The sequence below is a fragment of the Tachysurus vachellii genome, chromosome 20, assembly GCF_030014155.1.
Source record: "Tachysurus vachellii isolate PV-2020 chromosome 20, HZAU_Pvac_v1, whole genome shotgun sequence".
NCBI lineage: Eukaryota > Metazoa > Chordata > Actinopteri > Siluriformes > Bagridae > Tachysurus > Tachysurus vachellii.
In genome coordinates this window covers 17,200,313-17,272,401 of record NC_083479.1, presented here as the reverse complement: position 1 = coordinate 17,272,401, position 72,089 = coordinate 17,200,313, and the positions used below count along the sequence as shown (strand labels likewise).

The 72,089-nt window shown below is 36.6% G+C and overlaps 4 protein-coding genes across 4 annotated transcripts in view; 1 reads left to right on the top strand and 3 right to left on the bottom strand.

The window, feature by feature from the left end:
* LOC132863715 (adhesion G-protein coupled receptor F1-like) overlaps positions 1-5,635 on the bottom strand; it is a 19,964-nt gene extending 14,329 nt beyond the window's left edge. The window contains exon 1 of the mRNA XM_060896671.1: positions 5,623-5,635. Coding sequence (XP_060752654.1) covers positions 5,623-5,635 — 13 coding nt within the window. The remainder of the gene's footprint in view (positions 1-5,622) is intronic.
* Positions 5,636-20,603: 14,968 nt separating this feature from the next.
* Positions 20,604-32,785, top strand: LOC132863713 (mucin-2-like). Its single transcript, XM_060896670.1, has 14 exons — positions 20,604-24,342; positions 25,305-25,414; positions 25,534-25,598; positions 25,889-26,025; positions 26,517-26,699; positions 27,074-27,271; positions 27,385-27,525; positions 29,478-29,668; positions 29,777-29,947; positions 30,093-31,448; positions 31,596-31,637; positions 31,733-31,792; positions 31,902-31,962; positions 32,125-32,785. The coding sequence occupies exons 1-14, from the start codon at positions 20,604-20,606 to the stop codon at positions 32,175-32,177; spliced, it is 6,507 nt and encodes a 2,168-aa protein (XP_060752653.1). The 3' UTR covers positions 32,178-32,785.
* Positions 32,786-37,737: 4,952 nt separating this feature from the next.
* Positions 37,738-45,763, bottom strand: LOC132863530 (adhesion G-protein coupled receptor F1-like). The gene is made up of 13 exons (XM_060896389.1): positions 45,748-45,763; positions 45,544-45,608; positions 45,234-45,370; positions 44,657-44,842; positions 43,050-43,256; positions 42,683-42,841; positions 41,935-42,110; positions 41,666-41,836; positions 39,238-40,584; positions 39,045-39,086; positions 38,884-38,943; positions 38,699-38,762; positions 37,738-37,819 (listed from the first exon to the last, which is right to left on the bottom strand). The coding sequence occupies exons 4-13, from the start codon at positions 44,703-44,705 to the stop codon at positions 37,752-37,754; spliced, it is 2,343 nt and encodes a 780-aa protein (XP_060752372.1). The 5' UTR covers positions 44,706-44,842; positions 45,234-45,370; positions 45,544-45,608; positions 45,748-45,763; the 3' UTR covers positions 37,738-37,751.
* An 11,871-nt stretch (positions 45,764-57,634) lies between these two features.
* On the bottom strand, positions 57,635-68,575 carry LOC132863712 (mucin-2-like). Its single transcript, XM_060896669.1, has 14 exons — positions 68,411-68,575; positions 64,946-68,142; positions 64,421-64,485; positions 62,837-62,973; positions 62,321-62,503; positions 61,504-61,863; positions 61,165-61,343; positions 60,899-61,069; positions 59,372-60,709; positions 59,227-59,268; positions 59,086-59,139; positions 58,913-58,976; positions 58,071-58,145; positions 57,635-57,924 (listed from the first exon to the last, which is right to left on the bottom strand). The coding sequence occupies exons 1-14, from the start codon at positions 68,559-68,561 to the stop codon at positions 57,908-57,910; spliced, it is 6,033 nt and encodes a 2,010-aa protein (XP_060752652.1). The 5' UTR covers positions 68,562-68,575; the 3' UTR covers positions 57,635-57,907.
* Between the last annotated feature and the right edge of the window lie 3,514 nt (positions 68,576-72,089).

The window sequence follows — 72,089 nt, the reverse complement described above, 5'->3', positions numbered from 1 at the left end:
GGCTGTAATTGGGGCAACTGTGTGAATGATGTTTTTGGTGTTGGCTACAGTGTTTGCTTGGGTTGTGGCTTGAAAAGCTGTGTTTGTATCAGCTGCAATTGCTGAGACTGTAGTATCAACTGTGATTGGAATTTTAGGTGGGGCAGCCGTGAGTATAGTGTCTGTGGATGTAGCAGTTATGTTTGTGATGTCTGTAGCTATGAGTGCAGTGTTTGTAGTAGTTGTGTTGTGATCTGCAGTGGTGTCTGTGGTTATATCATGTGCATTTTCTGTGTCTGTGGTTTCAATCAATGTGGTTTGAAGGCTTGTATTTGTATTGACTGTGGTTACCACTGTTGTGGTGTTTAGATTACCAGTGTTTGTAGCTGTGGTGTATGTGGGTTTAGAGGCAGTAGTTTGTGTGTTAGTTGGGCTTAATGTAATGGATGTAATTGTGATTGGTTCAGTTTGAATGGCTGTATTTGTTTCATATGTAACTGTATCAGTCATGGGTTTGTTGGTTATGGTTGAGGTGGCAGGTATTTTTATTATTGTGGTGTTAATGGGCATAGTTGTTTTAGCTCGGCTTGTGATTACTGTGGTTGTAGTAACTGCTGTTTGGCTGAGAATGCTTGTTGTGTCTAAGACTTTTGTGGGTGAGATTGTTGCTATTGTAGTGTCTGCATCTGTGCTCGGTGTCATTGTGGATATTACTGTGGTGTCTGTGGTTGTAGAAGTTGTGATTGGATTCAGTGTTGAAGTGATGGCTATAGGTGACATATGTGTTCTAGCTGGTTTGAATGTGATGCTTGTGCCAGCTGTGGTTATGGCATCAGAAGATGTGGATAGTGCTGTAGTGACTTAACAAAACAAAAGAGTTTTAAGACACAAACAAATATATCAAATATCAGAAAGAGACTTTACACACTTACACACCTAGAGGTAAGATGCCCTGCTCATAAATTAAATGTAATTTAGTTTTTAAATGAACATGAAATTCTAAAAGTAACAAAACAGCAAGACTATTTTTGCTATACACTGATGACCTTTGGGTCTGAGATTGAAAGATGAAGATGAGACGGCAGATCAGAATTTCAGCTTATGAATAGTGCTTGTGCATATATAATTTTATGATATTTACATTTAGATGTGATTTAACCATTTAGAACATGGGACCTTCAGTGGCAGAAAACCCAATTTCTATGTAGGCAAAATAATTGGACAAAAAAACCATAAACACTTAAAAATCTTAACTGCATTATGCCAGAAAACCCACTGTTTTGACCAACTAAAACTTTTGTATTATACTTATCTGATGCTTTTAAAGCTTTGTACCTAAGCTTCTTTCTTGTTTGTTGTACAGGGTCTCAATTTCATGAGGTGAAATGTACACTATCACAGTGTATTTGCCATCAACTGCTATTGTTTCACTTGGCTAAACTGTTCAGTGTCTGGTTGTTAGTACACCAGAATTTCTTTACTTTTCTGGACATTCCAAATTGTTGCATTAGCTAAGGAGTGTTCAATACCGATGATCTTTCAAAATAGCTTACATTTCTATAGATTCTCTGGATTTCATTCATTTTAACAACAAATGCAGTCTTCACCAGAGAAACCCAGTCCTCAATCTATTCTGAGCTATTAATTGCTTAAACAATCTAACAGGCAACACTTGGCAACATGAAGCATGGGAAAAACTAGTGAGGTCAAACAAAAGGTGCAGTGTTCCACATTGTTGTTCTGATCTTCCATCTCATATTCATTTTATGTTAATCCTCTTATACATATATATTTCATCTTCGTGATTTACCTGTTGTGCTTGTTGAAGATGGACATGCCAAGCTATCTATGAAACAAGAATGAGGATATTATGTAAATTAAAGTACTAAAGTAGAAATTGTTGATACTATTACATGTTTTTCGGCTGATATCCAAGGGAATATGTTAGTGTCCTTTAGATGTGCACATTTATATATTTTATTTTTGTCATACATACATGTCGGCTCATTGATTTGTTGACAGAACTGTCCATCATTTGGAATAGCATTGATGCAACCACACAAGCCATTGGTGACATTATCACAAGACCCATATAGTGTGCACTTTTCACACGGCCAGATATACTGATCCTCACACCTGCACTGATATTCGGTATCATTCAAACTGCACACTGTGGAAAATCAAGAATGAATTCAGTGTGAGGAAAAAAAATGCTCTTTACATTTTTAATATTGAGATAATTATCAACAATCATCAAATATATCTTTCTAGCTCATAATACTCTCACAGAAGCTAGTAAAATTTGCCTTGAACATATTAAAATGTCCATTTTTCACAGACTAATTCTTACCTGTTGTAATGTCCACCTTTGTAACTTCATATAATAATTGAAAACTGAATCCTTCTAGAAGATTCTTCACTTCACTTATCACTGATGTGCTTGTGGCATTAATTTCAATTTCAACAATAAACTCGAACTGCAATTCTATGAAAATACAACAGTCAAGTAAATACAAGAAAAAAATAAATATTATACGTATATCCATATACTCCAAAACATTTCCCTCACCACCTTTTGGCATGCACATCTGTCCACCACTGGAAAATCCGCCAGTACAGTTGCATGTTCCTTCATTTATAGTATTACATTTATCATACACGCAGTTATCGAATGGCCAGAAATATTGATCCTCACATGCGCAGTAATAAATGGCTTCAACTGGCCTGCACACTGGGGACAATAATAATAATAGAACAAAATGTGAAACATAGAAATTAGAAACAGTTATATAATTTAAACATACTCATTGCATTATAAAAAAAATGCAATTGAAGTTTACTATATTGCCAATACTGTATGTGGCTGCATGAACAATCCAAATTATCACAATAATTCATGCAAATTTGGAATATAGCTTCCACACTGATTATTCACTGTATAATGACAACCCAGTTTTGGATGTTAGAGTGCAGGGTTAGTTATGATACAGCAGGCCTGGAGCAGACATAGGGTTAAAGGCCTTGATCAATGGCCCAACAGTGGCAGCTTGGCAGAAAACCCCAATTCTCCGATTACCATCTTACTGATAGCCAGATATTTTTGCAAAACCATTCAGTAGACCAGAATCCAGTTATCTTATTATCCTCATCATACAACAGCTACAAACAGAAGAGGTTGAAAGATAACAAGTGCTTTCTCTTTTTTAAATCTCATTACATGGCAGTGTTACTCTCTCAAAGTGCTGTTTAATTTTTTCTGCATACATGAGCTCACAGATGTTCAGTACTGTTTCTGTGATTGACAGAAGTGTGATCTTTCCAACCCAGCACACAGAAGCAATTTTGCTCCATTGGCTGTTGTACTGTAATGAGACATGAAACTTACAGTCTCCCAACGACAGGACAAACATTTCTGTTGCACCACATTTTGGGAGTGTTGAGATATTCATTAGTCATGCTAAGAAGAATCTATTGTCAGTGATCTTACCTGGGAACAGTGTGAAAATAGCAGGATCTGGTTTCCATGGTTCAGAAAGTGAGGTGGCGTTAGTGACTAATGACACTTGTGCTATATTTGGTCTTTCTATAGCCATTAACAACTGATGCAATTCCCATTGTTATTAAAAACATGACTAAAAAAAACTAAACACAAAATATGACCTTAATAATAGATAGAGTTTACCTGTTGTAATAAATAAACCTTCAATTTCGGTGGTGTTGTCTAGTTGTAATGGAAAGCTGATGGACTCCAGTGAAGATTTGATTTGGGCAATCAAAATCAATTCTGTTACATTCACCTCAACCAATATGATGTATTCTACTATATCTGTTTTGGCTGGAAATAAAAGGCAGCTATTTAACTATCTGGGTGACAAGTACAATGATAGAGTGTACTGTACAAAATAATTGTCAGTCTTCATGAAAATTACTATTATTATTTTACATCAAAGAGGATTCTTATTATTATTCTTAATATTATATATATATATATATATATATATATATATATATATATATATATATATATATATATATATATATATATATATATATATTACAATATAATAGCTTCATATTTATAATTATATTTACCATCTCGTTTTCCTCTTAAGTCACTGAGTTGTCGTCCATCTGTATAACTAAGCTGTGATTTAAAAAAGTTCATTCTTTATACTTTTGTACCCGTGAACAGACATTTACAGAAGATTTAGTTTCTCTTATCCCAAGACAAATTAAAGTATTTCAGATTTTATTCTTAGAATGTACGTTAATGTAAAGTCAAGCAGTTTACCTCTAAAACCATGTCTGAAATTTCAGGATGTCTCCTTGTGTTTACTACAAACATTAGCATAAGGACATTGACTGCAATCCCCAAGATGTATTCTGATGATTTCACTGTACAAGAAAGGTAAGAAATAAACATTGTCAATTAAGCATGATCATTGTTGAATAGGCATACCAAATGGTATTAATAAAGGGGAAAATGAGAAAAGGAAAGTCATCTGAATTTATATTGGCACACAGAGAAACAAGGTATGCAAATTAGTGTTAATTGGTACTCCAAGCTTACAGTAGACAGAAAGTCCACAGTCATTAATATGGGAAAGTATTGGATGTGGTGGGTTGCTGAGGTGAGGCTGTGACACATTTCCATAGTGTTTGTTCATTCATCTTCAATAAATGAATGAATGAAATGAATGCGGATGTGGTAGCCTAGTGTTTAAGGTGTTGGACTATCAATCAAAAGGTTCTGAGTTCAAATCCTATGTACACCAGGCTGCCACTGCTGGGCCCCTGTGCAAGGCCTTTAACCCTCAATTGCTCAGTTGTATAACAAAAATGAGATAAACTTGTAGGCCGCACTGGATAAGAGTGTCTGCCAAATGCTTTATTCTGGTCAAGACACAGTGGTTTTAACGACTTACTTATTTATATTTTGGGAAATGAAACCAAGTGATTTATTTGGAAATAATGTGTGTAGGTGTTAACAAAAGATATCTCTAAGAGGTGGTGCTAATGGTCAAGACTCTCTGCAGGGGTGGAACTGAACTGGGTGGGACTGGGATTAAAATCATTGGTGGGATTAGCACAAAGTTCAAATTACATCTGTAATTCACTTTGTGTAACAAGACCTGGTTAAAATGTCTTTTTGTCTAAAAGTTAGTCATCAGCTACTACCTAACTTATGTTAAATTTCTAGCAGTATATTTGTTTTAGGAAATAAGAATTAATATAATATACTGTTGAATTATGTTAACTGTTCCTCAAAACTTCTTTAGGAATAATTTTAAAGAAGAGGTTTACTCCTGACTGTTAAAAAAGGCTGCTAATGGAGCCCCCTTTAAACAATGATAAAACCATCGGACAGAAAACTTCAGCATTTCATTCATAACATGATTGAACAATCTGTTTTTGCCAAATGTAAATCTGTTACTATGGAAACAATAACATTGGAACATGTGCTTTAATATAAAGCTGTACAGTTGGAATGACAGTCAGAGATTCTGTAACAGAAAATTAATCTACCAGTTCTGACCAAACAGATTTAAGAATTCACTCGAAATATTTACTAATGCTTTAGTTTAAACAACAACAGCAAAACTATTTTTATAGGTTAAAAAATGTTTTAAAGAAAAGTCTTACCTGGAATGGCCATGATGTTCACGCAGATTTTAAGGCAACCTGCCAAAGTTGGGAACATTAAAATGTCAGGCTGTAAAAATGAGTTCCATTTTCCTCACAGCTTTTAGTGTACTTTAACTATTTAACACGTTAACAGTCAATAGTGACTGCCTTAACAACAGTGATATACAGCATGGCTGCTTAGCATCATGAAAGATTCAAATTTCACACACATTAAACCTTAGAATGTCTCCATAAATAGAAATCAAAATAATTAGTTTGAAATTTTGTATTGTTTAAATGTATTTAATTATATATACTATTCATATATTTAAATGTATTTTGTATACTGAATATTATCTTTTAATGTTAAATAACTGAAATTTATCTTTTTGAAAGAAGACCAAAAGTACATAGTCTCTCAATTGCCTGAAAATATTCACATCTCAGGAATTTAATTTATTGTGGTTGCTGTTATATGTATATGAGTTATGATATTGTTATAAGAAACTTTACTGTTATATGATTAACCACTCTATATATAGTTATTTGATAAAAGAGTCATATCTAATAAAACCACATTTAACCAGATTGTGACCTGATTTGACAATAAATCAGAAAATAAAAATGCCTTTTCTGCTGAATGTGAAAGGTTGTGTGTGTATGTGTGTATGTTTGCACAATGATACCCAGTATTTGGTATTTGTCTTAGGGATAATTACTTTTCACTCTGTGTTTAGTTTGTTTTTTTGATTTCTTTCATCTTGTATTTGTGCCATCTCCATCTCCGTCCTCCATCTGCTCTTATTTCACCTCCTCTCTCCTTTCGTTCTGTTTTTGCACTGTCACAAACAAGCCACACATTTACACTTTATTATCTATAATTATAGAAATTACTTTGGATGAATTATTTTTTTTTTTATTAAATCTTAATCTGTCTTAAGTTCACTTGTTCAAAAAATACAGGAATAAAATCCTTTTTTTTTTTTTTGGCAACCAACTTTTCTTTTTTCATTTGTTTGTTATCATATACGTTTTACGTTTTTTTGCTGTTGTGGAACCAAACAAAAACCAAGGAACCATTTATGGTCTTGGAAAAAACATATATGATAGTATAAAGAAGAGGATGCTTACGATTTCTTCACAGCATGTTGTTGATAACACAGAATGAAATACCCCCCAGATTTATGTCCACTGGAGCTAAATTATTTAAATCTGCTTCACCGATACATCCATAACACATATTCATCACTTACTGAAACCAATTTTGAAAAATATGTCATTAAATGATCATTGATTTTTTTTTACAAATACCTTCGGAAGACGAAGTAAAAAGACTGAGCACAAATAGTGTTAACGCCTAAAAAGCTTTTATCTCACTTTCATTGAACATGTCAGACAGGATGAGATGAATAATAATGGGGACAAAACCCCTCTATTAGAGGTCTGGAATTACATCTGCTATGTGTATATACAGGCAAAAGGAGGATTTTGGTTAAAGTAACGTTAACAACCAAGTCAAAATAAAAGATTTTTATTGATATTTATTGTAACTCTTTGGTAAGGTGTCAAATTCACACATCATGATTAATTCTAACAATGATTCTAATTCTTTATCTGTAATATTTTACTACAATGAACATTTGCTAAGACATTATAACATGTTTAGGCTACTATAGACATTTCTCATAAAATTCTGAACAAAGTGATAATTTATTTAATTCCTACAATTCAAGAGAAGCAAAATTATTTATTTGTTTGTTTGTTTGTTTGTTTGTTTGTTTGTTTATTTATTTATTTATTTATCAATCATTAGAATGCAGTCTTAAAATATTTTTTTTTTTTTTTTTTTGCATGTAATTAGAAAGTCTTACCTTAAAGTGTCTGCCGTTTGAATCACTAATCCTTTAACAGGTTTGTTGAAGACTGTTAGCTTTTGTGTTGTCCGGGCAGCTGATGCACATACAGTGGACGTTTAATAATCAGTGACTAATAATACACACTGTCACACACTTGCAGAACCTGTTTGTTTTTTCTTTCCCTCTGTTTCCTTGTTCTATTGTGTGAAAAATAGTGGAAAATAATTCTGACACACACCTACCCAAAATTCCAGTCTTTATACAAACATGAGACAATTAAAATCATAATCATAATTATGCCTAAAGCTGATAAAGACACACCTATATTTTGCGGAAACTATATATTTATATACCCCCCAAAAAATAAATCCATTAATTACAAAAGTTTTATGGTACAAAGAGATGAAACAGAATTATGAAGCATGTTTAAAGTTTATGCTGATTGTAGCTCAACCTGTTCTTTAGCTGTTGGATCTATTTCCTGAAATCCCTGCAGAGAAAGCACACATAATTCAAGTTATAAATGGGGACATACCCCCTTAGGGAGCATGTAGACAATGCAAATGATACTTGCTCAGATTACTGACCTTCACCATAGAGTTCCGGTCTAAGTTTACAGTGCTCTTCCAAACTACTGGAACATCAAGGCTTTTAAAAAACAAATTAAAAACATATATGAGATAAGATTTCTTAAATAAAAATTATGAGCTAAGAGATTTGAGCTAAGAGATTTGAGATGAGTTTATGAAAAACAGATATGACATAAGATTTTTTTAAAATAAAAACTAAAATAATAAACTCTTATCTTATATATCTGAATTTTGGATATAAGAGTTTATGAAAAACAGATATGAGAAGATTTCTTAAATAAAAGCTGAAACTCTTATCTCATATCTGTTTTTATGATATCAAACCTACAAACAATTGAATAAGCCTTGATGTTCCAGTAGTTTGGGAGAGAGGACTGTATCTATTAATATATAAATATTAAGAACGTTTACATCTTGTGTTCTAAACAACATAAACATACATCAGTCTGCAATTCAGACTCAATTTAGGCGTATAATTAATTATAAGAACAATAAGTTTTGACGTACAAAACATTTGCTTACTTTATAGAATTAATTGTATAATAATAACATATAATTTATTCTGTAATGTAAGGAAAGTAGGTAAGAAAAGCTTTAATTTAGCCAACATTTTAATCAACATTTTCATAAATTCGAATATTGGACAATAAGTGACTGACAAATCATTTATCTTTTATAATTCAGTGCCAGCAGGACTTCCTGAACAGCACATCAGTGGTCTGAATATTACTAAATGTCCTTTAGATGCATTGCTTTAAAATCTTTATTTGCCTTTTTAGAGCATCTAATGGATCCTCGTGGCTTTTTAATGTGTTTCTGGTGGTCCAGTGATGGAGTTATGGTTCTTGTTGTCTTGTCTGATGGTGATAATCTACCCACAAAAGAAAGTGCTGTCAGATTATAGCGCTATTTAATAGTAAATGTAAAAATCACTATTCATTTATCAAATACAGAGAGCAAAAGGTCAGTCGATCAGCCTGTGTGTGTTTGGAAAGAGATGATTATAGGTCGAGTGAGGCAGTGTGCTGGGGATGTAAATCCTGAGATCCTGAGCAGCAGTGTTTGTAGGCCAGGATGTACTGTAGTGTGGGTTTCTGATTCTGAGCATTAAAGTGACACAAACTTCCATTACGGTTCAATACATGATGATAAACTGTTCTGTTTTCTTAACAGTTTGTCATCTTGGTACAGGGAAATCAGGAGGTGGGGACATCATTAATGAATGAACTGTTTCTAATTAAAGATACTACTCAGATCATTAGGATCAGGTCAGTTAGAGATACCAAGGGTTCACTCAAAACAAGGTGTGTCAGCATTTAGTTATTATGCCACCTATATCTGGAATCAGCTTCCAGAAGAGATCAGATGTGCTTCAACAGTAGACACTTTTAAATCAAGATTAAAAACACATCTGTTTAACTCTGCATTTACTAAATGAGCACTGTGCTGCTTCACAATGACTGCGCTTTTTATCCAAATCACTTTTACTCCTGTTTTATTCTTTTTAACATATTTTAAACTGTTTTTATCAAAATCACATTTTTTTAATTGTTCTTTGTTTTTATTAGTATTTTATTGTGTGTCTCTTATTTTTACATATATATTTTTTTTGTCTCTTATGGTATAAACTGTTTTCTAATTTCTATGTAAAGCACTTTGAATGACCTCTGTGTATGAAATGTGCTATACAAATAAACTTGCCTTGCCTTGCCTAATTAGAAGTGAATTAAATTTAATTACCTCAGGACACATTTCTACATACCACAGCTGCAGGCTTTCAGTTGCCTCCCTGCAGGTAGGAGGTATGAGTAGCACGTTTCATAAAACCTGAGTCGTTTCTATTTGTTTATTTGTCAACAAATATAGTGAGGTGAGGTTTACATTTAAAAATAATGATATACTCACTGCGATGGCTCAAGAATGGTTCTCTCCGGAGTTACGGAGGTTACTTTTAGTTTCAACTTCTGGGTACGCTAGCATAAAGGGCTAGCACACATGCTACTTGGACGCAAAGTTTAGTCAACCTAACATGCTACTTGGACAAAGTTTCGTCATAGCAAGCAAGCCGTTTACATTACCAGTGATGCTTCTACCGTTCATGAAAACTGTTGTTTAGTTGTTTGACCACATTGTTAGCCTAGCCCTTGTCTGTGTGTTTGCTCCAATATCTGCTATTGTTTGATTACAAACGCTTTACTATTTTATTTTTATGAGTTTGCCTGCTGATTTGAATTGTTTATCTGGATTTTCTGATTAAAGCCGTGTCCCTGATTCTGCATATGGATTCTTCCGACTCCCTTAAAGAAGCCCTGGAGGAACGGAGACACTGCAGGGGATTTAGAGTGCATTTCAAGTTCTTACAGACCACAAGAATTTGGAATATATCAGGAGCACTAAACCCCCGTCAAAGCCAGATGGGCACTGTTCTTCACACGATTTCAGTTTATGTAAACCTACCGGCCGGGTTATAAGAACAGCAAAACGGATGCATTATCATGCCGACATGGCCCATTACACCAAGCCCCAGAACCAGAAACTCACCCCTCTGATCATCGCACCCATACAATAGGATCCCATGCATGAAATACGACAAATGCAACAAAATGAACCTGCCCCACCTGAATGCCCACCCAGATTAAAATATGTTCCCACAAGCCTTGGGCAATGCACCATAGTTTCATGCCTCTCTGAGTTCAAGACACCCAGGTATTCAATGTAATACACAGCTTATCTACAAGGCCTTCTGGTGACCTTCACAAAACACGGTCATCAAGAAATTCATTGAAGCATGCCTAAACTGCGCCCAGACACGCACGTCTCGCCAACTACCTGCAGGGCTCCTTGTCCATGTACCTTGTCCTGATTAAAGCTGTGTCCCTGATTCCGCAATTGGATTCTTCCAACTCCTCATTACAGCATCCATTTTTTGTTGTCTCACAGATTTTTGTAGAAATCGTTCTTTTATAGAAACCTAAATGTAAAATACATCATTTTTATTTGATTAATTATGAGAATGCATAGGTGGAGGTGATGTCACCCTCTGCTGGACAAGAGAGGCATGACAGTAATAGAGGGCATATGAGAGAGAGAGAGAGAGAGAGAGAGAGAGAGAGAGAGAGAGAGAGAGAGAGAGAGAGATGAGAGTGGAAGTCTGGCACAGGCCTAGTGCCATAGAGAGGACAGACTGTTTTCCCCTTGTGACCTCAGAACATTAGAGACAGAGCTGCATTTGTTTAACCAATGCACAAAATATAAAGAAACTCTGCAACATTACTTCACTTAATATGTGACATCATCACAGGGTTTCAGTGCTCTAGAGAAACTACCCATTCTGCTTAAGGAAAAAAAAAAGGAAAACTGAGAGAATAGAATGCAGCTAAATATGACACTGACTAGCACAACCTGAGGAACAACCAATAAACCTGTTCTACATGAAAATATTATTATTATCATTATAGTAACATAGCGATAATAGTATTTAACAATGTACAGTCTTTAATTATAGCTAATTGTTTGCATATTATTATTATATATTATTATTACTTCCTTTCTTGATTCTTGATTTGATGTTCACTTGATGTCAAGCTCATTGGATTGAGTTGAGAGAGAGAGTGAGAGAGAGTGAGAGAGAGAGAGAGAGAGGGCTTTAGAGTGGGCCACTGCGGTATGGAGGAAGGATGTGACCGCGTTTCCTTCCTTCAGCCACTTCCTCACCCAGATGCGCAGCGTGTTCGAGCACCCCACTGGAGCTCGTGGCTCAGGTACGCTGGGAGGAGAGACCACTCAAGCTCATTTACCGCAAGGGATTGAACCGTAAGCTACAGACCGAACTCGCCTGTCGTGACGAGAGGAGGGACCTGTCTGCATTCATAGAACTGTCCATCCAGATAGACAACTTGATGAGAGCCCGTGGAAACGCCCACGCGAAGAACACCGACAGAGAATACAGAGCCCATGCCACTCGGATCCGCTCACCTCACATCCGAGGAGAAAGCCGTGATGCCGTCACCAACTATGCCTGTACTGTGGTGAACCCAGACATCTGCTGGCTACCTGTCCCACCACACCACCCAACAAGTGAAACACTCTGGTGAGTTTGAACGTCTTCTCCTCTCGTTCTCAAAACTGCACTCAGTTTGATGTACGGCTAAAGGTGTAGGGAAGAGACATTAATCTCGTGGCTCTCGTTGACTCCGGCGCTGCGTTCAATTTAATTTCGGAGGAGTTCGGTAAACGGAACGCGATTCCACTGGCTGAATGTATTCCGCCCTTGGCAGTGGAAGCGATAGATGGCCGACCTCTCGGAAAAGGGCGCATAATATTCAGCACCGAGGACGTTGAATTACAAGTGGGCGCACGACACAGCGAACTTATCCGGTTCCACATTGTAACCCTCTCATCTTGGGACTGCCATGGCTGAAACTCCATAATCCGGTCATCTCATGGAGAGAGCCGCGAATCATTAACTGGGACGAAGCCTGCTCTCAACACTACCAGCCCTCTAAGACACGCCTCCAAATTAACTCCGCGGTTACCACTCCTGTTGTTCCTGGTCTCCCTGTTGAATATCACGACCTCGCAGAAGCCTTCAGCAAGGTCAAAGCCACCGAGCCTCCACCACATCGACCTGGGGACTGATGTATTGAGCTCCTGCCCAACACCACTCCACCCAAGGGGAGGATTTTCCCGCTGTCACAACCTGAATCCAAGGCTATGAATAAGTATATTGAGGAGGGGTTAAAGAAGGGGTTCATCCGACATTCTGTGTCTCCAGCATCGTCGGGGTTCTTCTTTGTGAAAAAAAAGGACGGAGGGCTTCAACCATGCATTGACTATCGCGCTTTGAATGAAATCACCGTGAAGTTTCGCTACCCTCTCCCCCTCGTGCCATAGGCCCTAGAACAACTTCGCAAAGCCAAATACTTCATGAGGCTGGATCTGCGCAGCACTTACAACCTCATCCACATAAGAGAGGGAGGTGAATGGAAAACCGCCTTTTCTACTCAGTCTGGACACGCCGTTCGGCCTTTCTAACAGTCCATCCGTGTTCCAATCCTTTATTAATGATGTTTTCCATGACATGCTGGACCGCTGGGTTATTGTCTATATTGATGACATCCTCATTTACTCTGAGACGCTAGCAGAACACATTTGACACGTGAGGGCAGTGCTGAAACGTTTGATCCAACACCGACTTTATGCTAAGGCCGAGAAGTGTGAGTTTCATAAGATCTCAACATCGTTCTTGGGTTACATCATCTCTGCCGAGGGGGTCGCCATGGACGATGGTTCAAGCGGTGGTGAACTGGCCTCAACCTCAAACCATCAAGGAACTGCAACGTTTCCTTGGGTTTGCAAACTTTTACCGCTGCTTCATACGTGGGTTCAGCATTATAGCCGCACCTCTCATGTACATGACCAAAAAGGCACCGTCTCATCTCACCTGGTCACCCGAGGCCATCAGGGCCTTCCAGCTACTGAAAAAGAGATTCACCATGGCTCCTATTTTCCATCACCCGATCCTACCCGGCCGTTTATTGGCGAAGTTGACGCCTCCAATACCGGAATCGGGGCGGTTCTTTCGCAGCGCCAGGGTCCGGCTAATAAGATGTATCCGTGTGCGTACTTTTCCCGAAAACTCTCGCCCACAGAGCGAGATGTGGGGAACCGCGAATTATTAGCCATGAAGACTGCATTCGAGGAGTGGCGGCACTGGCTAGGGGGCGCTCAACACCCGTTTACAGTCCTCACTGACCACAAAAATCTGGAATATTTACGCGCCGCCAAACGAATGAACCCCCGCCAAGCACGATGGGCCATGTTTTTCACCCGTTTCCAGTTTATGGTCACTTACAGACCAGGATCCAAAAACACTAAAGCTGACGCACTCTCTTGTCTGTTAATGCTAATGCACTGTCTCCGCCTCCTGAGGACTGTCCTCCCACCAAAACGTATGTGCCCGAGGACCTGCGTTCCGCCCTCCTCGAACTGCCGCACACCTCGCCCAGCTCCGGTCATCCCGGCATTACAGCCACCATTCACCTTGCACAAAATACATTTTGGTGGCCCTCGCTAGCTGAAGATGCAAGGAACTTTGTCAAGAACTGCGCCGTCTGTAACACCAAAGCCTCATATCAACTCCCGGCCGGCCTGCTGCAGCCATTACCGATCCCACAACTGGGGTCCCAGTTCAAGTCACGAGTCTGGTCGGCCTTCTTCAAGCAACTAAATGTTAACATCAGTCTCACCTCAGGTTACCACCCACTGACCAACGGACAGACGGAGTGCATGAACCAGGAACTCACTCGCTTCCTCCGTTCCTACTGTCAGAACAACCAGACCGAGTGGAGCAAGTACCTCATGTGGGAGGAGTATGCGCAGAATTCGCTCACCAAACCAGCTACCGGCATCACCCCATTCCAGTGCATGCTCAGCTATCAACCAAACTTGTTCCCAAGGTCCGGCGCCCCATCGGACCTGCCAGCAGTCGACGAATGGTTTCAGAGAAGCAAGGAGACCTGGAACCAAGCGCATCACCAACTGCAGAGAGCCATTAGGAGACAAAAACTGGGGGGGTTTGTTTCTGTCACGGTCGGCGTGTGCCTCGCCACACAACCGTAAACACAGAGAAGCATCTTTGGAGTACTAGTAGTTTCCGGACTGCATCTCCCATAATCCCCGCACCGGGGCTAATTACACCGCCACCTGCTTCCAATTAACCGTTTACTATAAAACATGAACTTCTGTGCAAAGTCTCGATTTGCCACGGCTGTCAGTCAGAGCGTTCTCTTTCCTGTGATTTCCCGGTTTATTACTTTGTTCTGTTTTCCCTGTCTGTTGATTGTTTGCCGCCTGCCCTGACTTTCTGCCCGTATTACGACTACGATTTCTGTCTCTCCTACATTGCTGTGTTTGCTGGTTTTGACCCTTGCCTGTTGTACTACGAGTTTGTTATTAAAGCTTGCAAATGGATCCTCGGCATCACGAGCCATAATTACACACTGACAGTCATGTGAAATGATTATGTTAATCATATTTAAAATAATATTTATTTTAAGTGAACTTAAAACATTTGACTTCAGCAATCATGAATGTGTTTCAATAAGTGTGTGCATTACCTTTTATGCATATGGCTCAACCATAATGGTTTCATATAGTGACTTACTGATAGATAGTATAATTTATTTAGCCTTCCGTTCAGTTTCTTGAATAACGGTCATGATTTGGGGCTGTAACAAATGGAAAGTATAATTACTGTGTTTATGCTTAAAGATTCTAGATATTTTATAATTCAGAATTTATATAACAACTTTTTGTAGTGGGGGCACGGTGGCTTAGTGGTTAGCACGTTTGCCTCACACCTCCAGGGTTGGGGGTTCGATTCCTGCCTCCACCTTGTGTGTGTGGAGTTTGCATGTTCTCCCCGTGCCTCGGGGGTTTCCTCCGGGTACTCCGGTTTCCTCCCCCGGTCCAAAGACATGCATGGTAGGTTGATTGGCATCTCTGGAAAAATTGTCCGTAGTGTGTGATTGCGTGAGTGAATGAGAGTGTGTGTGTGCCCTGTGATGGGTTGGCACTCCGTCCAGGGTGTATCCTGCCTTGATGCCCAATGACACCTGAGATAGGCACAGGCTCCCCGTGACCCGAGGTAGTTCGGATAAGCGGTAGAAGATGAATGAATGAATGAATGAACTTTTTGTAGTATCATTTTCCATAGGGTGGTTAGATGGTCATCAAAGCAAATCTACTTTTATACAAAGACAAATAAAGAGTCTGGGTCAAAATCAGAGCTCAGAAAACAAGCAAATTTAGAAGTGTGAGAAAAGTTTATAAAGAAAAAAACAAAACAAATCGAAACAAAAGTGTTATAGAATTGCTTTACCAATAGATATGATCAGAGCCTTTTATAAAACAGGATTTAATGGTATTTAATCTATCCCTGGATCCTAGGTGTATCATTTTTGTTCTGGTAATGTGAACTCTACCTGTAAGCTAAACTGGTTCTGACGCAACAGGTTCAAGTTTATCATCTAATCTTATACCAAAAACATGTCATTTATTCTTTGATATGCAAATCCAATTTCCTCATGACATCCTACATGGATTTTGATTGCAAATTATTTACAGACATTAAAGTAAAGAAAAACATAGAAAATGCGATTACTGTCCTATACTGAGCTGTTTCTTTGGTTCATTTATAAGGGGTGTACTTTATTTGTCAGACATTATTAAGACGTTATTTCCTGGCAGAGGTGACTATAACATATACACCCAACTCTGATGTTTAGAAATAATATGACAGATGTCTTGGCAGACATAAATCAATTGAAGAGAGAGTATCTCAAAGAACAACACTTATTTACAGTGACGTCCATGTGGCATCGGTGTTTAATGACGTGAAATGAATACCTCTAAAAATAGGTAGTAGTATAATAATAATGCTTTCCTTTTTAACTTTCACAGAGAATACCACCTCAGTGTGTTCTTAGCTTTGATCCTGAGCTCAGGTTACTGTCTCTTCTGTGTGGTTTTTCCTGTTCTCACAGCCAGTGTTCCCAAATGAATTACTGAATGAATCATGAATGAATAAATGTATGAGAAACTTCTAAATAGGAAAGTCTAAAGTGAGAATGCAAAGTTTATCTGGTCCTGCCTTGCTGCAGGTTCTCATCACCCCAATTCTTTTCATATTTTCATATAGTCTCCCAGCCTAGCCTTAGTCATGATAATGATCCACATTATCTATCATTAATTTGCATTTGCGTCATAGTAAATTTGTAATAACCTCAATCGTATATGATCTCATAAAACTATATTAAGCTCCTTTATGGTGAAGATGTATATAATTCTGTATGTTTATTGTATATATGCCTTTCCATATTTTTCCACCTGTTTAATTATTTAACAATATATAATAAGGCAATCCATCATAAAACTTGAACAACAACAACATACAGAAAGAAAATTGGGTGGTGTATTGCTTTGCATTGTGTAGACATTATGTATTTTACATATATAGTGTGCCTGCAACTGAATATACAAAATGAAGTCATAATTCTTTAACATTCAGGTATATATTCTGGTGACTTATTTGAACCTCAGACAGTTTGCACAATTATGTTGAAACTTAGAAAGAAACCAGCACAGACAAATCCCATACCAGTTAAACAAGTATACAGTACAATGAGCTCATTACGATTAATTAACCAACTCCTGGGTGGATCAACTACTATGATCCTAGTTAATCTTCTAAGGTGTAGCAAGATAAATCTATCCTGGCTGGAGCCGAGGTAAGACTCTTAAATCCTGCTAGAAAAATCTAAAAGTTGTCATTTTAAGAAATATAAATGAATAAAAAAAATTCATGTTCTGTCCGTTAGATTTGTTCGAAGACAGAATGTATTATATTATGTATTTAAAAGTAGTTGTTCAATGCCCAGACAGAGGAAAATGCTCTGTAATCTATAATCTGTAACAGTATGTATCGCAGAATTTATTTATTACTCTGGATATTTGATACTACTGCTTAAAAAAAAAATGAAGTAACGGTTGTAAGCATATTAAAGTATAAGAGCAAATTTGAGAAACGTTTGGGGAGAAATTTAGGATCGTTGCAGTAAACCTGAGTTTCAAGTGTAATTATGTGAGAATTTTATTAGATATTTATATTTTACTCTTCCATAATAAGAATTACAACATTAACAAGAATTTTATGTAGAATATGAAATCTTTTACAGAACATTTTCATTAACTGAATCAATGGCAGATTTTTTAGCATGCTAATAAAAGGACTGTAGTATGATAGAAATCATTTGGGGGAAAAAGAAAGTACATGTTGTACATTTTGTAAATGAAACATTTTTCTACTAAATCTCTGAGTGTGCTCAAAGCCTATTATATGTTGTAGAGAGACACTGAAGTCATACCAGATAAAGACTGAATCTGCCTGGACATCATGCTTATTAAAGGTCAGTAATGTTTATAGTCATGCAAAAATGCTAATCATTATTATTTACAACTGCATTCATTATTTTCATTACCATTTGTATAGGTTTGAACTTGTACTTGACAGACTTGTTTAAATAGAGATAATAGCTTATAAGGGAGAGTAGAAGCGAGCTTAGGAACTGTTTGTGATAACCGCAGTGGAGTGAGCTAAAACATTTACTATGTTTAGTCAGAATCAGTCTTTCTTTCTTTCTTTCTTTCTTTCTTTCTTTCTTTCTTTCTTCTTATCAAGAAACACTCATTTACCCGTAGGGACCTGTATGTTGGATGCTTGACAAAATCTAAGACTAATAAAATGTGAATCAAAATCATCCAGTTTTTTAGCAAAGAAAAATGTTTAATCATTGATATGGTGAAATTAAGGAGTCTCTTTACTTCTTTACAAAAGGAGTCTCCAGTGTCAGTGCTTTGTAACAGTCAGTTCAGGACAGAGAACACTAAAAAAAAGTAATCAGCTATGGAGTGGTAAAAGTATTTCCCCTGATTATGCTCACATTCTCAGAGCATATTATATCTTATTTTTATTTGTTTTTACCCACACATGTTCAGTATGGGTTTTTTTTTTACCTAAATATTATATATGTTTACCCATGATTTAATGTATGCTTAATTAAAATATTCAGAAAATTAACATTTTAAATCTCTTAAATTAATTTTACAGGAAAGGCATCAAAACATTTCCTGAGATGTTTGACCATTTTGGTCATTCATATGTGTGTAACGAACTCAAAAAAACTCCCTCAAGTTTCAGATATGCTGTCAGAGGTAAAAGGATCCTTTACTTGAATTATATATGTGATATATGTGTATATATGTGACATTCACAAATCTGTCATTTTGTCCCTGTTGTACAACTGTACACAATCATTATATGTGATATATGTGGGGATGTGGTAGTCTAGCAGTTAAGGCGGTAGACTATGAATTCCATGTCCACCAAGCTACCACTGCTGAGCCCGTGAACAAGGCCCTTAATTCTCAATTGCATAAAATGAGATAAAATGTAAGTTGCTCTGGATAAGGATGACTGTCAAATGCTGTAAATATATACCTTTTGCTTTTCACTTCCATTTCTGGTTGTTCTTTCCTGTTCTCACTGAGCATTACTACTTAGGGTTATTGATTCCAGTGTGCTTGCTCCATAGTGGTCACAGCTTCCTGTTTTTCTCAATGGTGATTGTTTATTCAATACCTCATTTACACCATTTATATCCATGCAGATCTTTTAAAGATGATTGACAGATGTTGTCCTTTCTGGTCCTGACTAATTGTTGTTTTTGCCAAACCATGTTTGAAATTTGCCCAGTTTACTATATAAACATGCACTGCTATGTTCCAGCACAACTTGATCCAGCTTATTAAGGGCTTCATTATGAGCAAAACACTTCTATCTGGTGGTTTAACACCAGTACAAGTTGTGCAAATAAAATATCCACAGGTCATCCACAGAGTTCCTACTTTCATTATTTCAGGAACTAAAATAGAATTTGCAGATGGCTAGGGTCAGAGGCTTACAAGAACAATCTTTTAATTTTACTTTTAAATATGCAAATTATAATATAGATATTTCGGTTATTGTATATTGTTTCAGAAGTGAAAAAGAACCAAACAGTAAAATGCAAATATTAAATGAATACTGAAATTGAAATGACATTTGGAAAAACATTGTGGCTAAACATGTAACATGCAACTAAGCTAAGAATTAGATTAAGTTAGATAAATAGTTATAACAGATAAAAGTTGTTCCATGTTTTTGGAAAGTGTTCTTTACTCTCTGATCATGACAAAATGACCTTAATTGTGTTTACAGTTCTCTAAGAAAATGTTCTATCTGGATCACTTAAGAGACAAAACAGACGGTAATCTTTATATATATATATATATATATATATATATATACTGTTATATATATAATATATATATATATATATATATATATACTGTGTTTATATATACATACATATATATATATATATATATATATATTATTATTATTATTATTAAAATCAATTTTTATTCTGTTTTCAAAGTCTATAAATAACTTTTGTTTTGTGTAACCACTACAGTATTAAATTCTACTAGAAGCACAGAGACCAAAACCACAGCCACCGCAACCACTGCAGCCACAAAATCACCAACCACAAACAAAGCTGGCATGACTGCAAAGTCCACAACCACACTCTCTACAACTGCCACAACTACTAAATCTGCAACAAAGGCTGGCTCAACTACTATATCAACAACTACCGCTCGCTCTACTACTAAATCCACAACTACAACTCCCTCAACTCCTAAATGCACAGCTATGGCTCACCTAACTTCTAAATCCAAAACTACGGCTCCCTCAACTACTAAATCCACAACTACTGCTCGCTCTACTACTAAATCCACAACTACAGCTCCCTCAACTTTTAAATGCACTGCTATGGCTCACCTAACTACTAAATCCAAAAATATGGCTCCCTCAACTACTAAATCCACAACTACCGATCGCTCTACTACTAAATCCACAACTACAGCTCCCTCAACTCCTAAATGCACTGCTATGGCTCACCTAACTACTAAATCCAAAACTACGGCTCCCTCAACTACTAAATCCACAACTACCGCTCGCTCTACTACTAAATCCACAACTACAGCTCCCTCAACTCCTAAATGCACTGCTATGGCTCACCTAACTACTAAATCCAAAAATATGGCTCGCTCTACTACTAAATCCACAACTACAGCTCCCTCAACTCCTAAATGCACTGCTATGGCTCACCTAACTACTAAATCAAAAACTACGGCTCCCTCAACTACTAAATCCACAACTACGGCTCCCTCAACTACTAAATCCACAACTACAGCTCCCTCAACTCCAAAATGCACAGCTATGGCTCACCTAACTACTAAATCCAAAACTACGGCTCCCTCAACTACTAAATCCACAAGTACAGCTTGCTCAACAACAAACTCCACAACTACAGGCCCCTCAGCTATAAACTTTACAAATACAGCTGCCTTAAACACAAACTCTACAAATACAGATCCATCAACTACAAACATTACAACTACAGCTTCCTTAACCACAAACTCAACAAATACAGATCCATCAACTACAAACATTACAACTACAGCTCCCTCAACCACAGACTCCACAAATACAGATCCATCAACTACAAACATTACAACTACAGCTCCCGCAATCACAAATGACACAACTGCAACAAATAAAAATATCACAAATCAAGAATCTACATACAATACAAATGGAATTGCAACAACCAGAAACTCCACTACTACAGCTTCCTCAAACACAAACCTTACAACTACAGCTCCCTCAAATACAAACTCCACAACTATAGCTCCCTCAACCACAAACTCCACAAATACAGATCCTTCAACTACAAACATTACTTCAGCTCCCTCAACCACAAAGTCCACAAATACAGATCCATCAACTACAAACATTACAACTACAGCTCCCTCAACCACAGACTCCACAAATACAGATCCATCAACTACAAACATTACAACTACAGCTCCCGCAATCACAAATGACACAACTGCAACAAATAAAAATATCACAAATCAAGAATCTACATACAATACAAATGGAATTGCAACAACCAGAAACTCCACTACTACAGCTTCCTCAAACACAAACCTTACAACTACAGCTCCCTCAAATACAAACTCCACAACTATAGCTCCCTCAACCACAAACTCCACAAATACAGATCCTTCAACTACAAACATTACTTCAGCTCCCTCAACCACAAACTCCACAAATACAGCTCCCTCAAACACAAACCTTACAACTACAGCTCCCTCAAATACAAACATCACAACTACAGCTCCCTCAACCACAAACTCAACAACTACAGCTCCCTCAACCACGAACTCAACAGCTACAGCTCCCTCAACCACAAACTCCACAAATACAGATCCCTCAACTACAAGCATTACAACTTCAGCTCCTGCAACCACAAACTCCACAAATACAGCTCCCTCAAACACAAACCTTACAACTACAGCTCCCTCAAATACAAACATCACAACTACAGCTCCCTCAACCACAAACTCAACAACTACAGCTCCCTCAACCACAAACTCAACAACTACAGCTCCCTCAACCACAAACTCAACAACTACAGCTCCCTCAATTACAAACTCCACAAATACAGATCCCTCAACTACAAGCATTACAACTACAGCTCCCTCAACCACAAACTCAACAACTACAGCTCCTTCAACCACAAACTCAACAACTACAGCTCCCTCAACCACAAACTCCACAAATACAGATCCCTCAACTACAAACATCACAACTACAGCTCCCTCAACCACAAACTCCACAAATACAGATCCCTCAACTACAAGCATTACAGCTCCCTCAACCACAAGCTCCACAAATACATATCCCTCAACTACAAACGTAACAACTACAGCTCCCTCAACCTCAAACTGCACAACTACAGCTCCTTCAACTACAAACATTACAACTACAGCACCCTCAACCACAAACTCCACAAATACAGCTCTCTCAAACACAAACCTTACAACTACAGCTCCCTCAAATGCAAACTCCACAACTACAGCCGCCTCAACTACAAACATTAGAACTACAACTCCCTCAACCACAAACTCAACAACTACAGCTCCCTCAACCACAAACTCAACAACTACAGCTCCCTCAACCACAAACTCAACAACTACAGCTCTCTCAACCACAAACTCCACAAATATAGAGGCCTCAACTACAAACGTCACATCTACAGCTCCCTCAACCACAAGTTCCACAAATACAGATCCTTCAACTACAAACATTAAAACTTCAGATCCCTCAACCACAAACTCCACAAATACAGATCCCTCAACTACAAGCATTACAACTTCAGCTCCCGCAACCACAAACTCAACAACTACAGCTCCCTCAACCACAAACTCAACAACTACAGCTCCCTCAACCACAAACTCAACAACTACAGCTCCCTCAACTACAAACTCAACAACTACAGCTCCCTCAACCACAAACTCCACAAATACAGATCCCTCAACTACAAACATCACAACTACAGCTCCCTCAACCACAAACTCCACAAATACAGATCCCTCAACTACAAGCATTACAGCTCCCTCAACCACAAGCTCCACAAATACATATCCCTCAACTACAAATGTAACAACTACAGCTCCCTCAACCACAAACTGCACAACTACAGCTCCTTCAACTACAAACATTACAACTACAGCACCCTCAACCACAAACTCCACAAATACAGCTCTCTCAAACACAAACCTTACAACTACAGCTCCCTCAAATGCAAACTCCACAACTACAGCCGCCTCAACTACAAACATTAGAACTACAACTCCCTCAACCACAAACTCAACAACTACAGCTCCCTCAACCACAAACTCAACAACTACAGCTCCCTCAACCACAAACTCAACAACTACAGCTCTCTCAACCACAAACTCCACAAATATAGAGCCCTCAACTACAAACTTCACATCTACAGCTCCCTCAACCACAAGCTCCACAAATACAGATCCCTCAATTACAAACATCACAACTACAGCTCCCTCAACTACAAACTCCACAAATACAGGTCCCTCAACTACAACTACAACTCCTTCAACCACAAACTCCATAAATACAGATCCCTCAAATACAAACATTACAACTACAGCACCCTCAACTACAAACTCCACAAATACAGGTCCCTCAACTACAAACATTACATCTACAGCTCCCTCAACCACAAGCTCCACAAATACAGATCCCTCAACCAGAAACAATACAACTACATCTCCTTTAACCACAAACTCCATAAATACTTATCCCTCAACTACAAACTCCACAAATACAGATCCCTCAACTACAAACTCCACAAATACAGATCGCTCAACTACAAACTCCACAAATACAGGTCCCTCAATGACAAACATTACATCTACACTTCCCTCAACCACAAACTCCATAAATACATATCCCTCAACTACAAACATTACAACTACAGCTCCCTCAACTACAATCTCCACATCTACAGATCTTTCAACTATAAACTCCACAATTACATATACCTCAACTACAAAATATACAACCACACTCTCCACAACTGCAGCAAATAAAAAGATCACAAATAATGAATCTACATATATTATAAATGTAGTTGCCACAACCACAAACTCCACAACTACAGCTCCCTCATCTAAAAACTCCACAACTACAGCTACCTCAACCACCTCGAACTCCAGAACCGCAGACTCCACAATTACAGTTCTGTCAACATCAGGTTAGGATTTTAATACATCACAATTCAAACTGAGCACATTATATATATATAATTTTCCAGAGATGCCAATCAACCTACCATGCATGTCTTTGGACCGGGGGAGGAAATCGGAGTACCCGGAGGAAACCCCCGAGGCACGGGGAGAACATGCAAACTCCACACACACAAGGCGGAGGCGGGAATCGAACCCCCAACCCTACAAACCGAACGGAGGTGTGACCACTGCTAACCACTAAGCCACCGTGCCCCATATATATATATATATATATATATATATATATATATATATATATAGAGAGAGAGAGAGAGAGAGAGAGAGAGAGAGAGAGAGAGAGAGAGAGAGAGAGAGAGAGAGAGAGAGAGAGAGAGAGCGCATACAACCTTAGCCTGGACCAGACCCCTACTCTTCTAAACCTTACTACACCTTAATAATGAGAAACTTAGTTTAATTTTACTTCTTGAAAAGATCAGAATTCAATTCAATTCAATTCAAGTTTATTTGTATAGCGCTTTTTACAATTGACATTGTCTCAAAGCAGCTTTACAGAACATAAACATAGAACAAAGGGTTAATATAAAGAATAATATAAAGATTAATAGAATACAAAATGAAGAAGAATGTATATCAAAATGCTCCCCGTGACCCGAGGTAGTTCGGATAAAACGGTAGAAAATGAGTGAGTGAGAGTGTATATCAAAATTACGACTTGGCATATTTTCATGACTTTTATGCCAACAACATTTCAACAGAACCTTTGAAAAGGTTTTCAATTATTATTAATCATTACATTATTACCCAGAAGTGCTTATGAATGATGTACAACATGGTAAACTGTTAACATAATTAATTAATTCTTAATTAATTTTTAAATTAATTGATTAAATAAATTTAAAAAGTTTTTTTTTTCATATATTTGTTGTGTTTTTGTTTGTTTGTTTTTTGTTTGTTTGTTTGTTTTCAGAGACATATGTCATAACTTTCTCACTGAGAATAATTGAAAATTTTGACTTGGAACTTGTCAACATCTCTAGTGAGAAGTACCAGAAATATAGAAAAATAATTGGAAATTCAGTAAGTTTTACACATATGATTCCTTCTTCTGTGTCATTTTTATTATTATTATTATTATTATTATTATTATTATTATTGGTAGTAGAAATAATGTTTTTATTTTCTGTCATTTGTGACAGATTAACAAAGGTTACAGCAGTGTATCTGCCTACAAGATTAATTCTGTGGCTGTAACTGGGTTCAGGTGATATTATTATTATTTCTGTCTTTATTTTTTGCAATACCTTTTGATTAAATACATATTTACTGCCCTGTTCTACACTTCAGACTTTAAAAAAAATTATAAATTAATTCAGTGAAATGATTGAATTTGATTAAAATGTACTTTTCCATGTATTGCATCTAGACTATGTAATGGGACGTAACTTTTTTATGTATGCATAATCACTGGTTCAACTTTTAATCTCTGGTATTGTTTATTAAACACCAAAATTAATAAAGTGCATGTTTTGAATGGTTTTCTGTTTTCAACAGGCCTGGCAGTGTGATCGCAGATTTCAATATTAGTTCAACAAGTACCTACCTTGATTTGGTATCAGCAAACCAGCAAGTAGTCGCCAGTCTCCGAGAACAGGGATTTAATATAAGCGATGATGCACTCAGTAGAACTGGTAGGAGAATATTTGTCTCCTTTTTTAGTTCTTCTTCTTGTTATCTGGGGAAGCTGATGTAAAATACATGTTTGTATTTGCATTTTTGTTTTTCTATGTGGTCTGACATATTTTTCACCTACATGAGATTACTTTTCTCCTATTAGATTATTTTCTTCTCACCTGAAATAATTTTTCCCCTACGACATAGTGTCATCCACATCAGATTATTTTTCTCCTACATCAAATTATTTTTTATCTCACATCAGATTATTTGACATTTGTTAAAAAAATATTTTAAGGTGGATTATTTTGGATTTTTGTGAGACTACACAACAGCATCAACAATTGTTATAAGAAAACTACAGAAAATAGTGTGGCAGATTCCTTTCTAGCCCCGACTGTAGACTCGTACAGTTTATCAGTGGCTCTTGTGACAGGGTATGACACAGTGGCTGATATGTGAGCTGGAAAAAATTGATAAAAGATATATTCCTGGCTCTGTGTTTCAGTTAAAGATGGGCTGTATGAAAACAAACGCCAAATATATCCTCAGAACGATCTGCCACTATCTTGTAAAACGGCAAATGGCACCATAACATGGATAAAGGATGGGAACAAACTGGAGCCATCGAATAAATATATAATAAATAAAACTTCACTAGTTGTGAAAAACACTACTCCAAATGACACTGGTAAGTTACAAAAAATTATTCCTTTTATTTGTTATCATGTTACAACTACAGCACAATTACAAAAACAACAGATTTTAGTGTATATGTATGTGAATCTCATCATTCTTTAATCACATAAATGCTTTGGTAAAACACGACTATTAAACTTCCTCAACTTTGTGGTTATTCCGTGGTGAGTGTCAATATATAATCAAAATATTTTAACATAAAATCTAAGTATATGCTCAATATGTTAATATTCATTAAGCATTTTTTGTGTGTGTAAATTAGTCCTTTCTTATTATATTACTTTTATGTTTGTTGATAATGCATTTATATACTGCATATTGACTTAACATGGTTTAAACTGTATTTCTTTTTTTTTTCCTCATCAGGTGTATATGAATGCATAACAACAGAGAACTCAATGCCTTACATTGTCTGGCAAAGCATTATGATTCCAGATCCCAATATTCAAGTAAACTTTTCAAAAGTTATAACATGTAGCAGCAAAGTAACACTACAATGTTGTGTGCAGCAGAGCTATAGTGTGACATGGATCACACTTTCCAGTGAGGCTTGCAGTGAATCAGGTCATGTACTTTTTATAACTGATGAGGGTCATGAACAGACCAACTGTCTATTCATATTCTCTCCGGTATTTCAGGATGTTTAACATCTCATTTGTTTACATTGCTTTGCACAGTGCAAGAAAATGGCTGCATATACTGTGACTACAGCATCAATGAAAATGAGTGTCGAGTGAGGGACCAAAACTTGACGATCACATGTAAACTCACTGAAAGTGATTACTCCAAGAGCTTCAGTGTAGCTGCAGTCAACAAACGTGAGACGATTATTTTTGTTGCATTTTACACAGAAATAAATACAACCCAAAATACATCAGAGGATCATATTAACTCCTTAAATGCCCAGGGCCTACCAGTGGCTTTACACATATTAGTTTTACTGTTGTTACATTAATATCAAATTATTAATTACTTGCTAATGTTAAGAACAGAGCAAACTGAAGGTATACTGGGAGTACACTGTGAGAGTCTTGTAAAGTTTGTGAGCGTGTGTGACCAATAATAGTTGGATGAGGGTGAATGTGGAAGTGAGTGGGTGGTCCATGGCGGCCATGTTTGTAGGCCGCGTTGCATACTGTCCAATGGTGTTTGCGGATTGTGGTGTAGAGTTTGTGGATTGTTGTGTAGTGTAAAACATTTCATGGTGGTTAAACTTAGACTTAGGCATCTCAGGGGCCCAGCAATGACATCCATGGCTTAATCACTGAGCTACCACTGTGTCATTGATAAGTTAGTAAGGAAGGACTCAGTGTGTGCAGTTCTGTGGTTATAACTTGAACAATTTGAAGCTTTGCTTCATCTCACAGTCATAATAATGGATTACATTAAGCTTAATCTTTTAAAAACTGAAAAGTTGGGTTCAGTATTCAAAACATGTCATAAACCTGGAGTTAAAGAGAAGATATAAGTTCACATAACTTAATTGGGCTATCATGTTTTACCATATGCTCCAAGTCATTCCTTACTAAATTATCAATACTGCAGTGGAAGCTCAGTGGTTAAACCTTAAGCAATACCCTTAATCCACAAATGTAAATTATGTAAATGTGAGAATTCAATTCAAGTTTATTTGTATAGCACTTTTTACAATGGACATTGTCTCAAAGCAATGAAAATTCAAGATATATATATAGTTCACAGTGTGTATGTATGTATATGTATTTATCCCCAATGAGCAAGTCTGAGGTAACTCAGGCAGCAGTGGCAAGGAAAAACTCCCTTAAAGAAGCCCTGGATTAAGGTGTCTGCCAAATGCTGTGAATCTACATGTTATTTTAATATTTTTATTATTGTTATTTTCATTATTATCTAATAACTTGATCCCTGTCAGTAACTACAATGGGACAATTCCCAGCCAGACCTCCAGAGGGGTTACAGGCAGGTGTTTTCGTTATAACTTATTTTCATATCATGTGTGTTTGATTTCCCCTCATGTGTTGTGTCTCGACTCTCCTATTGGTCTGTTGCGCCTTTTATTGCACCTTATCACCTGTTTCCAATTATTCCTAATGTGTTGCCCTATTTATACATTCCCTTTTGTCAAGTCATTGTTCAAGGTCCTGTTTGTTTTTTAGGCACTTTATGTTTACCCATGTTGTTCCTTTTGTTTTTGTGATGCCCCAAGGAATTCAGATTTTGTTCATTTTGTGTCACGTCTAAAGTTACATCGGGTTGTTAGTGTCAATTTAAGTAAAAAAAAAACAAGTTCTCTTTTATCCTGCACATGGGTCTGATTTACGGCATCGTAGGTGACCGAGCATTTTTTTTGGAACTTCTGGGCTTGATCCCCATTTTCGGTGCCATCTCCCATTGTGACAGTCCCCTACATGATATACATAATTATCTGTTTAATAATTGTACTGTTATATAATAACACTGTTATAACTTCTGTATATTAGCTTTACATTCCTCTCAGTGTTTCAAAGAACAATAACACTGTGTGATAGTATAGTGCTTATAGTCATCATTATTATTATTATTATTATTATTATTATTATTATTATTATTATTATTACCTACAAAGCACTTACACACAGACTTATACACACCCTGCGTATCACAACACAATAAACGGATAGAATGTCAAATTGCTTTAACGTTTATTAGACAACACAATACCTTATATAAATTGAAGAAAAGTTTTCCTCTGTGTATTTTTTTTATTCTCTAAGGAAGGACTTGTTCTTGTTTTGGATTTTTGTTTCTTTAGAATTTACCTGCTTTGACAATAGCTCTAACAATGCATTTGGTGCTGGATATAAGGGAGACAACAAAACTGGTGAATGTAATGGAGACATGATTGGTTATCAAATAGCTCAGTGTAATGCATTGGGTTACTGGATGGTTAATTATGACAACTGTATCACACGAGACATTAAATATTTAAAAGACAGATCAAAGGTAATGTGATTTAATTTCCGTATGATATTATTTCTATAAAAAAAATCGTGAAAATATCTGAGTGATGTGATGCTAAACTATTTTTTGTTCACGTTCTTTCTTCGGTAGAATTTATTAATCACAGACCTGCCAATATTTGCACACGATGTAAGCAATACTGCAATTGAAAAAGCTTCAGAGATAACAAAGTCTTATGCAACCATCTTAACAATTGTTGAGCTACTAAAAACCATTGCTGATCTCTCACAAACAATTATTGTTAGTGAAGCGATTATGACAGTAAGTATATTTAAAAAATGTTTACATTTTATTTTTATTGCATTTTGAAATTGTTTTCTTCTTAGTGATTTTTTTACATTTGTCTTTACACATTACAAGATATCATACTGTATGTGCTGTATTTAATGGATATTTTAATTTTAAGGATTTTTTGAAGACGCTGGATGTCATTGGATCAAATGATGCGAAGGATGCATGGTTGTTTTTAAACAGCAACATTACAACTATGGCAAAGAGCTCTGAACTTCTGGACTCTACTGAGAAAATTACACGCAGACTCCATGATGAAAGCTTCAACATATCAACAAATTTTACCTCTCTCCAAAAATACAGTAACATTTCTAACCAATTTAATGGAATGTTTGGCAAAAATTCAACTACTCAAATAAGTATTCCAAGGATTACTACACAGACATCCCTCACAGTTATCATTTCTTCAGTTCTTAACAACATCTTACCTGTTCGAAATCTGACCTACAATGACAGCAGTCAGAATGGCACCAAGATCAATGGAGATGTAGCTGTGATTGAGACAAACTCAACAATTAACAACATCTCTCTCTCTTTTACTATTAAAAATAAGACATTGGGAAAACCTCAGTGTGTCTTTTGGAACTTTAGTTTTCTGAATGGTGTTGGTGGATGGGACTCGACTGGATGTCAATTAAAGCTATTAGGGAAAGAACCTGAAAGATACACATGTGAGTGCAATCACACAACCTCTTTTTCAATCCTGATGTCACCATTTACGCTGGATAAAGTCCAAGCCATAATCTTAGACTATATAACCTACATCGGTGTTGGCATTTCAATGGGCAGCTTGGTTTTGTGCCTCATCATTGAAATCATCATATGGAAATCAGTGAGAAGAAATGACACATCCTTCATGCGCCATGTCTCCATAGTCAACGTCGCTGTCTCCCTTTTGATTGCAAACATTTGCTTCATCATTGGAGCAGCTGTTGTTAAACAAGAGCGTCCCTGCAGTGCAGTAACATTCTTCATGCACTTCTTTTATCTTGCCCTTTTTTTCTGGATGTTACTATCAGCTCTTTTGCTCCTCTACCGCACCCTCATGGTCTTTTCCAGAATGACCAGAGGAGCAATGATAGCCATAGGCTTCACTGTCGGTTATGGAGCCCCGTTAATCTTAGCTGTCGTTACTGTGGCATCTACAGCTGGAGGCAAAGGATACATTCAACAAGATTACAATTGTTGGCTGAACTGGAATAAAACAAAGGCTCTCCTGGCATTTGTGATTCCTGCTCTGACGATTGTAGCTATAAACCTCCTGGTGCTTATTGTGGTTCTATGTAAGATGTTGAGGAGAGGAGTTAATGCTTCCACTCAGCCAGATGAGAAACATCCCCTAGTCATCATTGCAAGATGTGTGGCGATTTTAACACCTCTCTTTGGTCTAACGTGGGGATTTGGCATTGGGACCTTGGTGTCAGGGAACTTTGGAGTTCACGTGGTGTTCGCATTCCTTAATTCACTGCAGGTACTAAATTTATTTTAATTAAATTTTCTCTACAACTGCAATACAACACACTGGATATACTTAGTATTTTATTTATAATGTTCTAGATAATACCAGGACTGAATATTGTAAACCCATAAAAAATATGTCTTATTTTTCTCTTCAAAGGGTTTCTTTATTTTGTTGTTTGGAACATTAATGGATCCTAAGGTACAGTCGCTCTTAAACCATAACATAAACTCTTCAATGAAATACAGAAACAAATATTAATAAAACTTTGATATTACTTGTATTGCCATTTGCAGGTCCGAGAAGCACTAGCAGAAAAGATGTCACTGACAAACCTTAGCTCTATTCACACCCGGGTAAATATGTCATATCTTGTTCTGATAACTAGATGTTACTATTACTCAAATTTGACTTCTTTTAAAAAGGTATTATTACACATTGATGACTGATGTGTCTATATTATAGAGTACAAACGTGGGATCATCTTCAGGTGGATTTCCTTTCATACAAAAGCTACGGAACAGAAGTACGTATAGTACCTGAACTGAAGGATGTAAGATTAGAATGTACATCTTACGCTTTCAAGCAATTTTGACAAACAGCTGTGTGTGCTGTGCTATCTCCATCCTAAAAGCAAGTGACCAGTGTCCTAATTTTTCAATGACACTAACGTTCTGTTCTTTTGCAGATGCTCACAATGTATCGGAAGCCAGAGTTTTGACCACATCTTCAAGCAACTAGGACAGTTTCTAGTAGATAAGCTACTATAGCTGAAATTGTGGAAATTGCATACTTCACTATTATCCGAAGCTATGAACAATTAAGGCAGGACACAACTGAGCAGGTAAAAATTAAGATTAAGAACCATGGCACTTTGGCTGTGCTGTGATTTAAACTGGCATCCTTCTGTAGATCAAAGTCCTGACAAAGTTCCAGTTGAACAAGTAGCAAACTTTATTGTGAAATTTTGTTAGTTGTCGCTTTTTAACCGGATTAATTGTAATATAAACAAAGCATAACACAATACTTCACTTTACATCCCATTCTGCCTACTCCCAGTCAAACAGTTAACATTGTTGTCTTACACTTATAATAAAAGTTGCCAAAATTTAAGCGTATGCTGAAATTTTAGTTTTTGGTTCACAAATGAAGCACTGAAGGAAATCAACTTTTTTATTACCCCTGCACCTCTGTCAATAATCATTCTGAATACTGCAACATATCTTTTAATACTTTTAGTAAACCAACTCATTTTCAACTGTTCATTCTACTTAATTTACTTTGACATAATTATGTTACATTTAACATTTGTCCTTCTTACATTGCCAGAAACTAACAAATAATTGTTCACTCACCTGTGTCCAATCAAAATGGATTGTTTAATATTTTTGTTTAAGTTGGTGAGAATGGGGTTGCCTCTTGGATTATGCTTTGGCTGTATTTATTTATTTATTTTATTTATTTATCTTTAATATAACCCTAACCCTAACCCTAGTGGTTAAGGTGTTGGATCACCAATCGGAAGGTTGTGAGTTCAATTCCCACTTCCACCAGGCTGCCACTGCTGGGCCCCTGAGCAAGGCCCTTAACCCTCAGTTGTATAAAAAAATTGAGATAATGTAAGTCGCTCTGGATAAGGGTGTCTGCCAAATGCTGGAAATCTAATATATTTGGATTGTGGCCTGTTACTCTTACTTTGCTTTTTTATTTACTTTGTAAATAAATCAACTTTCTGTGCTAAACCTTATGGATTGTCATTGTTAAATTTTAAGAAACATGTTACTTTTGTCCTAATCTATTTCATTTTATTTTATTTATGCTTTAAGATAGAAGGAAAAAATAGACCTACTTTTTCTGTTTAATCTGGACTCCTAAGATTCTTAAACAACAATCTTCAACAAGATTTTATTTAGTTTACTGCAGAATTAAAGAAAATAATTCTCATTAAAGATTAGTTTTAAAGTAAAGCAAATTACTGGGTGAGAACTAGGGTTGCAAAGGGGTGGAAAGTTTCTGGAAAATTTCCATGGGAACTTAATCTGGGGAATTTCGGGAATATTCCAAATTGGAAACTTTACTGGAATTTATGGATATTTACAGGAATTTATGGGAATTTACAGGAATTTATGGGAATTATTTGGAAATATAGGGAAATGTATATAAACTATATCATTTACGACCATAAATAAACATTTTGTTTGGTCATAAGCAGACATTCATGCAAGGTAATACAAATTTTAAAAATGACCTCTTGACTGATTTAATTGTAAGTAAAACTTTAATTGATTATTTCATTGATTATTTCATTGATAAACATTATTATGCTTGTAATAAACATAATAAACTTGATAATTGTAATAAACATATTTCCCTATGATTGCTGTAAAATGAAAGCATCCCTCACCCTCGCCCTTCTAAAAAAGTCTCAATCAAAATGTAAAATTAAGCATTTTTTCTCAAGCTTATTAGGTCTCTGCTTCTGTGGTAGTCAAGGCCTGGAAAATGGAGGTGAATCCCACCTTAAGTGATATATGGAGGATTTTTTTTTATTTCAAAGGGGAGTGAGTGTGTGAGGGGGTCATCAAATTCTCTGTGCATGTGTTAACACTCCTAATTTACTGCTTATTAATAGTTAGTAAGGTAGTTATTAGGGTTAGGTATTGGGTACCATAGAATAAGGTAATGCAGAATAAGGCATTAATAAGGCATTAATATGTGCTTAATAAGTACTAATAAATAGCCAATATTCTATTAATATTCATGCTAATAAGCAACTAGTTAAATGACCCTAAAATAAAGTGTTACTGTGCATGTTATGGAAGAATGCAAGTACATGCTGGGGGTTTGGCCTCAATGGCCCTCCAGTAAGCAGTGTGCTGTGTGCAAGTGACCGAGGAACGCAGGGTACAAATTCAACTTAAATTTCATTAAATCTGGTTGTTTTAAACACAATTATTCTGCAAGATTTTTTTTAACTACATTTAAGTTCCTTGTTATAGGCAACTCTGCATTTGTTTAAAATTCCCAGTTTATTTCCATATGGTCCCGTTAATTCCCATATATTCCCGTTAATTCCCATGGAAAGTTTACAGCCTTGAAAATTCCCGGAATTTTGTAACCCTAGTGAGAACACATTTTGCTATCAGGCAGTTTTAGCATGATCACGTTAGAGCTAAAAATTTCACACTGCTACGATACAGATTGCTTTGTTTGGGAAATATATCCTTAGCCCACTACACTACAGAGAATCAGTCATATATTCTCAACATTTCATCTGCTATAATATTACTTATATTCTTAATACACACCATGTATTTTACATTAAGTCCTAAATTATTATCATTTTCCTAATTAAATGTGACATGGTGTATGACCACATATAAAGTAAAACAAATACAGAACTCTAGAGACTATATAGACTGCCTACCTTTAATTAATTTTAATTCTATAAATATATTTGTAGGGTGGCACGGTGGCTTAGTGGTTAACACGTTCGCCTCACACCTCCAGGGTTGGGGGTTCGATTCCCGCCTCTGCCTTGTGTGTGTGGAGTTTGCATGTTCTCCCCGTGCCTCGGGGGTTTCCTCCGGGTACTCCGGTTTCCTCCCCCGGTCCAAAGACATGCATGGTAGGTTGATTGGCATCTCTGGAAAATTTTCCGTAGTGTATGATTGTGTGAGTGAATGAGAGTGTGTGTGCCCTGTGATGGGTTGGCACTCCGTCCAGGGTGTATCCTGCCTTGATGCCTGATGACGCCTGAGACAGTCTCCCCATGACCTGAGGTAGTTCGGATAAGCGGTAGTGAATGAAAGAATGAATGAATATATTTGTAGCTCTCACATGTCAGTGTCCCAACATACATGCACAGTTCCCCTACTAACCACCTGATGTCACTATCGTCACACCTTTAGTTTAAATGATTTTTAATGGTGTGGGAGCCGTTGTTTTACCAGTTCCACTAAAGCAGTGGAATGAAACTCCCTTAGAGGTCTTATAAAAAAAGATATACAAGATACACACCCATGCTTGACAAGATTGATCTTTTCATCGAATGCTGCTCCATTTTTGGAGTTAGGTTTTTCCTTCATTCCCAAGCACTTCTTTCAAAATGCCTCTTGTTCAGTAAGTTTATCTTCTTTTACTTTTGGATTTTCCTGTTAGGAGTCTCCACAGCAAATCATCTGTTTCCACCTAACTTTATCCTCATTATCCTCTATTCTCACACCAGTTACTTTATGTCCTCATTTAGCACATCCATATATCTCCTCTTTGTCCTTTCTCTTGACCTCTTACCTGGGAGCTCCATCTCCAACATCCTTCTACCAATATAACCATCTCCCTCCTCTGTACATGTCCAAACCATCTAGCCTCTCTGACCTTGTCCCCAAAACAGCCAACCTGAGCTGATGTGCTCCCTCACTCTCGATCATACACATGTATTCTGTCTTAATATGACAGACTTTCATTCCTCTTCTTTTCAAAGCAGACCTCCACCTTTCCAGGTGTTCATCCACCTGTTCTCTACTCTCACTACAGATCTCAATGTCATCCACAAACATCACTGTCCACAACAATCCTTGTCTGACTTCATCTGACAAATTGTCCATCACCATAGCAAACAAGAATGGACTCAAAGCCGATCCTTGATGTAGCCTCACCTTCAACTTCAGCTCCTCTGTGTAACCTACAGCACATCTACCTGCTGTCATACTCCTCTCATACATATCCTGAACTACTCTGACATACTTCTCTACCACTCCTGACATCCTCATACAGTACCATAGCCCCTCTCTCGGCACCCTGTCATATGCTTTCTCTAAATCCACTAAGACGAAGTGCAGCTCTTTCTGACCATGTCTTTACTTCTACATTAACATTCTCAAAGCAAAAATTGCATTGGCAGTGCTCTTTCTGGGCATGAAGCCAAAATACATTTTCTCTGCACACTCCCCCCGCTTGTCAGTACCTTTCCATCTCTAACTGTACAAGTCTTTCTAACCTTCCCTCATGTCTAACCTGGCATACAACACATCGTATGCTTTCTGTTTGACCTTTGCCACGTCCCTCTTCACCCTGTGCTGGGATTCCTGCTTATCCTGTCTACCTTCTTCAGTCCTTTCTATGTTAAACATCTTTTTAGCTAGCCTCTTCCTCTGAATACTGTCATGTACTTCCTTGTTTCACCACCATGTTTCCTTATCTCTCTCAGATTGCCTTGTCTTTATAGAATGTAGTCTACCTGCATAGTCCTACTACTGTACTCCTACCTCCACTAATATGTAACTCTATGATATAGACCCCTGGAGCAGTAAGGATTAAGGGCCTTGCTCAGGGGCTGAAAAGTGACATATTGGCAGTGCTGGGACTTGAATCATGATCATCCGATCAACAACCCAAAGCCCTAACTGCTTGAGCCACCAGCGCCGGCTTTTGCTTCAAATTCAACAACGTATAAACAATTGTATGTCTCAAGTAAGTGTAGTATTTTATGCAATGATTTGTTTCCCCCAATCTAAATTTTCAAAGATCCATAGTCAGGCAATAAACTTGGGAAAGTATAGCTGTGTAGTACAGATTATTAATAGCTCATTCATACAACCAAAATGTTAGCACTTAACTTGTAAAAACACAATCTTGTGTTGTGTTGACACTTCATAAGGGAAAAAAAACACAACAGAATAAATTTTCTGTTTAAATCTTCCTTTTACAAGTTAAATAACTAATGTGGCTTGTACAAAATATACTTGTACATAATAATACCACAGGACCAATCAGTGTAAATATTAGTTAAAAGAATGCATGAAGTGAAATATGAATTAACTGAAACTGGAGAGCAAACATACATTTAGCAGAAAAAATAAAGGATAAATGCATGTATATTGAATAAAAGAAATATCAAAAACTGAAAATAACCGAAAACTTTGATTATCTATTTATTTTTTTAAATATTGTTGTTTCTTTCCATTTTCTTCAATTAAATTTGATCAAATGGAAAAAGTCATCAAAATAACATTCAGGAAACTACATTTACTTTGTCTAAGCTTTGTCTAAGCTCAACAGAAATAAAGAAATAATAACAAGTAATAGTGTGTATGAACTTTAGCTCAAAATGTATTTGGTATGATTTCTATTTGGCAAAGAATCTGGCAAAAGGTTCATTCCATGAATCCCATCCCAAGAATTTTAATAAGGCTCATTATCGGCAATTATTCACTTCCTCAACTTGATTATTTACCATAAAAATCTTCAACTTAACTAGATGTGATTTGAATACTAATTAAACATTTGTTAAATTTGTTAAAAAGTTGCAGCTCCTTAACCATCAACAGATGCATTTGTGTTGCTTGAAGACAACATTTCTCCATTTGAGACATTGTACACATCTGCAAAAGACCAAAATATTCACAAGTCAGGACAACGCTCACAGACATGGTTTATGATAAAACTCACATAACAGAAATGTAATGAAGATTGCAAAAAACTGCAAAAGTGAAATCAAATTTGAATTTGTCAATAAATTATGTGTACAATATAAAAAATATCAAAGATTATTAAGAACTTATAGCATTTTTACAGAATGTGGGTTAGAACAAGGAACATGAACATTTATATTATAACATTCATGGCTCAAATATGAATTCAATTATTTCTGGTCCAGTGAAAAATGTATGATCTAAACAGGAAAATAGTCAGTATATTTATCCAGCATTAGTGACCTACAGACATGAAGATAGTCTCAATTCGAAATTGCCAAATGATGTGTGTTATCTTCATTTTTCCAACTGTGTGAAGGAAATTCATTTCTTGCTCACCAGAACAGAATTCCAAAACAGTTCCAGAAACATGGTGAACTAAAGTCACTCTATTGAAGTCACTCCAAAAATAATAGCTAGTTATGGACAGTATTATCTACTTATAGATCTTTATAATTAGCTTTAATAAGCAAACATTGTTCTGGATCAAACTTTTTAGGAGAGTAAACCGCACAGTGGAAAACTATTTGCAACCCATGATACAGAAAGGTTTTTCAGCAAATAAGTTGAAATACAGTAGTATATACTGATTTATCAATTTATTTATTACCAGATCATATTATTTCCACAATCTTAGATCAAGCAGATTGAATAAAGTTATTGAATCATTTAAAAAATATTCAGCTAAAAATAGAGTTTGGAGTTCATGATCACTGCCAGAAAAATGCTAATGAATGAACAAAACAGGTAAATTCAAAGTACAGATTTATCCTCAGCTTTTTTACATACTTCTTCTCTGTAACCTCTGAATGAAATTAATTCCACTTGAGGATGATGGCCCTGCACTTGTACTCTGTAATTCAGACACATCCATCATGGAATTTAAGTAGTAGTTCATTTTATATTAAAATAAGTATATTTATTTACTTATTTTTAAAGAACACCCAAGCAAATGTTTCATAAAATATATTTACCCTTGTGCGATTTGAGCTTAAGTTCCTCAGTGAAAACGTTCCTGCTAACGCTTCTCGGACCTGCAACCAAAAAACATTCAATATCAATACGTTATTTATATGTGTTTAAAAAGAGCTGTTTAAAACGTGAAGAATATTGTAACGTTCAAGTGCACATGTACCTTACTATCCAGTAAAGTACCGACCAGCAAAATAAAGAAACCCTTAAAAGAGACAATTTAGATATTTATAACATTTACTTCATAAACACTTTAAGTAGAAGTTTTGGTAATTGTATAAAATTTTAAAACAATTTCTGTTTACAGAAATTAGAATTACAAAAAAATGTAAATGCAATTAAACTGGCTTTCATACCTGCAGTGAATTAAAGAATGCAAACATCCCATGAACTCCTAAGTTATTTGACACCAAGGTCCCAATGCCGAATCCCCACGTTAGACCAAAGAGAGGTGTTAAAATCGCCACACATCTAGCAATGACCACTAGGGGATGTTTCTCATCTGGCTGAGTGGAAGCATTAACTCCTCTAATCAAGATCTTACACAGAACCACAATAAGCACCAGGAGGTTTATAGCTACAATCGTCAGAGCAGGAATCACAAATGCCAGGAGAGCCTTTGTTTTATCCCAGTTCAGCCAACAATTGTAACCTTGTTGAATGTATCCTTTGCCTCCAGCTGTAGATGCCACAGTAACGACAGCTATAATTAACGGGGCTCCATAGCCTACAGTGAAACCTATGCCCATCATTGCTCCTCTGGTCATTCTGGAAAAGACCATGAGGGTGCGGTAGAGGAGCAAAAGTGCTGACAGAAACATCCAGAAGAAAACAGCAAGATAAAAGAAATGCATGAAGAACGTCGCTGTACTGCAGGGACCTTCTAGTTTAACAACAGCTGCTCCACTGATGAAGCAAATGTTAGCAATCAAAAGGGAGACAGCAATGTTGACTATGGAGACATGGCGCATGAAGGATGTGTCATTTCCTGTCACTGATTTCCATATGATGATTTCAATGATGAGGCACAAAACCAAGCTAGCCATTGAAATGCCAACACCGATGTAAGTTATATAGTTTAAGGCTAAGTTATCCAGGTTAAATGGTGACATCAGGATTGAAAAAGAGGTTGTGTGATTGCACTCACATGTGTATCTTTCAGTTTTATTCCCTAATAGCTTTAACTGACATCCAGTTGAGTCCCATCCACCAACACCATTCAGAAGACTAAAGTTCCAAAAGACACACTGAGGGTTTCCCAATGTAGTATTTATGACATCAAAAGAGAGAGAGATGTTGTTAATTATTGAGTTTGCCTTAATAATGGCTACGTCTCCATTGATCTTGGTGTCAGTCTGACTGCTGTCATTGTAGGTCAGAGTTCGAGCAGGTAAGATGTTGTTAAATGCTGGAGAAACTATAACGGTGATGAACGTTGGTGGGGTAATCTCAGGAAGACTTATTTGTGTTGTTAAATTGATACCAAATTCTTCCAAAAAGGAACTAGTAGTAATGTTAATCTTATTGAGAGACGTAGACTCTATTTTTATACTGAAGCTTGTATTAGGGAGCCTGCTTCCAAAATTTTCAGTTGACTTTAGAAGTTCAGAGCTGGCATTCATGGATGCATTGTTGTTGTTTATATGCAGCCATGAGTCCCGTGCACCATCTGATCCAACAGCATTGGTTGTGTTTAGGACATCCTTGAAATTAAATTATTCATTATATACAAAACATCTGCACAACTTGAAATATTTCATCACTAAATAATAATCATTAAGCACAGTAAAATGTATTCATTCTTTCCAACAATAGCAATATGCTGGTGCAGATTGTATAAAATGATTCATACAACCATATATTTCTATTTACTTTTTTCTATTTATGATTTTATTTTATTGTATATCGTTGCTGTCGGGCGGAATCCTCGTATCTCCAAAACCGTTATTTTTCAGGAAATTAAAAAAACGCCATACCTTATCTGCAGTACACAGGGTTTAGTCTGGGTTGCAGTGGATTGTCTTGCGCTAAATTCCTGTCCTCAAACGAGCACCAGATCTAGCGGGGGTCAAGATTTTTTTTCTTTGAGCCCAGTGTTTTGAAGACATTTACCTCAGAAGACGTGTTGATTCGTTGCGACTCTTCTTCAGGAGAAATATGCCGCGAATCTCTCCCGCGGAGTGAGGAAGAGGTGGACAGTTGAAGTGTCCAATGGAGTTATGAGATTTGCGCTCAAGCTATTTTCAAGATTTTAGATTGGTTAATAACTTGTAAAAATAACAGACCCACGTGGGGACTGACCAATAGCATCGATATGTGAAAAAATATGAAATTGACCAAATTTGGACATACGAGGTTTCCGCCTGAAAGCGATGATATACTGTATACAGTTATAAGAAAAAGAAAGTTCACCCTTTTGAATTCTATGGTTTTATGTATCAGAACATAATAATAAATCATCTGGTCCTTAGCAGGTCTTAATATAAGGTAAATACAACCTCAGATGAACAACACAAGACTTCTGATACTTTGTTATTATTATTTTTAACAAAAATGGCAATATGGACAAATCTTGTTTAAAAAACTAAGTACCTAGGATTCAGCAGATTGTACAACCACCTTTATCAGCAATAACCTGAAGTAATCTTTTTCTTTATGGCTGTCAGTCTCACACATGTTGCTTAAGTTCATTTGAGGTGTAAAGGCATTTGTTTATGCATATCAAAATAGCATATTAACTAGATTCAAAAATATTCTAAACAAAGGTGATTTTACTGTACATACCTCCATAATCGGTTGGTCGATTGCAGTTGTTAGTGAGAGATTTGAAACGATGGTTAGTATGTCTACAATTGCTATTATGGTTGCTGTCGAGTCAGTGATGTTTTCAGTCAGTAATGTAACATTACCGCTGAACCTGTCCATAAATGTCTTGATGTCTCCCACCTGTAAATTCTAAAGAAGCACAAACCTTTATAAAGAAGCAAACAGAAATTACACAACTAAGATTATTTTTTCATCATTTTCATAGAAGTAAGAAAAAAACAAATTGCCTTAGCTTCATCTTGGAACTGTTGGATGGCACGAAGAACACAATTGTTTTCTATAATGTTCCAGCCATTTGAACTACACTGAGCTACTTGAAAGCCAACAAAGTCTCCAGTACAGTTAATGGTTTGTATTGTGCTCACATTTCCAGCTCCAAATGCATCATTATAGCAGTTAAATGCTAAAAAAAAAGGGAAAGATGTGGAGTTATTTATTTATTTGTTTGTTTCGCTGTTTTTTATACCAAGGTTACTGAATAATCTGGAAGTACAATATTCACTCTGAACACGCAAACTGATTTGCAATACAAATGTCCACTTGTAACAATTATTAGAAACATTTTTTTGCTTTTCTGTAAGGACAATGATTTCTTCATTTTGCTGGAAGTGTTTATAGCTTTTACAAACAGAAATATTAATGAAGCTACATTTGCAAATTCACATTAGGTGATTTATAGTCTCAGGGTAGAAGAATGAATACAATTTGTATGTAACAGAAAGCAGCATCAAAAGTGGCCCAAAACAAGTATTAAAATGAAATGAAAGTTAATTAATTGGTTTCTTTATATCCACACCTATGCAATTATATAGATGATATGCGTACTGAATACGAGAACAAACTAATGGACTACTAACTAACTTTTACAGAAGATGAATGATGTATGTTTTCACATTCCACATATTACAAATGTATATATGTTAGGTTTATTATAGCTCTAGGAGGTAATGTAATTAAAAATCAAGGATTACTCACCAGTGTTCGTTATACGTATTGTGGAGCTCGCTGGGTAACTGTTTCCGTTCATGGGTGATGTTAGTTGACATGTCACCTGTATGTTTTGGTCTACAGTCTGGCAGTCCTGTTTTTTACTATCATAGTTACATGATAAACATGATGATGAGTCTGCAGAGACTATTAAATTGTTAAAAAAAAAATGGAGTTAGCTTCTTACATAGTGTTTAATTTTACAGTAATAGCATTTTTTGGCCAAGTAAGAAAAAAGATCATTCATCTAATTTCTATAGTTACATTTATAGACTACTAGTAGTTATTCAGTCAGATATTGAGTTAGGCTTATATATTCATGACCACACATGTTACATATAAAAATGTATATAACCTGTTGATGATTGGCTGCAAACTCTGGAGTTAACATATAAACTCACTCCATAAATCCCCTGAAAACAACACTGAAGTGGGATTGTTGTATCCAAACATAGTACAACTTTGTTACTGGTTACTTGGATATTGGGGTATGGCTGAATAGTAATGAACTGATAGTTAATATTGGGCATAGAGTTTATTGTTGTATTGCAGGCATATTCACCTAGAAAGAAGAGAAGTGTTTCAAACATCATCTATATAGTCATGTTAAATAATTAGGACACCCCATTAAATATTCATTTCTTTATAAAAAAAGTCAACTTGTCGATATTTGTTTTAATTTGTACCTGTAGATAAAAGTGATGTAATTGCATGTAAACATCAAAATTCACATCGTTTTTACTTATTAAACAAAAGAAATCAACAAAATTAGTATTGATGCCCTCTGTTTTGGTGTCCAAATAATTCAATTTTAGACTCATCTGTCCAAACTGACTTTTTTTGAGCATCTTGTGATCTACTCTTTGGATGAATTTGCCTAGCTGTCCTGACCTGGCCATGTTGACAGTTGTTTTATATGTTTTCTATTTGTAAACCATTTTCTGCACAGTGGAATTACTGATTACAAATTCTTTTTATATTCTTTTATATCCTTTACCAGAATCATAAGCATCAACAATCTTCTTACTGTAGGCCTCGGAGAGCACTTTGGATCTCACTATGGTGATACCTCTCACTTCAACAGTTAAGAGCAAACCAAACTAACTGCCTGAGGCTTAAATAAGGCAACCATTCTTCAAAATCCTCTATAACAATGTTCTAATAATTTGCACCTGATGTTGTACACCTGTAGGTAATTTTATTCAATTTAAGTTGAAATTGTGGGGGTGTCCTTACTTTTTCCTCACATATATTTTAAATTACGTTTTATAGATCATTTAAAATGCTTTCCCTTTTTTACTTCAATCTTCCAATATTAGTGAAGTGGTGGCTCAACTGGTTAAGGCTCTGGGTTGTTGATTGGAGGATCGGGGTTCAAGGCCCAGCACAGCTAAGCTGGGCCCTTGAGCAAGGCCCTCATCCCTGCTCAGGGGTGCTGTGTCATGGCTGCTCCTGCACTCTAACCCCAACCTCCTCAGTTAGGGTATGTAAAGAAAAGAATTCCACTGTGCTGTAATGTATATGTGGTGATAATAAAGGCTTCTATGCCCCCGTTCCATTGCTAAAATGAAGATCAAATGCCCATATGCTGGTGGAAAATGAGGCATAGATTAACCAATTAACCAAACTAATTTGTTCTTGACGTGCATTTTCTGTCTTTTGCCACTAACGTCTGTATACGTTATTATAAATAGTTAAATTGGACCTTTCTATTCATTCATTCATCTTCTACCGCTTATCCGAACTACAAGGTGGAGGCGGGAATCGAACCCCCAACCCTGGAGGTGTGAGGCGAACGTGCTAACCACTAAGCCACCGTGCCCCCTTGGACCTTTCTAGTTTCAGATATTTATTATTTTATTACCAATTAATATATTGATGTATTTCATCATATTATAGTAAATTTGTTAATTAGTGGACAGTGTTTTATTAATGTAGTTAACAGAATGGTTTCTGACTTACCGCTGTCACTGGGAACAACATCGTTCACAATTAGACTAGTGTTAGTCATTGTATATTTATTCGATTGTGACAGTTGATTCCTATTCAGGGTCCATGTGATGCCATTTGTTGGTAAAAGTGTGCATGTCAGTGTGAGACTTGATCCAGGATATATATTATCACTGTTCTTATATAGTCCACCTTTCACTGCATAGAAAAGATAGAGGTTAATATAATTAATAATTAATAAAGGTTAATAGAGATTTTAGAGTTAATAGAGTTGCAATATTTAGTATAACCAGAGATGATATATATAGTTACTAATAAAACTGGCATGAAAAATGATAGATTGCACTTGCACTTTTTCTTTAACTTCTTTATCATTGTTATTTTTATTTATGTAGTTATGGCCTTATGTGTACAGTAATGTATTCCATGCATTGTCCTTATGTCCTACTTTGTCCTAATTACAGTAGTTGTGTGTGGCACTGCTGCAACAAATCAATTTCCCTTGGTGATTAATTATAAATCTGTCTATTGAACTAAAAAAAAACCATTAACAACAACAACAATAATAATAATAGGAAGAAGCATCTACCACTTTGAAAGACTGCATTATCGTTCACAATAAATCCATTTGATCTGAGAACTTGAACAAGTTGTTTATTCGCTATTTGCAAATCAGGCTGAGCAGCTGTTGACTTAATTGTGAAATCTGCAATCACGCTGCCAGCCCTGTTTGGAAAAAACAAAAACAGAATATCACGAATGTAATTTCAAATAAATTATTAAAACAACTATATGTTTTTCTTAATTCATTAGAGATTACTTCTTATTTTTCTTAAATACACAGAATAGATGGAGATCTAAAACATCTAAGTATATTAGATTACAATAAATAAAATCACCTGAAGCCAGTCACACTTGCAGAGTCGGGCTGATAGCCCTGTACAATTCTGTAACTTTGATCAATCTGAAAGTAAAAAGATCTTAGTATGTCACATGTAAGGAATAAGACAACATATCGGGTGTTTACATGATAATTCACATGGGGCACACGATAAGGAGGAATATAATGTTAATCCATTGTATTATTATAGGCACTACACTACCTCCAATAAGCTTTGATGTTATAGTAGGAATAACACATAGAAGACAGTGCTGTTACATGTAAATAATTTATGGCAGGGGTGCATAACAGCACACCTGGAACACCAGGTACCTGATCTGTGAAAAAAATAGTGCTGCACACCTTTTGACAGATTCCTGCATCCATCCGCTGCAGAATAATTCATTTAAAAAGTGACAGTGGAAGAATGTATTACATGTTACAACACTACTACTACTACTACTACTACTACTACTACTACTACTACTAATAATAATAATAATAATAATAATAATAATAATTAATGGCAACATAAATGAAATCAGAAAGCATATTTTATTGTATAACACTTACTGAACTCTGAATTGTGCGGTTGTATGTTATATACTTGTCACTACTTTGATTTTTAAGTGTGGCATCAAATTCTTCAATTATTGTCAATGAGTAGCTTAATTGAATGACTGTAAAGAAACAAGAATGATAATAGTTGTTAAAAAAAAAACAGGTAGAGGGTCATCAAATAATTTGTTGATTGTTTAGTTCAAACCATAAAAATAACATTTATTCTCACAATATGGATAAATCTATATAGTTGGAATGGACAACATAAAAAACAAGGATTAAAATCATACTTGCGGTTGGGATTGTAGTGGTGATTGGAGTTGGAGTAGTTGTGTTGACTGTAGTTATATTGCTTGGGGTTGAAACAATTATTGTGTTGGCTGTAGTTCTGTTAGTTGGGGTTGGAGCCTTTGTGTTGGTTATAGTTATGTTAGTTGGGGTTGAAAAAGTTGTGTTAGCTGTAGTTATGTTAGTTGGGGTTGAAGTAGTTGTGTTGGTTATAGTTATGTTAGTTGGGGTTGAAGTAGTTGTGTTGGTTATAGTTATGTTAGTTAGGGTTGAAAAAGTTGTGTTATCTGTAGTTATGTTAGTTGGGGTTGAAGTAGTTGTGTTGGTTATAGTTATGTTAGCTGTAGTTATGTTAGTTGGAGTTGAAGCAGTTGTGTTGGTTATAGTTATGTTAGTTGGGGTTGAAAAAGTTGTGTTAGCTGTAGTTATGTTAGTTGGGGTTGAAGTAGTTGTGTTGGTTATAGTTATTTTAGTTAGGGTTAAAAAAATAATGTTAGCTGTAGTTATGTTAGTTAGGGTTGGAGCAGATGTTGTATCAGCTGTAGTTTGGTAGATTGGGCTTAGCGCAGTTGTAGTGTTGACTGTAGTTTCATTGGTTAGGGTTCCAACAGCCTAGAGGAATTGGGAGAAATTTCACATATTCTAACACCTATTACCTGTTCAGTTCATTTAAGTTTAGATTTGTATTTTATCAGTTTATATATTTACTATTATTTTATTTTATTTTGTATTTGTTTGTTACACAAACTACATTTTACACTTATGTTCATTCTGTTGTTTGTTTAAATATTAAGCCTGAAATTTTAATCAGTATCTCCTTGTTTCTCAAGTTTTTCATCACCAGCTATGTCAAGGAGCATAATCTGGTTTTGTTTTCATTAAGAATAATCAAATTAATTTTAATACTTGTTTGCAAGGCTTATATAAGGAACTGAACAATAGAAACCACTCATTATTCTTAAATATAATGAAATATAATTTAATCAATGTTTATTACAAGCAGGACCACTGAACTTTCATCATACAATTTGAAAATGTCTAATTTCTTACAATTTCTGCAGAAGAATGATTTAAAATTTACCTTGTGAGTTATTCCATAAATAAGCAGAACAACAACAAATCTCAGGGAATATTCCATTTCTCTGTAATATAAGGGTAAAAAAAAAAACAATTTAGACGTCATCTAATTTAATAAAACAAGATATTAGTCACTGTACTTGCTGATGTAGGTTAGAAGCTTCACAGTACAACTTACATCTCATCAATATACCATTCTGCTTCAAGAATAGACTGAAATTCCAAAAAAAAAAATCAGAGAATTAGTTGATGTTTTAATAGCTCACTACTGAAGTAATAATAAGTAATAATTAATAGCTCACTACTGAAGTTTTTTTTTTTTTTTTTTTTTTTAAATAAAGATAATAGACATTCTATACAAGACAAATAGGTCCCCAGAAATGTCACCTACACTCCTCTGGAATACAGTAAAAGCAGAACTGAGGTAGGATATTATCTTATACTTTACACACATGAAGTGCATCATGCTAAATCCTATACCTGCTGTTGAAGAGGACATGGATTATGTTAGTTCTTATGTTGAACATGGATTATGTTGGTTCTTTGCCTAAATCTAAAGTGGGTCATCAGTAGCATTTGACAGTAATGTGTGCCACAAACCAGATGAACAAAATCAATTCTACTCTGCAGTCTACATGCTAAGGCTATATTCTATGGCAAAGAAAAACTCACTGAGATAATATAAGGAAACTATCTTGAGAGGAACCAGGCTCAAAAGGAAACATATTCTCATTTGGGTGACACCGGAGAGTGTGATTATAAATAATGTTCTTTCTACAAGTGTGTATAGTCAAGTGGATTCCTTCCTACAAAAGTGTCATATGAAAGACTCACAAGGAGCTAAGAATCACATGGTGCTATTGAAAGATAGCATAAAACCCTAAAGTCTGATGAGAAAATGAGAAAATGAGAAATGAGAAAATATTGCATTATGTATTACAATCCACAACGCAATGCCTTAACCTGCTCATGAAGCATTTATTCCTTAAATTAAATGCTGCCTTACAATAATAATATATAATAATATTATATGATACTATGTACTAGTTATTATATAATATATTATACTGTATAATACTTACACAAATAACAGCAAGGGAATTGTTAAAAAGGCACATAATTTGCTAACTCGCTTTCCCAAACTAACATTTAAAGTTACTTTAAATAACTTTCTGATAGATTAAGTTATTGTTTGGACTGACCATTAGAATGGTTATTTGCCATGCATAGTGATGTCAAATCTAACTTAAAAGTCACTACTCCAGGATCCAAAAAATTGTTACAATGGTATGTCGTGAAAGTGTCTGATTCATAACATATTTGATAGATAATTGTGATCTCTTTTACACAGCATATAATTAAACAGAAGCAGTTACTAAGCACAACCTGATAAAGAAGTGATCATCAGAATACTAGACGATTTTTGGATCTTACCAGATTCCTGGGTCCTGGTTTAACGGCTGTTTATATAATCCTCTTTTTTTTTTTTTTAGATATAACCATTGTCTTCTTTTCTATTCCATTATTTCTGAGCCTTCATACCTTTTTGTTTGTTTGTTTTTTCAGTTTTGAATTATCGTCTCTTTGTGCATGCAGCTGTTATAAACCTGTTATCTCTTGCAGAGCCAACACTGAAATAAAAATGAAAAACAGCACTGAGAATATTCCTCTGCAAGTTAACTCAATGTGTTAGGATACGAATGTTGGAACAGTATCAAGAATGAAGTATAGCAGGATAGAAATGGCAGTTATTTGAGAAGGAAAGATGGTAGATAATTGACAAGAACTTCTGATAATTAAATGCAGGTTTAGTACAATGAGGATAAAGTTCCCTTCTTGGCCTGGTTCCTTTCAAGGTTTCTTCCGTATATCATCTCAGGGAGTTTTTCTTTGCTTTAGACTTACTCATTGGGGATATATCAATTTAATTTTAAATTTGGTCATTTTGTTCTATATTTAATACATCTGTAAACCTATTTTGAGATAATGTCCATTGTTAAAAGCATCATGCCAATAAAATTGAAATTAAATCGAATCTCCATTAATTGCCAGTTCATGGGCCATATGTTTGACATCCCTGCACAGCTTTCGCACATTCAAGACATCTGTCTAGTCATCTGTGTGAAAATTTCTTAAGGGACAAGCCAATCTGCAAAAACTTTGCTGTGCATCATCGGTATACCCTGAATTTCAGCAGAAAGCAGGGACTGCTTTGTCTGTGGGTAAAACCATAAGTATGCTCATCTTCCTGGTTCCAGAATATTATCTGATGTCATCACTTGAACAAGATGCAAGATGATCAAAATGCAGACTGGTGACACAATTCCTTACCGTAAAACTTCAAATAATAGCCCGGGCTTCTATTTACCCAAATCGCCGAACTGCACCGGCTTGTATTTGAAACAGGCGTCTATAAGAGACAGGCCTTTAATTTAGTGTTGAGATGTTCAAGCATGACAGTAGGAGGTTACCACATTATATTACTATAATGTGTATAGTACATTATATTAGTGTTATTTATAATTAATTTGAATGTGTTTAAAAAATCATTTAATGTAAGAAATGTCTTAGATTATTGGCAGCACAAAAAACAAAACGATGTGACAGCAATGGGCAGAACAATATAAGTTACCGCTAAAATCCATCGAGCATATGAACTTGTTGCCCGAAACACATCAACAAGAAAGAATGAAGGCTACCCTGTAAAACCAGTGCAATCATGTGATAGAAAATTACTCTATTCATCACTATCATCATCCCTGCGATCCTCAATTACAAGTTCACTGGCGAATTCCTCCTCCTTGTCGCTCTCCTCCACTTCTCCCTCTCCGGCCTCCGCTAACTCTGCCTGCCTTGCTTGCACTAACAGCTCCCGCCCAGATGCGCACGGCTCTCCCTCTTTGAAACAATGGATAAGGTGATCCTCGCTTCCATCAGAAGCTACTGTCAGGCCACATACCTAAGGATAACATCCCGAAGTTAATGAAATATACAGTATTATCTCCTCTTTCTCCCTCGCACACACAAACACACGCGCGCAAGCATACCTTAAAGGAATTTTTCAATTGTTATGTTGCCATAGTGATGAGTCGTTCATGAACGGTTGCGTCTGTCACGTGAAATCGAATCAAAACATAGAACAGACGACCTGACGGGTTTTAGAAGATCAAATACAACCCGATACTAAAAAACAGACCAGGCCTCTATTTGAGACCGGCCTTTATTTACCTAAACCTGTCGTCACACCTGTCGTTTAAAAGAGACAGGCGTCTATTTGGGACTCGGCTATTATTTGAAGTTTTACGGTATTGAGATACCACAATTTATAGTATACATGCTTTCTTGAAAAAATGGGCACATTGATATAGACCACTCACACAACTTTTACATATTTTAGAAATAAATCCTGGAAAATTTTGTTATTGCTACAAAACCATTACTGTACATGTGTGGGGGGGAAATGCCCAGTTTCTGCAAAACTCTAATTGAAATTTGCATCACATTTGTAACAGTATTTCTGAAATTTCATTGCATCAAAAAAAATTCTAAATTTCTGCAGCATTGCTATGATCAAACTACATCAGAATTTGTATATAATAGGAGAGTATAGAGTCTATGTCCATACGATGATTTCTCATGGATGTGCAAGTAACATATATTATGTACTGCATTATATAATATATATAATAATATTATGTGAGGGAGGCACGGTGGCTTAGTGGTTAGCACGTTCGCCTCACACCTCCAGGGTTGGGGGTTCAATTCCCACCTTCGCCTTGTGTGTGTGGAGTTTGCATGTTGCATGAAATATAACTGGCCTTGACAAGACATGCTACGTACATTCAGAGGTAGCTACTGACCCTGCCGCAACTCCACAGTACTCTGAGGAAGACCTCAGACATCAGAAGATGACAGAGGGTTTTAGGTTGTATGCCACAATAATAGACCAAAACTTTGAACCTACCAGGTAAACCTGACTTGTCCACTACAATGATGGTTCTGAACTGCTCTAGTTGTATTGTAAGAGAGGCTCTCATATGAATCTCCAGTCTCTTGTAAATGGGTCTGTCAGAATAATGCAGGCATACACAAAAATATGGAGCTTTTTGAAAACAACTTGCCGTGTTGAACCACCTGTTTTGGCAACTGCTCAAAAACCCGTGACATGTGACCTGCAGGCCTACATACTTGAGGAACAGAAGGAAGTACATGGGCCATATTCTCACCAACAAATCGCCCTGCTGATGTGAAAGGGACAGACCCTAACAAAGTTTGTATGGTGGTATCAACTCGCAAACCCTGGTTTCTACATACTAACCAGCACATGTGGACCTGTAAGACTTCAAACATTTATTTGTGTAGCGTTTTTTAACAGTTGGCACTGTCTCAAAGCAGCTTTACAGAACATAAACAAACAAAAAAAAACAGAAGGTTAATATAAAGAATAATATTAAGATTAATATAATACAAAAATTCAAGATTAATATTAGATATATTTAAATGTTTTTGTATTTATCTCCAATGAGTGAGTCTGAGGTGACTCAGGCGGCAGTGGCAAGGAAAATCTCCCTTGAATGGTAAAGAAAGAAACCTTGAGAGCATCCAGACTCAAGGGGGAACCTCAACCTGATTTGGGTAACACTGGAGGGTGTGATTATAAATATACAGTCTGAAAATTGTTGTATTGATTAGGAGGTTGTTGTCCTCAAAGACCACAGGGAGTTGGCATCTCCTCTTAGTATGTCCGAATATTTTATGAAGCAAAGTCCAACTGGAGCTGGAAAATCTGTAGATGCTTCAGGATCCTCGGAGGGTCGGCCTCATCTCAGTGGAGGTCCAAAATCTGCATGGCACGGAAGAAAATCGGAACTGGTACAATTTCTGGATGCCTCGGGATGGCTAGAAAGCAGTGGAGAGGAATTAGCATAGCTGCTTTTCATAATATTAGCAAGCACTAGATGATAATGTGCATTTGGTCAGATGTATTAGAGCCAAGATATTGGATGTATTATGTCTACGCCTGACTAAAGATATAAGTTTTTAATCTAAATTTAAACTGGGAAAGTGTGTCTGAGCCCCGAACACTTTCAGGAAGACTATGCCAAAGTTTGGGAGCTAAATATGAAAAAGCTCTTCCGCCTTTAGTAAATTTTGATATTCTGGGAACTACCATGAGTCCTGAGTTTTGACAGCATCAGGATTGAGCTTCAGATCAATGGTTTTGATCACGATAGCAAACGAACTATATTACAGAACAAGTTTTGCAACAATGAAAACAAAACAATGCAGTGCAATTATGAAGTAAAATGTAATGAACAACATAACTTTCTTTTTTAACTTTTAATTTTTTATGATCAGTATGTTTTTTTTACATTTTTTTTTATTTTTTTATTTCCACACCAGGTGTGTGTGTGTGAGTGTGTGTGTGTGTGTAGCTTAATAATTAATTTGTAATATTTATAACACTAGCTTATTACCTTTATGTTTTTATGAAAAACAGCAAAAACGTGTCAGACACTCAGTGTCTGGTTACTGGTTAGAGACAGCTGAAGGTTTAAAAAAGAAAAAAAATCTCCGACAGGCAGAGACGCAATGCGAGTTGCATTCTACCAAGCAAGCACCACGTCTGAACGAACCCACGTTTACCAGAACTCTACTGGTTAGTAAGTACGTATTATTAACGTTACAACCCCAAGTAAAAAGCTGAAGCTGTATGTGTGTAGGGGAGGGGCGCTGTGACTAGCCTATCACAGAACGCTGACACAATCAGCTACCCAATGATGATTTTCATTCAATCCGAGCACAGATATTGACTCGTATTACTCGTGTAATACTCGTAATCGGCAGAAGTGCTTTATCCGTACCGGATACTCGTTTCAGCCGAGTATCCGGCTCATCTCTATTAGATGCTAACCATTAAAGCCTTGAGCTAACCATTAAAAGCCTTGTAAGTAAGTAGCAGTTTGTAATTAATTCTAAACTTAAAGGTAGCCAGTGTAGAGATGATAAATTTGGAGTTATGTGATCACTTTTTTGTTCTGGTAAGAACTCTAGCAGATGCATTTTTGAATAACCGTAGACTATTTTTTAAAGATGCAGGACAACCACGTATTAATGTATTACAATATTCCAGTCTAGAGTTCATGAATGCATGAACTAGCTTCTCAGCATCAGATAAAGATAGGATGTTTCTTAGCTTGGCAATATTTCTAAGGTGGAAGAAGGCTGTTTTTGTAATATGGGTGATATGAATTTAAAGGACAAGTTGCTGTCCAATATAATGCCAAGGTCTTTCACTGTTGAGCTAGTAGTTACAGTACATCCCTCTAAATGGAAGTTGTCGTGTAAGAGCTTCTGTGTACTAGTTTTTGGACAGATAAGTAGTATTTCTGTCTTACCAGTGTAACCAATAGAAAATTACAGGTCATCCAATCTTTTATCTCTTTAACGCACTCAGATAATTTAGACAATTTAGCTATTTCATCTGGTTTTGATAAGATAAATAAGTGGGTATCGTCAAAATAACATTGGAAAATAATCCTATGCATTCTAATGATGTTTCCTAAGAGAAGCATGTATATTGAGAAAAGCAGGGGTCCTAGAACTGATCCTTGAGGGACCCCATAATTAACTGGCAATAAACTCGGAGGGTTCACTATTTCATTCTATAAAATGGTATCAATAAGACAGGTAGGATCTTAACTAACTTAAATCCTGTCCCTGAATACCTGTGTAATTCTGTAAGCGATCTAGGAGAATGTTGTGATCTATAGTGTCGAATGGAGCACTAAGGTCAAGTAGAACTAATAGTGACATGCAGTCTTGGTCCGAGGCTAAGAACAAGTCATTTGTGACTTTAACAAATGCAGATTCTGTGCTATGATGGGGCCTGAAACCTGACTGAAACTTTTCAAAGACATTGTTCTCCTGTAAGAAGGAGATTCTAGTATTTTAGACATAAACAAAAGGTTTGAAATAGATCTGTAATTTGATAGTTCATTAGAATCTAAAATAGGCTTCTTAATGAGGGGCCCAATAACTGCCAACTGGAAGGATTTAGGGACACGACCTAAAGATAACAAGGAGTTAATAATATTAAGAAGAGGCTTACCAGCTTTATGTAACATTCTTTCAGTACTTTAGTTGGAATGGGATCTAGTAAACAAGTTGTTGATTTAGCTGTAGTAAAATGTTTATCTAGCTCTTCCTGTCCTGTACTTGCAAAGCACTGTAGTTGTGAGTGTAGAGCTTTAGGTGAGACTGGGTCACAAGATGCTGTCAAGGGGGTTGAACATCAGCTATTTTGTTCCTGATACTTTCAATTTTATCAGTGAAGAATCAGAGCATTTCTCAGTTGCTGAAAGGCTGCTGAACACTAATCTGTCCGTTCAAAAGGAATGTCTTTGTGAGTTAGTCTGTGTAAAGGTTGAGCTTTAAAGGCATAGTCTCAAACAAATTGCCTGTAATAACTACACAAACCCAAAAATCCATTTACCACAGTGTAGAGCTTTAGGTGAGGCTGGGTCACGAGATGCTGTCAGGGGGTTTAACTATTTTGTTCCTGATACTTTAAATTTTATCAGTGAAGAATCTCTTAAAGTCCTCACTACTGAACTGTGATGCAGTAGTTTTTAGATCTCTGTTTTTTGCTAATCTAGCCACTGTGCTAAATAAAAACCTGACATTGTTCTGGTTATTTTCTATGAGTTTGCTAAGGTGCTCAGCCCTAGCAGTTTTAGATCCTTATACGCAATTCTAAAAACTTCTAATTTAGCATAGTTTGTATTGTCAACGTTAATGATAAAATCTCCTACAATTAACGCTTTATCATAATTAACCTATAGGCCTCTAAAAAAAAACTGCAAATTCTCTAAGAAAGTCTGTGTAGGGCCCTGGGGGTCTATACTTGGTTGCTAGAATCTCCCAGCATTAGTTCTCATTCCTGGCCAAAAGCACAAACTCTAAGCTCATGTGAGTATTAAACACATTTGTATTTAATGTGAATGATTAGTCAAAATTAGGGAATGCTATGACAGATGTCAGTGCATTTCTCAGTTGCTGAAAGTCTGCTGAACACTCATCTGTAGCAGATTTAGGAGTTGGCCAGAACTTTTAACCTCCGACTATGAGCTGGGTCAAGAGCCAGCCTATCTTTCGAGATAACATAAGCCATGTACTTAACCAATGCCTTGCAAAACTGACATTTTGCAGGGTTACGCTTGAGACCTGCTTCCCTAAATGTGTTCAAAATGTCTATGAGGTTTTTCATGTGATCGTCAAAATATTTCCCCATACAAATGATGTCATCTAGATAGATTTAGTCCAGTGCAAACCTCGAAGGACTAATTCCATAAATCTTTGGAAGGTGGACGGACTATTGTACAGGCCTAAAGGCATCACCTTATAGTGATATAGCCCATCACCAATATTAAAGGCAATTTTTTCCTGTCATCCGTATCTAGTTCTACTTGCCAATAACATAAGTTATGTCAAAGGTATAAAAATACTTGATAAAAGACCCTGATAAAGCCCAAGGTAGTGGTCTGTGCATCAGTAATGGTTACAGAGTTCAATTCACGATCATCAAAGCAAAATCTGTAGGTATTTTCTTTCATCCTTACCTTTCCACTTTCTACTGGACTCTACCTGATGGTGAATTTCTGCTTTCAGAAGAGCAGGAGAGAGCAGGAGAAGTCCTCTATGGTCCAACCCCAAAATCACAAAAATCACAACCATCCTGATCACTCTCATGAATTGAATGAAAAGTACCAATTGGAGTTCCACAGTACAGAGAAATGTCATCTGCAGAAGGATTGACCACTCACAGATAAATTGAAATCTTTCTTTTTCTGCTTTCATCACAATCCATGCAGCTGTAAACTTGCATAATGTGACACCAAAGGTTTCACCAAGGTTCTTTGCCATAAAGTAGTAGTAGACATTCTGAAATCTTCACTTATAAGAGAAACATCAACATCAGTATCTATGAATACATGAACTACTGTGTCTTCAATCACATGTGATACATTTTGTGTCATAACATGAGCAGTGTTTGAAGTCACATGATGTTCAACCATATAACCAAATAAGCCTAGTGTCAGCAGCAGTTAGCAATTGTCTACCGAACTCGTGAAGGAGACTGAAACCGAAAGTGTCATATCCAATTGCCCATGGAATTCCAAGCCGTCACGAGGCAAGAGTGACACTTGCTCACAAAGACAGGTAGATTTTAATGTTAGATGTCCCTCTGTGCACTCGCTCTACAACTTCCTGAATTTTATTGAGGTGGGAACTTCCAGGTATCTTCTCCTATAGGAAAGAACACACATTCACCAGTTGCTTTTCCATCTCTACCCGGCTTCTCTACTGAAAGCTATACGATAAGATAATACATACTATTTCAATGAGTTGATAACTTCGCAATTCTTTTCTTTTTCGGATTAAACCAATGGATCTCTCTTTATCATTCCTATTCAAATTCATTTGAATACTTTTTTCACTGCAGAAAAAGCCATAGATAAAATATCAAACAAAAATAACATGTAGTTTGCAGTCTATATCCGTCCAGTCATATTTTGCTCCGCAAAACCTCCATCAAAACTTATCAATGCATTGTCATGCTGGAAAACCCATTCACAACCCTTCTTCTGTGTTCTGGGTGAGGCCAGGAGATTCTCATCCAAGATTCTACGGTTTATGGCCCTATACATCGGCCCCTCAAGCCTTACTGAACCCTGTTTCCACCTCCATGTTTGACAGTGGGGATGCTGTTGTTGTGGTCAAATTCAGCATTTCTCTGCCTCCAAACACGGCAAGTTGATTTGATGTCAAAGAGCTAACTCTGGTTCTCATCAGACCACATCATTCTCTGAAGCCTTCTCTGAAACATTTCAGATCAATTCAGTACACACAGACTGAAGTTTAAGTCTTTGGCTCTTTTAATTGTGATGATTTTGGCTCACATTTAACAAAAACCCACCAATTCGCTATCTCAAAAAATTAGAATATTCAATTAGAATATTTATTTAGAATAGTAGCCCAGCAACCAAAATGTAATTCATGACACAACACATGGATCTGAATTCGTGGCCAGGTCTGAGAGGTGGATATTATTCCATCACTGAAATGAATCTAGATTAATCAAGGTATTTTACATGTAAATAATGTAAGAATGTAAATAATAATCCAGGCACAACATTTTCATTTTTATTATATACATTATTTGTGTTTTGCAATTTGATACATACAAAGGTATTAATGTAAAGATAATAGTCATGAGGTGTTAGGGCGAGTGGGGTGAGCAGCAATTCTGCAGATTGTAGTCACATTATTCTTTGTTTTCTCTGTAAATTAGCAGAAATCTTCAAAGTCTGGGTCCGTCTCCTCTTTCTTGCACTCATAACACAATGCAGGGATGAAACCATCAGTCAGCCCCAGTGACTATAAAGTCAAACTGCTTACGGAAATATAAAGCCTATAAATTAATAAATAATAGTAAGAGTAGTTTAGCTGAAAAGATGGTGAAATAATTACAAACCAATCAAAATATCTATATACAGTTTGCATAGTAATTAAACACATTGTGAGCAGACTCTTGGGTGTAATAAGTGTAATGCCTACGTCTGCCAATAGATGCATCTGAGCTGTTCGAAGATGCTGCTGACAAACTGCTATTATTCGATATGTTGTACACATCTGAAAAAGGCCAAACAATGCTCACACATAACAAAACTACAAGATAAACATAATCACAGTTCTAAAAGTAAGCTGTCAGTTAGGAAAGTGAAATCAGTTACCCTAACGTGAAATCGGGTAGAATCAAAAGGTAAAAAAACAAAAAACAAAAATAAGCCTAGTTATTGAAATATAAATACAAAATTCAAATATCGATACTATGCAAATTAATAAAAATATATAGCATTGTTAATTGAACTGAGGCAAAGTCAGAACCTTACATAAGCCATATAGGTCATCACCTACTATCGAAACACGTTCAGGGTAGAATGAGGCACTGCTAATGAACATAGCATTCAGACATGCTCTTCACATTGTAAATTGTTCATTCAAGTCAGTTTCACATTTGCATCTGCTTTCTGTTTCATACAGGGTGAGCCCTGCTCATTAAATTATAAATAAATAAATAATAAATTCTTTAGCAGGCTCCTTGGGGTCCCTTTCTGCTACCCCACACACCTTTGCTGCTAACTGTCTGCTCATGAAAAGTAAGCTAGAAGTCTCAAAAGCGATAATAATTTAATAGGGCTATACAAAAAAATTAAGTGAAATTGCTAAATAAATGGTTGCGTCATGTCTGATTTTGACTACATCACCAAGTAAGTAAGAACCACCACTGAATGGAGGTGAAGAAGTACAGTAAATAGCGTTGCAATTCTATACAGTGGAATAGTTATCTAAAACACTAACAAACACATCATTAATTCAATTACTGATTGATTACATACTTCTTATCCTGAACCTCTGCAAGAAAAAAGATCGACTTGATGTTGACGGTCTTGCACTTGTGCTCTGTAATAGACAAATCAGTCATAGATAATCAAGTTCAAGTTAGAGTGATTTTCTTTTTAAGAAGAAAAAGAACAAATAATATACAGTATGTCACATAAACTGTATTTACCACCATGTGGATAGAGTTCCTCAGTTCCATCTTTCTTGCCAGTGTTTCCCGGACCTACAACCATAAAAAAAAGCAACGTCAAAGAACCATTTTAAAATAATTTAAGTAAATGCTTGTATAATGACTTTAGACCACTCATACCTTACTATCCAGTAAAGTTCCAAACAATAAAATAAGAAAACCCTTTAAAAAGACAGAAGATTTTCTCATTCTCTATATTAAGTAACATACAGTAATATTTATACATGTGTACAATTATAATTACAGAGAAAATTGACTTTAGTACCTGCAGTGAATTTAGGAATGCAAACACTATATGAATCCTACGGTCTGGTGACACCAAGGTCCCAATGCCGAATCCCCACGTTAGACCAAAGAGAGGTGTTAAAATCGCCACACATCTAGCAATGACCCAAAGGGTATGTCTCTCATCTGGCTGAACAGCAGCATTAACTCCTCTCTTACACAGAACCACAATAAGCACCAGGAGGTTTATAGCTACAATCGTTAGAGCAGGAATCACAAATGCCAAGAGAGCCTTTGTTTTATCCCAGTTCATCCAACAATTGTAATCTTGTTGAATGTATCCTTTGCCTCCAGCTGTAGATGCCACAGTAATGACAGCTATGATTAATGGGGCTCCATAGCCGACAGTGAAGCCTATGCCCATCATTGCTCCTCTGGTCATTCTGGAAAAGACCCTGAGGGTGCGGTAGAGGAGCAAAAGTGCTGACAGAAACATCCAGAAGAAAAGGGCGAGATAAAAGAAGTGCATGAAGAACGTCGCTGTACTGCAGGGACCCTCTTGTTTAACAACAGCTGGTCCAATGATGAAGCAAATGTTCACAATCAATAGAGAGACAGCAATGTTGACAATGGAGACATGGCGCATGAAGGATGTGTCATTTCGTGTCACTGATTTCCATATGACGATTTCACTGATGATGCACAAAACTAAGCTTGCCATTGAAATGCCAACACCAATGTAAGTTATATAGGCTAAGGCTGAGGTCAAGTCCTCATTTAGGGAACTGACATCTGACATCAGGATTGAAAAAGAGGTTGTGTGATTGCATTCACATGTATATCTTTCCATATTATTCCCTAATGTGTTTAGTTGACATCCAGTCGAGTCCCATCCACCAACAATATTTAGTGTATAGTTCCAAAAGACACACTGAGGGTTTCCCAATTTATTGCTTTTGACATCAAAAGAAAGGGAGATGTTGTTAATTGTTGAAGTTGTCTCAACCAGGACTACATCTCCATTGATCCTGGATTGACTGCTGTCATTGTAGATCAGATTTCGAACAGGTAAGATATTGTTGAAAGCTGAGGAAACTATGATGGTGATAAAAGTTGGTGCTGTAATCTCAGGAAAACTTATTTGAGTAGTTAATTTATTCCCAAATTTTCCAGAAAAGGGAGAATTTATTATGATTTTACTGAAAAAAGTTAAATTTGTTGATATCAACAAATTGTTATTCGGGAGTCTGTGTGTAAGACTCTCAATCAAATCCAGAAGTTCAGAACTGACATTCGCTGTTCTATTGTTTTTGTTTAAAAGCCCCCATGTGTCACATGCACCTTCCGATCCAATGACATCAGTTGTTTTTAAGAAAGCCTTTCAAATGAAAGTGAAACATTCATTATTAAGTCACCAGTTAAATGTAAAACAGTTGCTTGGTATCAAATGGTGAAGCAGATTGTGTAAACTGATATTCAGTCATACTTAGTAATGTATAATTTACATACACATATAGAACTAAATTCAATCATATTTAAAAAAAACCCAAAACTTGAATTTACTTACTGTCAAAATGGGTTGAGTGATGATAATTGTTGGTGAGATATTTGAAACAATTCTTAGTGTGTCTACAATTGTTGTTATAGTAGCTGGGGAGTAAATAATGGTTTGAATATTTAATGTGGCATTACCACTGAGTCTTGCCATAAATTGTGGGATGGCTGCTACCTGTAAATTCTACAGAGACACAAACAAAATAAACAAATATATAATACGCACACAGACATGTATAAATATGTATTCTTAATTTGAATAAAAAAATTTCCATCTGCCTCAGCTTCATTTTTTAATTTGTGAAAGATGAGCAGGACACAGTTGTCCTCTATGACATCCCATATATTTGATGAATTACACCGAGCTACTTGATAGCCAACCATTTCATCAGTACAGTTAGCTGTTTGTGTTTCACCCTGATTTCCAGCTCCAAAAACATTATTAGAGCAATTAAATGCTAAAAAACAAGTACAAAATTGGAAACATGAGGCCATTTCATAGATCTTCAGATGTATCACAGATACATACATTGGAAATATATGATTTAAAATTCTGAGTACTGATTACAATCAAAGAGTTATCTGGAGAAACGTAATTAAAAATAAATAATTACTTACATGTGTTTTTTACATTTATCGTGAAACTCTTTGAGTTGTAACTGCTTTCGCTGATAGGTGATGTAAGTTGACATTTGAACTGCATTATTAGGTTATTTGTAGTCCTTAGGCAGACTTCTTTATTAATTTTATACATGCATGTTAGGCAGCCTGCTATTAAAGTTGGGATGCAAGCTGCAGGGTCAACATTCCACTCCACTCCATAGTTCTCCTGAACACAACACTGCAGCAGGATTGTTGTATCCTCACATTTTACAACTTTATCACTGCTCACTTGGATATTGGGGTATGGCTGAATTTTAATTACTTGCCACATAACATAGGGCATTGAGTTTACTGTTATTTTGCATGCATACTGACCTGAAGACAGAAATAATTCAAGAATAAAATACTAGAAAACAGGCGATACATTGATTTTTTACGTTTTATATTTGAATATAAAAGCACCCATTTTCTAAATTCTTTAGCAAATTAGTTAGATGATAATTTCCTTTTAAACCCACTGATCATAAGGAATGCAGGGTCTATAAATGTTTTTAAAAAATTATATTTGAATTTATACATTTTTCAGCCTTATCTTTTTATTATTATTAAATTATTGTCATATTAATTACATTATTATTAATCATGTACGTATATATATATATATATATATATATATATATATATATATATATATATATATATATATATATATGATCTTATAAAAATCTTTAAAAATTAAATTAAACACATATAGTTTCTTAATTTCTTAATATAGTTACTTCATTTTCCTCTGATATAAGATGCTAATTTAAAAGTTTTGTTTCTCACTCACCACTGTCTTTAGAGTTCACATTATTCACAGTGAGTCCGAGGTCAGTAAATACATACTTATTCGATGGCTGTAGTATATTCCCATTTATGGTCCAGGTAATGCCATTATTATTTGGTTTGCAGGTCAGTGAGAGGTTTGTCCCAGGATATATTTTACCATTACCTCTATATAGTTTATCTTTAACTGAAACAAGATAACAAATACATCTCTAAGGCTTTTTTTTCTTGACGTCATTAACATTTATATTAGTTAAATAAATAAAAGTGGTATGGAAAATAATATACTATATTGCCAAATGATTGTGCACCTAGTTTGTTCACCGCCCATACATGATTTGGCTGTGATGATCATATGACTACAAACCTTTGGCCATATAGTTTGATAAATAGGTCAGCTGGTAAAAAAACTATAAAGTTATAACAACAACAACAGCAATAATAATAATAATAATAATAATAATAATAATAATAATAATAATAATAATAATAAATAACAATAATAATAATAATAACCTACCACTTTGACTGAATGGAGAATCACTCACATTAAATCTCTCTAAACTATGGTTTTTAACAACTTCTTGGTTTAGTGATACCAGATTAATGTTTTCACTTGTTGCTCGAATAGTAAAGTCTGCAATCACACTGCCAGGTCTGTTAAAATCAGAAAACATTATCCAAGTTATGACATTTTCTTAATTAATTTAATTACAATTGTATGTATGTATTAGGCGTATATATTGTCTAATAATGTAAAAATATCTTCATGCATAATAAAATTAATTAAAATGATAGATAGATAGATAGATAGATAGATAGATAGATAGATAGATAGATAGATAGAAATTTTTCAGGTGTGATCATGCAAAACATGTGATGAACTGTTGCATTCCTCCTTTGAGATGCTTTTCCTTTAGTTGTTGTTTGTTTTAGGTGGTTTCTCCACTTCAGGAGACGAAATGCATACTCAATTTGGTTGTATGCTGGTTGGGCCAGTCTAAAACTTTATAATCCCCCCCTCCTGATGTCTTTTGTTGTGTTGGCAGTGTGGTTTGGGTCATTGCCTTGCTGCATGATAAAGTTCCTCCCAGTTCTATACCAACAGAAACTCTATTCTGCTTGTGCTCCACCTTGGAATAAGCTCGTATGTTTTGGATCATGAGCAGATTATATTTTTCTCCACACTCCAGAACCTTTGTGGCTCATCTCTTTTGTAAATTGCAATTTGGTTTACAATGCTTACGTCTGTCATTCACATGTTCTGATACTTTTGTATAATTGAAAAACAGATGTGGTCAAACAAAAGGTATCAGGTTCTATGTTTAAAACATCTAGATGTAAATATTAGGACATGAAAGCTGAAATTCTAATTTATCATGTCATATTGCTTTGATCTCAAACCCAAATGTCTTAATACATTTTCAAATCATACCCACTAACCATCCACTAATAATTCGATTTACAGCAATTCATCAAGAGGGTGCTTTAAACTAAATTTCAGTCAATAAATGTTTTATTTATTTTTTTGTTTGTTTGTTTGCATGATTATATGCATTGTGCTGCTGCTACATGATTGGATGATTGTATGTTCAGGTTCCCACATGTTCATAATAAAGTGGATGGTGAGTGTATGGCCAAAGGTATATGGACCCCAAACCATCACACCTGCATGTGGTCTTCCCCAAACTATTAGGAATCATACAATTGTGTCAAAGAATGTCTTTGCATTCTGTAGTATTTCCCAAATATAAAAGTCCACAAAGACATGGTTTGCCAAGGTTGGAGTGGAAGAAATCGAGTGGCCTGCACAGAACAATGACCTCAACCCCAATGAACACCTTTTTGACTTGCTGTCAACTGCTCACCAGGCCCTTTTCCCTGACTTTAATGCCTGAACTCAATAATGCTCTTGTTACTGAATGGTCAAAGTCCCATAGTCACATTCCAAAACATGGTAGAACCTGGGGACTGGAAGTTTTTATAATAACAAATGGAGACTAAATCTAGTATTAAGCAGGTGTGGTGGATATGTTTCCACAAACTTTTGACCGGATAGTAAGACTTAAATATACTTATGCTATATTACAATAAATATCATCACCTGAAACCAGATACTATTGCAGAGTTAGGCTCGTAGGCATGTACATTTCTGTAAATATTATCGATCTGAGGGTAGAAATGATAAGAAAGTTATATTTAGTTTTCAATGAAAGCCACAATACTTTATTGCTTCTAATACCATTAAAATATTACTAAGGGTGAATTAATGAATGATATTACATTGTTTTACACTTACAGAAAACTCAATTGTTCTTTTATATTCTTGGTATTTTTCACTGCTTTGATTAGTAAGTAAAAAATCAAATGCTTCATTTATTGTCAGTGTTAAGCTTAGTAAATGAATGGCTGTGGAGAAAAAACAAAGAAGTTGCAAAGAAGTCAAAAAAAATATATCACAGTGATTGTGGAAAAAATTCATTATATTCATCAACAACAACAAAAACATTTACAATACATTACATTAGGATTAACAAAAACAAAAGAAAGAAATTATAATCATACCTTCAGAGGTGGTAGTTCTAGTTGTTGTAGTGGCTGTAGTTGTAATTGTGGTGGCTGTAGTTACCATAGCTATGTTAGCTGCAGTTGTGGCATTACTTGTGGTGGGTGTCATTGTGTTATCTGTGGGTGTAGATGATTTGTTTGTTGCAGGTGTAATTGTGGTGGTTGTAGTGTTATTTGTGGGAATTGCTGAGGTATATGTTGCGGGTATAGTTGTGGTGATTCTAGTTGTGTTAGCTGATGTTGCAACATTACTTGCAGTGGCTGCCATTGTGTAATCTGTGGGTATAGATGAGGTGTTTGTTGTGGGTGTAATTGATGTGGTTGTAGTTGTTGTAGTGTCAGTTGAGGGTACAGATGAGCCATTTATTGCCGTTGTATTTCCGCTCATTGTAGTTGTGATAGATGTTGTTGTGGCATTACTTGTGGTGGGTGCCATTGTGTTTTCAGAGTTTGTTGTGGGTATAATTGTGTTGGTTGTAGTTGTTGTAGTGTCAGTTGAGGGTACAGATGAGCCATTTGTTGCCATTGTATTTCTGCTAATTGTAGTTGTGATAGCTGCTGTAGTGGCATTACTTGCAGTGGGTGCCATTGTGTTATCTGTGGGTATAGATGAGGTGCTTGTTGTGGGGGTAATTGTGGTGGTTGTAGTTGTACTGTCAGTTAAGGGGACAGATGAGCCATTTGTTGCCGTTGTATTTCTGCTCATTGTAGTTGTGATAGATGCTGTTGTGGCATTACTTGCTGTGGGTGCCATTGTGTTATCAGTGTTTGTTGTGGGTGTAATTGTGGTGGTTGTAGTTGTTGTAGTGTCAGATGAGGGTACAGATGAGCCATTTGTTGCAGTTGTATTTCTGCTCATTGTAGTTGTGATAGATGCTGCTGTGGCATTACTTGCAGTGGGTGCCATTGTGTTATCTGTGGGTATAGATGAGGTGTTTGTTGTGGGTGTAATTGTGGTGGTTGTAGTTGTTGTAGTGTCAGTTGAGGGTACAGATGAGCCATTTGTTGCCGTTGTATTTCTGCTCATTGTAGTTGTGATAGATGCTGCTGTGGCATTACTTGTGGTGGGTGCCATTGTCTTATCAGTGTTTGTTGTGGGGGTAATTGTGGTGGTTGTAGTTGTAGTGTCAGTTGAGGGTACAGATGAGCCATTTGTTGCCGTTGTATTTCTGCTAATTGTAGTTGTGATAGCTGCTGTTGAGGCATTACTTGCGGTGGGTGCCATTGTGTTATATGTGGGTATAGATGAGGTGTTTGTTGTGGGTGTATTTGTGGTGGTTGTAGTTGTTGTAGTGTCAGCTGAGGGTACAGAATGGATATTTGTTGCCATTGTATTTCTGCTCATTGTAGTTGTGGTAGATGCTGTTGTGGCATTATTTGGAGTGGGTGGCATTGTGTAATCTGTGCGTATAGATGAGGTGTCTGTTGTGGTGGTAATTGTGGTGGTTGTAGTTGTTGTAGTGTCAGCTGAGAGTACAGATGAGCCATTTGCTGCAATTGTATTTCTGCTCATTGTAGTTGTGATAGCTGCTGTGGAGGCATTACTTGCGGTGGGTGCCATTGTGTTATATGTGGGTATAGATGAGGTGTTTGTTGTGGGTGTAGTTGTGGTGGTTGTAGTTGTTGTAGTGTGAGCTGAGGGTACAGAATGGATATTTGTTGCCATTGTATTTCTGCTCATTGTAGTTGTGATAGCTGCTGTGGAGGCATTACTTGCGGTGGGTGCCATTGTGTATTCTGTGGGTATAGATGAGGTGTTTGTTGTGGGTGTAATTGTGGTGGTTGTAGTTGTTGTAGTGTCAGTTGAGGGTACAGATGAGCCATTTGTTGCCGTTGTATTTCCGCTCATTGTAGTTGTGATAGATGCTGTTGCGGCATTACTTGTGGTGGGTGCCATTGTGTTATCAGTGTTTGTTGTGGGTGTAATTGTGGTGGTTGTAGTTGTTGTAGTGTCAGATGAGGGTACAGATAAGCTATTTGTTGCCATTGTATTTCTGCTCATTGTAGTTGTGATAGCTGCTGTTGTGGCTTTACTTGCAGTGGCTGCCATTGTGTAATCTGTGGGTATAGATGAGGTGTTTGTTGTGGCGGTAATTGTGGTGGTTGTAGTTGTTGTAGTGTCAGTTGAGGGTACAGATGAGCCATTTGTTGCCGTTGTATTTCTGCTCATTGTAGTTGGGATAGCTGCTGTTGTGGCATTACTTGCTGTGGGTGCTATTGTGTTATCTGTGGGTATAGATGAGGTGTTTGTTGTGGGTGTAGTTGTGGTGGTTGTAGTTGTTGTAGTGTCAGTTGAGGGTACAGATGAGCCATTTGTTGCCGTTGTATTTCTGCTAATTGTAGTTGTGATAGCTGCTGTTGTGGCATTACTTGCTGTGGGTGCCATTGTGTTATCTGTGGGTATAGATGAGGTGTTTGTTGTGGGTGTAATTGTGGTGGTTGAAGTTGTTGTAGTGTCAGTTGAAGGTACAGATGAGCCATGTGTTGCCATTGTATTTCTGCTTATTGTAGTTGTGATAGATGCTGTTGTGACATTACTTGTAGTGGGTGCCATTGTGTTATCAGAGTTTGTTGTGGGTATAATTGTGGTGGTTGTAGTTGTAGTGTCAGTTGAGGGTACAGATGAGCCATTTGTTGCCGTTGTATTTCTGCTCATTGTAGTTGTGATAGATGCAATTGTGGTGGTTGTAGTTGTAGTGTCAGTTGAGGGTACAGATGAGCCATTTGTTGCCGTTGTATTTCTGCTCATTGTAGTTGTGATAGCTGCTGTTGTGACATTAATTGCAGTGGGTGCCCTTGTGTTATCTGTGGGTATAGATGAGGTGTTTGTTGTGGGTGTAATTGTGGTGGTTGTAGTTGTTGTAGTGTCAGTTGAGGGTACAGATGAGCCATTTGTTGCCATTGTATTTCTGCTAATTGTAGTTGTGATAGCTGCTGTTGTGGCATTACTTGCAGTGGGTGCCATTGTGTTATATGTGGGCATAGATGAGGTGTTTGTTGTGGGTGTAATTGTGGTGGTTGTAGTTGTTGTAGTGTCAGATGAGGGTACAGATGACCCATTTGTTGCCGTTGTATTTCTGCTCATTGTAGTTGTCATAGATGCTGTTGTGGCATTACTTGCAGTGTGTGCCATTGTGTTATCAGTGTTTGTTGTGTGTGTAATTGTGGTGGTTGTAGTTGCTGTAGTGTCAGTTGAGGGTAAAGATGAGCCATTTGTTGCAGGTGTAGTTGTGATTGTAGTGTTGGTTGTGATGGTGGCTGTGATTTCAGCAACATTGCAGCAGAGCAGCATTGGTTGTCATCAAAGTAGTTGTCATTGTGGTGTGATGGATGCAGGTGCATTAAAAAGAAAAAAACACATGTTCATGAAAATATTTGATAATTGTTTAGATCCATTCTTGAAGACTTAAAATCCTCAAATAAGGAATCACAATAATAGTGGTTAAAATTTTTCTTAATGGTAAAAACCAGTTATATTAAAATGATAAACTCTGGCATAAGAAAAGAACAACAGTTAAAATCATACCTGCAGTATTGGTTGTGCTGTATATATCTGTAACTGAAACTGTAGTCCCACTGAATGCAGCATTTGTCATTAAGAAAGCCTCAGCTTCTGTGGTTGCCATTAAAGAAGTTGTCTCTTGTAGTATAATGGGTATAGCTGTGTTAGTAGTCATCGAGGTCACTGTGGTGGGTGTATTGGCTGTGGTGGTCATTAGAGCAGTTGTCATGAATGGAATTGATGCTGTGGTGTTTAAACAAAATAATATTTTAAAGATTTCAGAATTTAGATATGTCATAACACGTCATTATCAAATACATATCATATCAGATCTAAGGGTCTAAACAAGTGCCAAAAAAAAAAAAAAACAAGGAGAATACCCTTCCTTGCTATGAGAAGCCACTGTCAAAGGTTTTGAGAATGACACAAAAAATGCTGCCTCACTTTTTATGATGGCAATTTGCATATACACAGAATGTTAAGAAGAGTGATCAGATGAATTGCAATTAATTGCAATTAAAGTCCCTCTGAAAATTAAATGAAAATGAACTTCAGTGATCCCACTAAAAAAAAACCAACACATTTCCACTGCATTTTAGCCCAGCCAAAAAAGCGAGCAGCTGACATCATGTCAGTGATTCTCTTGGTAACATTGATTAGTGGAAACAGTGGTTTAGTGGTAACAGTGATTATGAGGAAAGGGCAGGGGATAACTTTTGCTGATTTAGTTTACAGACTGAAAGCTTTAAAAGAAGGGTGGTGCTTTAAATCATTGTTCTTCCTCAGTTAACCATGGTTACCTTCAAGAAAAAATGTGCAGTCATTATTGCTTTGAACAAAAAGGGATTCAAAGGCAAGGGTATTGCTGATAGTAAGATTGCACCTAAATAATCCATCTATTGGATCATAAAGAAATTCAAGGAGAAAGGTTCAGTTGTAAAGAACCTTCAGGGAACCCAAGAATGTCCAACCAGTAACGCCTCCTAAAGTTGATTCAGCTGTGGCATCATCAGTGCAGAGCTTGCTTAGAAATGGCAGAAGGAAAGTGTGATTCCAGCTGCATGCACAGTAGAGGATTTTCAAACCTCTCCCGTCCCACTCACAAAAAAAAATTCCTGTCCCATCCCAATCCCACAAAAAATACTGGGGAAAATCACATCCCGTCCCAATCCCAGAAGAAAGACTCCCATTCCCTCCCAAGCCCGTGACCGGCGGGAATCCCGAAAAAATGTCAGCCTCTAGAAGTGAGCCCGACAGAGTCATTTTGCCCACTGCAAGTAACGCCACAACGGCTTATAGAGAGTGCATGGGGAAGACGCCTTCTCTTATATTATTGGTGGTTGGCATACATTACTGCCACCAACTGTCACGGGTGTGTGGAGCACGTCATTCATTTAACCAGCCATACCAAAGCAAACAGATTATATTTTTATTTATATCAAAGGTATATTTGTGTATTCCTGGCCCCGCCCACTCCCGCTGACATTTTTTCCTGTCCCGTTCCATTCATTCATTCATTCATTTTCTACCGCTTATCCGAACTACCTCGGGTCACGGCGAGCCTGTGCCTATCTCAGGCGTCATCGGGCATCAAGGCAGGATACACCCTGGACGGAGTGCCAACCTATTGTCCCATTCCAGTCACGTGATTAATAGTGATTTTGTTTCCCATCCCACTGGATTCCCGTGGGATTCTCGTGACCCGCAGGAATCCCAAAAAAATGTCAGCCTCTAATGCACAGTGAGGTGAAGACTTTTGAAGGATGGCCTGGTGTAGAAAAACGAAGCTAAGAAGCCACTTCTCTCGAGAAAAAAACTCAGGGACAGACATTTTCTGCAAATGGTCCATGGATTGGAATGCTGAGGACTAGGGAAAAGCCATTTTCTTTGATGAATCCCCCTTTCAATTGTTTGGGGCATCTGAAAAAAGCTTGTATGAAAAGGAGACCGCTAACATCAGTCATGTGTCCTATTAAGAGTAAAGCATCCTGAGACCATTCATGTAGGGGGTTGCTTATTAGTCAAGAGTGGGCTCACTCACAATTTTACCTAAGAACACAGCAATGAATAAAAAATGGTACAAGAACATCCTCAGAGGGCAATCATCCAAAAACAGTTTGTTGAGGAACAATGCCATTTTCAGCATGATGATGCACCTTGCCATAAGGAAAAACATAACTAAGTGGCTTGGGGTACAAAACATTGAACTTTTTGATCCATGTAAACTCCCCAGACCTTAAACCCACTGAGAACTTGTGCTTAATTAAGAGGCAGGAGGACAAACAAAAACCCACAAATTCTGACAAACTCCAAGCATTGATTATGCAAGAATGGGCTGCCATCATTCAGGATGTGGTGCAGAAGCTGATTGACAGCCATGGTGAATTGCAGAGAATGTTTAATACTTAGCATAAACCTAATTTAATTGTCAATAAAAGCCTTTTGACAATTGAAATAATTTTAATTATACTTCAGTATACAATTATAACATTTGGCAAAAAGATCTAAAAACACTGAAGCGGCAGACTTTGTGAAAATTAATATTTGTGTCATTTTAAAAACTTTTGGCCAAGGTGAATATGGTTAAAACTCTGACACCTCACAATCACATCCATTTGTTGGCCTCCAAACTATTACTATAGGTTTGGAATCAAACAATAGTATAGGATGTCACTGTAAAATGTAGCATGGCAATTTTACTTCACTAGAAGTGTTTACAATTAAATGATTGTGAGTATGTATAATTTATGTAAAATGTATAATGACCAACTTTGAAGAAGGGAAAAAATAATGAAAAGAAGAAAATCATACCTGAAGTTGCATTTGTTGCCATTAGATCACTTGTTATTGTGCTGGGCATAGCGGCGTTTGTTGTCATTAAAGCAGGTGGCTTTGGGGCATATGTATCTGCCTTAGTTGTCATTAGAGCAGGTGTCAGTGAGTTATATGTATCTGTCTTAGTTGTCAATTGAGCAGGTGTCAGAGGGGTATACAAATCTGTGTTAGTTGTCATTAAAACAGGTGTTATTGGGGTATAGGTATCTGTGTCAGTTGTCATTAGAGAAGGTGTCATTGGGGTATACGTGTCTGTGTCGGTTGTCATTCGAGCAGGTGTCGTTGGGGTATATGTATCTGTACTGGTTGTGATTAAAGCAGGTTCAGTTGGGGAATACATATCTGTGTCGGTTGTTATTAAAGCAGGTGTCATTGGGGTATATGTGTCTGTGTTGGTTGTAACTAGAGTAGGTATCATTGGGATATATGTATCTGTGCTGGTTGTCATTACAGCAGATGTTGTTGGGTTATATGTGTCTGTGTCACTGGTCATTAGAGCAGGTGTCACTGTGGTATATGTATCTGCATTGCTTGTTATTAGAGGTGTCATTGGGGTATGCATGTCTGTGCTGCTTGTCATTAGGGCTGGTGTCTTTGGGGTAGTAGATATGTCTGTGCTGGTTGTCACTTGAGCAGGTGTCATTGGGGTATACATGTCTGTGGCGGTTGTCATTAAAGCAGGTGTAATTGGGGTATATATGTCTGTTGCGGTTGTCATTAGAGCAGGCATTGTTGGGGTATACATGTCTGTGTTGCTTGTCATTAGGACAGGTGTTGTTTGGGTATTTATATCTGTGTCACTTGTCATTAGAGCATGTGTCGTTGTGGTATATGTATATGTGTTGGTTGTACTTAGAGTAGGTGTCGC

Coding starts and splice junctions, on each gene's coding strand:
- LOC132863530 (XM_060896389.1), bottom strand. CDS start 44,705: ATGACTAACACTAGTCTAATTGTGAACGATGTTGTTCCCAGTGACAGC. Junction 42,111..42,682: donor AATACGTATAACGAACACTG/GTGAGTAATCCT, acceptor CTTTTTTTTTAG/CATTTAACTGCTATAATGAT. Junction 41,837..41,934: donor AGTTCCAAGATGAAGCTAAG/GCAATTTGTTTT, acceptor GTGCTTCTTTAG/AATTTACAGGTGGGAGACAT.
- LOC132863712 (XM_060896669.1), bottom strand. CDS start 68,561: ATGACTACTAACACAGCTATACCCATTATACTACAAGAGACAACTTCT. Junction 62,504..62,836: donor TTCTCCATTCAGTCAAAGTG/GTAGGTTATTAT, acceptor ATCTTGTTTCAG/TTAAAGATAAACTATATAGA. Junction 61,070..61,164: donor AATTAAAAAATGAAGCTGAG/GCAGATGGAAAT, acceptor GTGTCTCTGTAG/AATTTACAGGTAGCAGCCAT.
- LOC132863713 (XM_060896670.1), top strand. CDS start 20,604: ATGGCTCACCTAACTACTAAATCCAAAACTACGGCTCCCTCAACTACT. Junction 29,669..29,776: donor ATTTAAAAGACAGATCAAAG/GTAATGTGATTT, acceptor TTTCTTCGGTAG/AATTTATTAATCACAGACCT. Junction 31,963..32,124: donor ACAAAAGCTACGGAACAGAA/GTACGTATAGTA, acceptor GTTCTTTTGCAG/ATGCTCACAATGTATCGGAA.